The 63,855-nt window shown below is 44.5% G+C and overlaps 4 protein-coding genes and 1 pseudogene across 5 annotated transcripts; 1 reads left to right on the top strand and 4 right to left on the bottom strand.

Moving 5' to 3' along the window:
* Positions 1-14,493: 14,493 nt before the first annotated feature.
* On the top strand, positions 14,494-21,222 carry LOC136490781 (amine oxidase [copper-containing] zeta, peroxisomal-like). The gene is made up of 12 exons (XM_066486970.1): positions 14,494-15,086; positions 17,215-17,324; positions 17,409-17,714; positions 17,952-18,064; positions 18,183-18,513; positions 18,592-18,807; positions 18,886-19,122; positions 19,355-19,540; positions 19,902-20,042; positions 20,424-20,692; positions 20,807-20,888; positions 21,012-21,222. The coding sequence occupies exons 1-12, from the start codon at positions 14,852-14,854 to the stop codon at positions 21,129-21,131; spliced, it is 2,346 nt and encodes a 781-aa protein (XP_066343067.1). The 5' UTR covers positions 14,494-14,851; the 3' UTR covers positions 21,132-21,222.
* A 2,264-nt stretch (positions 21,223-23,486) lies between these two features.
* Positions 23,487-24,533, bottom strand: LOC136493590 (uncharacterized). Its single transcript, XM_066489689.1, has one exon. It carries the CDS (start codon positions 24,337-24,339, stop codon positions 23,884-23,886), a length of 456 nt encoding a protein of 151 aa, XP_066345786.1. The 5' UTR covers positions 24,340-24,533; the 3' UTR covers positions 23,487-23,883.
* Positions 24,534-24,676: 143 nt separating this feature from the next.
* LOC136493591 (glucan endo-1,3-beta-D-glucosidase-like) lies at positions 24,677-25,856 on the bottom strand. Its single transcript, XM_066489690.1, has 4 exons — positions 25,573-25,856; positions 25,428-25,456; positions 25,071-25,305; positions 24,677-24,979 (listed from the first exon to the last, which is right to left on the bottom strand). The coding sequence occupies exons 1-4, from the start codon at positions 25,646-25,648 to the stop codon at positions 24,954-24,956; spliced, it is 366 nt and encodes a 121-aa protein (XP_066345787.1). The 5' UTR covers positions 25,649-25,856; the 3' UTR covers positions 24,677-24,953.
* A 22,844-nt stretch (positions 25,857-48,700) lies between these two features.
* On the bottom strand, positions 48,701-53,921 carry LOC136491977 (GDSL esterase/lipase At4g26790-like; annotated as a pseudogene).
* Positions 53,922-56,018: 2,097 nt separating this feature from the next.
* Positions 56,019-62,588, bottom strand: LOC136490780 (telomere-binding protein 1-like). Of its 2 annotated transcripts, none has more exons than XM_066486969.1 (10): positions 62,096-62,588; positions 61,764-61,920; positions 60,885-61,683; positions 60,593-60,718; positions 60,348-60,410; positions 60,192-60,271; positions 57,157-57,401; positions 56,754-57,071; positions 56,604-56,667; positions 56,019-56,391 (listed from the first exon to the last, which is right to left on the bottom strand). In XM_066486969.1, exons 2-10 carry the CDS (start codon positions 61,842-61,844, stop codon positions 56,215-56,217), a joined length of 1,953 nt encoding a protein of 650 aa, XP_066343066.1. In that variant the 5' UTR covers positions 61,845-61,920; positions 62,096-62,588; the 3' UTR covers positions 56,019-56,214. The 2 variants fall into 2 exon arrangements, with proteins under 2 accessions (XP_066343066.1, XP_066343064.1); XM_066486967.1 differs by having other exon boundaries at positions 62,183-62,587.
* Between the last annotated feature and the right edge of the window lie 1,267 nt (positions 62,589-63,855).

Raw genomic sequence — 63,855 nt, 5'->3', positions numbered from 1 at the left:
CAGATAGATTTCATATTGAAGGAGACAGGCCCGAAAGAGCACAAATGGCTAGATTGTTGAGGTTGATACCTGGCCAGTTAGGGAGATTTTCCGTGGCAAATTATACAAACAGATGGGTACGTCATAATAATGGATGTCATATAAGTTGAATTTATGTGTCTTTGCTTTTGATCTAATGTGAGCCTGAACCTCTATTAATATTGTATGTAGTTTTTCATGCGGTTTATTCTTAATAAACTTTATAGAGTATTGGACTGTGAATGATTTGTTAGGCGAGTTCAATCAGGTAAACTATGCGTCTTACCACAAGTTATGAGTGTAAACTAGCTGTGGTTTTTAATTAATAATTAATTAGGTTCATAGGATGATATGAAAGAATTTAGATTGAAGCTTGCGACGATCTTGCTATCGTCAGAGTTAAACAAACAAAATGGTGCTCCATATCTTGATAGGGATGAAAATATTGAAAGCCCAAACGACTGTGCCATAATAGAGAATCCAAAGATGACCGATCAAGTATCCATGAATAAGAGAAAACATTATGAGGATACCGAATGCTTAGTGGTTCAAAGGGGCACCCCTCAACACATACAAACTAAGAATAAATCCCCATAAGTCCATGCCAACCAAGACCCTGATGAGTTTTAGGCATTTGAGGCCATGGAAGACATGCCAATGAACAAGGAAGAGATGACTGAGTTACTATGTGATTACGTCATGGTAATTCAGGATGAAGCGACGTTGAAGTAAGCTACATGCTTTTTTAATTACTTTATTTACTAATAATAGTGTGCTATCTTATATGACGAAAATCATCATCTGTGTCTAATGCTTTGCAGGAAGCCTTGGGTTAAAGGTTTTCATCCCTCTATGATTGCCATAAGTGTTAAGGACCTGCAAGAGTTGTTAATGAACAATCGAGACATCTCTGAGAACTGTTTCAACTTAGGTGTTCGTTTTCAGGCAGCTCAAGAGTACAATACAATAAAAAAATACAATAGTATTACAAAGCATTACATGGACCTGAGATTCTGTGTAAGCACATTTTTAAAATTCTTATCGTGCTATATTATATTGTCTTATTTGTTTATCTCCTAATTGTATAAAGTAGGCCAAGTTATACTAATCCTGACTCTCGATATCCTTCTCTTTCAGAAAATATGTGCTTTAACAAAAATGCTAGAATACCGTAAAAAATACACTAAGAAAGAAATGGTTGCTGCGATTGGTGTATGTGAGGATATAGAATACAACTTAGTACAATGCAGATATGTAAGTCGCTTGCTCCTGCTTTTATTACTTGTTTCCTATATACTATTCTAAACACTACCATGTTTACATTTTCTTTTGCCATGGCTACACGTTCGAAAGTATATGCTTTATATTTTTTATCAGAAGAAGAAGATGTTTATCATGATTGATCCTAGACCTATTGAAGACTGGTGTAAAGACACACCAGCGCTGATGTATGTCAGTTACACTCTTAGATTTACCTTACAGTACACGGACACAGTGAATGTACATATTCCTGGATGGAATGAGGATGTCTTCAAATGGAAATTCACATGGGAATGAAACATATGTGAGGATATGGAATACAATTTAGCACAATGCAGATTTGTAAGTCGCTTGCTCCTGCTTTTATTACTTGTTTCCTATATACTATTCTAAACGCTACCATGTTTGCAGTTTCTTTTGTCATGGCTGCATGTTCGAAAGTATATGCTTTATGTTTTCGATCAGAAGGATAAGATGTTTATCATGATTGATCCTAGACCTATTAAAGACCGGTATAAAGACACATCAACGCTGATGTATGTCAGGTACACTCTTGGATATACCTTGCAGTACACGGACATAATGAATATACATATTCATAGATGGAATGAGGATGTCTTCAAATGGAAATTCAGACGGAAAGGAAACATTGCAGAGGACAAACGCAGAGTTTCTATAGCTTGCAATAATAATACCTCCGATTTAACTATTTATACATATCGCTAATCGTGAATCTTGCCACAGACACTTAAGTGGATATCTTATTCTACAGTATATGTCTACGTGAAATAGACCAAAAGCCACACATATTTATACGGTGAGTATAACACTTCGTTTTAAGTTTTTGTGGAAGATTTTTCAAAAGGCGCAATATTACCCATGCGACAGGCACTAATATTGATATATATACTCGAGCCTATGTACATGATGGTATGGAGATGTGGCGAAACTTATTCGTGGATTTATTGGCGCACGAAAGAAATGGATATCGGAGATTTCTTCATGTCGATATAAAATATTATCTTAGGCGTATCACGGAAAGGTCTATAAAGTAGAGTTTGTAAGTTTGTGACGCCGCGCTTTCCGTGACTGTTAATTTCACAAACTTTATTTTTTGGATTAATTATAACTTTAACATTGATATTTAATTTTTACAGTATTATTATCTTATCGTACGATACGTGTATTTTTTAATATAAATTGTTAATTATTCCGTAGCAACCTACGGACACGCTACCTAGTATATCATCAAAGACTAAGTTTTCAACCCTCCGTTCAAATCAATCGGACCCGCTACAGGCCACGTAGGCATAGCGCTGGGCTCTCAAAACTCTCAACGTGGGATGCAAGTATCGTGGTTCCTAGCCTGACCAGAAACATGCGTCGCTTTTGACACGCGAGATAGCGTAGGAACCAGAAGTGGTCCGGAGGATGGAGGCGCCCTTTGTCACAAAGCGTGCTTCGATTGCTGCTTGCTCTTTTTGTCAGATGAAACCGTCGCTACCTCTGCAGGTGGCTCTAACAATCTGCAAGACTACCATCGTTTGTGACATGGACTCTCGGTCATGACGTGGAGCGTTGGTGAAGCCCTCAGAGCAAAGTTATTAGGATCGGACTAGAGATTGAACTGACGAGGTCATCGGTTCACTGGTTCACTGGTCCAACCATTTAGAACCAGTGAACTGCCGGTTCAATTATTTTGGACCGGACAAATTGAACCGGCCACAGTTACTTTGAACCAATATATATATATATATATATATATATATATATATATATATATATATATATATATATATGCTATAATTAATAATTGACAGATGATAAATAAACAACATAAATTTAATTGCACAAGTTTTTAGATTCAAAACAAAAGTGCATGATAATTGATAAGAAATGCAGCTCATCTGTTACTACTTTAGCCATGTCGTGGAAAACTTAGAAATCAATCCTAAATTAATCAAATCTGGAGAAAAGAGATGCCTAATAACTAATATACACTAACACGAACACGAGCTTCATATATTTATGAATCTTCACATTGACAGATCATAGAAGCCTAATTTAATCTTAACCCAGGCTCACCATTAGCCATGTCGTGAAGTTCTGGCATGGTCGTCTGGAACTGGAGAACAGCACAGAAGCCCATAGAGGCCTGGAGCGGTGGAGCCTAGAGCAGAGTAGCAGATAGCAAGGCTGCAGCCGCACGCCGCTGCCGGTTGCGGACGACGCGAGCTCGACCCACCGCGGCCGCCCGTTGCCTGCCATGGCCACTGTGACTGCCCGTTGCCTGCCGCCAGCCGCACGCCGCCCTGCCCGTAGCTACTTGCTGATGCTCTTGCCGCCGTCTGCTAGACACTGCACGGAGCAGAAGCGCTGCGCCGCCGCCCAGAACACAAAAAGGCAATTTTTCCCTCCCACTCGGCCACTCCCAGCGGCAAAACAACCCTAAAGAGACATTTGGAGCCAATTTTCAATAATACCCCTAACTAGATAAGGTCGTACCGAGTGCACAGAGGGGTAATTTTAGAAAAACTCAAAAACTCAACGGTTCGTATAGAACCGGCAGGTTCACCGGTTCCGTAAAAAACCATCTGGTTCAACCGGTTTTAGCGGTTCGATTGTATATACGGTCTTTTAAGTGAACCAGATTGGTCTAGGCTCTCTGGTTCGGTCTTTTAGGGGTCGAACCGTCGGTCCGGACCGGTCCTGATAATTAGACCTCGGAGGAGATAAGGGACGGCCAAGGTGCATCCACCGTGCCACGGCATAACGTCGCCATGCTTTCGTCTGCAGCTTATATATGGGCAAGCTATAGGCCTATAGCCCCAAAGCATAAACGCTGATGGGTGGTGATACATTGACTTTATGGTCTGGGATATATAATGATCAGTTGACGCGTCCAGCTGTGCAGCACGAGCGCGGCGCGGCCGCCACTTAGGATCGTCAGGATTGGCGCACGCCGTGACTGCGTGACCACGACTTGACACCCCTAACCCTAATGGTCGGTTTAGCCGCAGCGCACCACCCCGATGGCGAATTGGCGACAGTTTACACTACTACAGCAGATTGTTGGTGGACGGAGCGCAGCACATAGGAAGGAGAAGGATGCATATATACGGTTTCTCGCTTAATGATCGGTACGGTAGCTATCCTAGTGTGATTTTAGAAACAAAATAAAATATTTAAAGCTACTAGCAGGGCAGTATATTCTGTCCTGCCCTCCATGATGAGGCGCACTACGTACGAGCTGAGCTTGAGACTGGAAAAGGGCCTCACCGCCTCTACTTGCTCTTTTTTTTTTATGCCGCAACTCTTCAAGTACAAGTTATAGTATTTGAACGTACATATCAACTCACACCATTATACGCACACAAACTCACACACACCCACACACTAGTGTGTACACTAGACCTGCACCTACACGAAGAGGTTGCACGTGGTTGAGAGATATCCGAAGTCCACTAGGCTTTATACGTGACGGACACGTCACACTGACCATTGTGGCACATCCACGCATGAGGCTACAGATATACAGTACCTGCAAATTTATTTAACGGAGGAAAACCCCGTGGGTGTGAGACTGGAAATTCAGCTCCCCGGAGGGATCGAACTCCAGCCGGCAAGCACCAGCACCTGGGCACTTGCCACTCGAGCTGGGCTCGGTCCGCCTCTCCTTGCTCCATGCCCTTGTGGGTAAGCGGTGGATTGAGCCCCTGTTTAGATCCAGCCTATAAAGTTTTGGGATGTCACGTTGGATGTTATATTTGGATATTGTTTAGGGTATTCGGATACTAATAAAAAAACAAATTACAGAATCCGTCAGTAAATCACGAGACAAATTTATTAAGCCTAATTAATTCGGCATTAGCACATGTGTTACTGTAGCACTTTATTGTCAAATTATGGACTAATTAGGCTTAAAAGATTCGTCTCGTAAATTAGTCATGAACTATGCAATTAGTTATTTTTTTAGTTTATATTTAATACTTCATATATGTGTCCAAATATTCGATATGACAGGGTATAAAGTTTTGACGTGGGAACTAAACCAGCGCTAAGTGGCAGGGACATTGGATTCCTACGTGACAGCATGCGTGCGTGCGTGCTGTGGGATCAATCATGCATTCAAGTGGACCGTGCGTGTCGTCCTCATCCAGAGCATAATAAGCTAGGACGCTAATCACGCTCATTCGTCGACACATATTTTATTGTATATCTTCTCTCAAAAGGTTATATAAGCCAGCTGCAATGCAAGCATGCCTAGAGTTTTTTGGAGGACGTCACTTTGGTCTTTCCGGGAATGGAATTCGATTTGACGTCGGTCGCATCAGCTTGTACGATCGACCAACCACTAGAGGAGATCCAGAACATTCCGAGCTATGTTTCTTTTTTTTAATTATATAGAAGTATACTTATTCATTTTTTACACCATTTTCTTTTTCGAAAACCTCTTAACCATCCAACTCTTGCATGCACCTAGATAATAAATTATTAAATTGTATCAAATCTCACATCCTTTCAAAAAAGAGAAAAAAAAATCTCGGTAGCTTAGGATTGGTGCTAGATTCTATCTTACCCATTACATGTATTATGCTCCCTAGTCACTAGTCATTTCTTCTTTAGCAAAGGTCCTTAAATATTTGAGCAAGGCCAAAGTAATAGAGCACCGAGATCGACAGGGACGGACGTGCAGTCGTGCTCGTGCACGGTGCACTTGACCTGGGTATCTGCAGTGCGGCTGCTGGTGGACGTCAACGTTACCAAAATGGAAACTGCAGACGTGGCCATACACTTTACCCTCTGTTAATGGTCTCCTGCCAGAGATGGACGTGTTTTCTCGATACACTTAAACCTCCTACTTAGCAATAACAAATTAACAAATCTCAATCAACATTTTTATCAACATTTCGTAATCTTATATTGAATATTTTTACACTAAATATTTTAACTATAAAGTTTTCAATTTTGTCAAGCACTACAACTTTAATATAGAATATGTCTTCATCTGAGATTATTTTAAAATTTTAAAATTTTAAATCTCAAAATATATGAATTTAAAATAAATATTCGAGATATTGAAAAAAATCAATAAAAACTTATCAACAGCAGGTCGTCCACTAAAACTTTAGTATTATCTATATAAATATACAAGGTCATTCAAAAATTATAAATTTAAATTTTAAAATCTATACACTTGAAGCACATATTTGGGACTCTAAACAACTTTAAATAAAAAAAATTCAACTACAAGGTTGTAGATTGTATTGAAAACTACTTTGCTATAAATCAAGTCGCAACCAAGTTTGTTTGAAAATTTTAAATTTCAAAATTTATGAACTTAGAACAATATTTTGAGACTCTAAACAGTTTCAAATCAAAACTTTATCTACTACAAAGTTGTAGATCGTGTGTCGTGACTCGTGAGATATAATTTTGATATAAAGTTGAGCTAAATTTCATCTTTGACTCTTATTTGTTTGTAGTTTATTCATCGGGCTTTGCTATGGTAGGCAGTGATGAAGCCAGAAAAAAATTTAGAAGGGGCTGAACAAAAGAATAGAGGCTTTTTTATATTCTCTTAACCTTAGCCCCTCCTACCTAATACATGTATGCATAAAATTTTAAAGGAGGACTTAGGGAAACTCCACGTGCTCAGGATGGGTAGGGGGGCTGAAGCCCCCTAGCCCCACCGCTGGCTTCGTCCCTCATGGTAGGTAAGCATGACCGGTACGGTATGTAATAGACTGTCCGTTTAGATAAATCTGAATAGATATTATAAATATCTTGCAATTAGATCTATCAAACATGTACTACCTCGGGTCCATTTTATTTAGCGCACACGTATATCAAGATTCAAACTTTAAAAACTTTGACCAATAATTAGGCTAATGATTTTTAACTATTATAATACAAACTTTATATAATTAGATTTGTAAGGAATTATACTCTCCACGGATTATAAAATTTATAAACATAAACAATATAATATAAAACAAATAAATAGTCAAAGTATAATCTAGGAGACCATGTCATTCTAGCTTGCGTCTAATAAAATAGACCGGAACGAGTATTACGTATGGATCCATACATAGTCATACTCGGTACGTGTAACCTTTTTTTATAGGGATGTGACATAAGTGACGGATCTCAATGTGCATAATTGATATAATATTTGTTTTAGATGTGACATACTTGAAGGATCCGAACGTGCATATGTGTTGAAACATTTTTCTTTTGAAATGCGACACATTTACATGTGTAACATGTATACGTGATTAAGATGTGACTCTTTCTTACCCCGTGTGATTATGTTTATACAGAACTAATAGTTACATGTGAGTCGTTGCATTATACATATGTAACTTTTTTTAATGACATGTGATAGGTCCAATTTATCTATATGTTTAATAATATTGTCGGGGTTATAATTCCGAGGTGTCTCAAGACACCAATTAGATAGCAGGATGCGTGACCCGTAATACACCAGCTAGCAAAAGCCCAAACGACCGAGGCCCAGTCAAGCCATGCAAGCCAGGCCAGACGATAAGGCCGAGGACAGCCACGACCCCTCCTTCCTGCCTTAGCCGCACGGCGCTGGAAGGACGCACGACCTCTCCCCCGTCACGACCCCTAGAAGGAACGGGAAGAGGTCGAGCACAGCCAAGCATGCCTATTCTGACAAGAACAGACACGCCACACTGACCCCGCAAGGACCGAGGGGACAACAGTCACCTCGGTCCAGTCAGACGCCATTCCTGTGCCACGCCGCACAGACAAGACAATACCACCCAAAGCAGTGACGACGACAGATACGATGACCACCGGCCAGATACGGTCCGACGAGACAATAGTATGATCCTACCTACTACGGGATGGGATCCACGATGAGGGCCTCGACTAAGAGACCATCCAAGCTGACGGGAACCATGATCCCAACGATGGGGATCGTGGTCCCCCGCTCCTCAAGACAACAAGGCAACCAACGATCCGAGGGCAGCCACCAACTCATGTACGACGCCCCAGGAAACTAGGAGACAATGACGAAGACCACGTCGCACAGGACGGCTGGCAAACTACCATCGTGTCTACAGTGCCACCACGGCCGGCACAGTAGCACCACGCCACACCATGCCGCGACGTGGCCACAAGATCATGACGACAGCCACGCCCGAATGCACCTCGCAAGACGGTGTAGCTTGTAAGTCAAGTTAGCTAGGACCTCCCTTAGGCTCACGACCCTTCGGTCGAGAGAACCTATTGCTTTGTATGCGCCCTGGCCCCGAACTCTATATAAGGGCAGCCAGGGCACCCTTGCCAGACATTTTGAGTCCCCTACTCATTCACTCATTCTCCATCGTAGCAGGGCTCCTGAAGCTTCTCTTCAGGCTGCTCGTCACCTAGCCTAGCCTCTTCTACCTCTTCCATCATTCTTGCACCCCCATTGTAAGAACTTCAGAGCATTCAAGCGAGGAACACACACTCGATCATTTCTGAGACTAGACGTAGGGCTCTAGCCTAAACCAGTATAAATTCTTGTGTCTTTTGGATACTACCATCGTCTTCCTAGAGCATCGCGACAATCATATAAGTTTACTAGTTTTGTTTACGAAACACCGACAAATATATACTAAACTTGTATGAGTAGGGATGTATGTACTAGTTTATACTCTAAAGATGTGCACACCTGCATGTTATTGTGCATCAGCAAAAGATGGCAACGTCTAAGAGATGAAACACTAGGAGCTGCGGCTATTTTGTTTCTTTTGTTGTGAAGTTATTAGCGGAGGCGGTTGAGTAACCCATCTCTAGAAAAAGAGTTTTTAAAAGGGTGTTTAATCATTAACGAAAATAGCATGTTTTCATAAACCTTTGAACGCAGGAGGATGACTCATTGCCTCTGGAAAATATTTTATAGCCGCCAATAAAATTCATTTTTGTGCTAGTGATGTATACAACAACTTTTCACCAAAAATGTTTGTGATTTTTTATGACATAGGAGCAAGACAAAACTACTTAAATATTTATATTGGATCTCAAGTATAAACAAATTGATTCATTTAGATTCAATACAATATTTCTTGAAGCTACAAATGTATGGCTTCACTTCGCCCTTTTAAATAGATACTCGATAGCTATAGCTTAGGTGTCAAAAATAGATACACAATATTTGTAAGAGGTTACTTGTTTTTGTCACGATTGGAGCACATTAGCTCCAACGTTCATAAGATTTTTTTAGATGAAGTAAGCATTATTTAAAACACAATTACGTTCTTTGTAACAAGAAGATACACATAGTTACTATTATTATGAAAAGAAATAAGAAAATAAAGAGATCTAGTATGCTCTAAGCAACATATATAGAATCTCAATCTCCGACTTAATATGCAACAACTCAAAAAATACCAACCAACCTCCTCTCCAACTGCACAGAAAATCTTGGCACGGTTGCTTCTAATTCTCTTGCACTGGGAAGCGAGGGTGTCCGTTGTCCCGCACCCACTGCCTTCTGCTGTTCTCTCGATGTCTCTGCGGGTGCCCGCCCGGCCCTTGTTGATGGCAATCCACTGACTCCGTGGCCCCAAGCAGAATGACACACGGACGGCTCAGCAGACAGCAGCCCGATACGTGCAGGCATGGAGGCATGGAGCCCGGTGATGTGGCCCTGTGAGCGGAAAGTGTAGCTGGGCCGACAGGTGGGCCCGTGACGACGTGGTGCCGTCCAGCCGGGAATCTCATGGGGCCGCGGGCTGTGCACCACGACAATAGTTTAAACAGCGGTTTTGGATTTTTTAATTGAAAATTTAGTGTAGTGCTCTCGTCACTCGTGGCACCGCACGGCACCACGGCGTGTCGTGTGTCGACGGTGGGTCACAGTCAGCTCTCAGCTGTACTGAGCTATGGACTGGGTGGGTAGGTGGGTGGGTGACTAGCGGGTGCTCCTATCAGGCCAACTCCGATCACGCAGCCCCCTTATCGTCGTTATCCGAATCGTGAATTCGTCTCACCCCTGGTGATGACCCTAATCCTACGGCGCCAGAGCATCAGCTGCCATTTGCCGTCTTGTTTTTCAATCTCCCATTTCGATCTCCTTCTTTGGCCCAGTCCGCTGGTCTGAAACTTGGCTGAAACTAGCTGAAAACACTGTTCTGGCTGAATTGTTGTGAGAGAAAAATATTATTCCGGCTGAAAAAACAAGCTAAATATGGGATAAGCCGAACGGAGCCTTTCTTCTAATAAAAAATGAATTAGTACTGCAATATATGGGTCGTTGTCCGTGTGTTTACTCCCACTCAAACAAAAAGCACGTATCTCATTTGGCTTCTAACTTTCCACTAAATCGACACTGGGAGGCGTATAACTCTTCCATTGGTCATAATTAAGGTTGTATTGTAGCCACCTGTAGATATGAGTCATGTTTATGGCTAAGTAAGGGAGGTGTATATCATCGGTTGCCGGTCTGAGATCGTGCTCAAGGTTCATATACTACGTATGAGTGTAACACAAAAATAATAAGAGTTTTCATCTAGCTCTTAGTTTGGCGTATATCTCCTCATATTTCATTTGATTTCGGAGAGGGTTAAGCCATGATCCGGTCACACATTCGAAAATCGCAAAATCCCTTCTTCCTCAAGACCGGTGGCATCGCTGTTGTCGTTAGCCCTTCTCTATCCGTGCTCCCGTCGCATGCCATCAACTCCGACGCCTCCCTAGCCCCTCATTTGTCCTACGTAGCAGGCCCTTTCCATTTGTATGGGCGGCTGGCAGTTCCGATCATCTCGATTCCACGTCTCCTCAAACCACTCACAACACGACCACTAGCCCTGCCCACCGCATGCGTCTTCGACGACGACCGCGCCACCTCGCTGGGCCACTACTATTGGTGACCTTCCCTTCTTCCGCACAAAAACCTAAAAAACCCAACCCCAACCTCTAATCTAGTGGTGTACTCCCTCCATCCCAAAAATCAGTGCTCATCACGTATTTCAAGGAGACAAATAATCTTAAGTTTGACTAAATATATACACAAAAGTAATGATGCTTATGATACAAAATACATATCATTAGATTACACATCATGTATTTTTGTAGTAAACCTATTTAGAGATATAAATGTTATTGCTATTTTTTATAAATTTAGTCAAACTTTATATTGATTGATCCATCGAAGTGCAAAATGAGCACTTATTTTGGGACTGAGAGAGTACTCTTCTTCTTTGATGGAAGCAATCAGGAGCTTGGGTGGCGCGGGAGTGTGCGATAGAGTCTGCGTTTGTAATTTTCACCGAGAAATAAGGGTGGGAAGAAATCCTCCTTTTTCTTTTTTTAGCTGAGCGTGGAACTCAATCTTATATTATCCGAAAGCTCGTTTAACTTTACATGTCAAAAGAAATTTCTAGATGCTTGCACAAAGTCAAAATTCACGTCTCTCTTGACATGGACAAAAAGTCACAGCTTGTACAGGACATGGCACATTGGCACATACACTTGACCTAACTATTAAGGACAACCGGTTAAGATCAGGTGCATAAAATCTTTTCAGGGTTTGTTTGGTTAATTATTTTCGTGTAGAAGTTAGAGGAGATTAACTAAAAAGATCTTATAATAACAAATATTTTTGGACGTGGAGTGGGTCGATTACGTTTCAGATGCTTGAATATTTCCATGAACCATAGAAAATTAAGAAATCATAGAAAATTATAACAAATATTGGAAAGCCATTAAAGATTGTTTTCATAAAAACAAATGAGCAACTCTCGAAATGGAAATACTTCCCTATGGTGGTTGGTTAATTTTGATTAACTTTATTTAAAACAGGATTGCCATGTATATGATATTTTTCTTTGAAGTACCAAAGAGTATCATCGAGAAATTAGACTTTAGGAGTTTAGGGGTCAAGTTTTTTTTTTTTCTAAAGGGGACAACCATAAAACATAGGAAATACTTTCCTATGTTTAGGAGGCATTTTTATAGGATCGCATAGTCCAGGATACGATGCCTGCGTTGCCATGCTGAAATATTCTCCTCGTATATGTGACAAGCAGGACAGACAAAAGCGCCTTCTGGTGCATGAACATGACCAGTACTACTAGCTTTTCAACTTCTGAAGAAAAAGAGAAATCAAATTAAAATAGCCAAAGTGTTTGTCAGTCCACCGTGTTAACAGCAGTTTTGTCAATAATACAAATGGCATATCTCGACTCGATACAATGGGCAACAGAAATAAAAATGTGCATGACATGTGTTAGAGTAGAAAAAAATACACTACCACATGTTAGCTGCTTCGGAGTTCTACATGATGTTTACAATGGGACAATTTCTATTATATCACTATTAGGTCCATAATATAAGGGAAGTTAATTAAGGTACAATTTTGTGATAAGTGTATAGTGACTGCAATGCCAGGTAGATTTATGGCTTATCATGGTTGTGTGCATGAGTTGGCATTCCATTCCATCAACATCATCATTGTACAACGATATATATAGGAAGAACGAAAACCCATTGCTTACCGGCCCATACCTAATCTTGACAAATCAAATGAACATAGTAACTTTGTCCAAAAAGAATCAGTTCTAGAGTTGTGTTCAGTCAAACACTTTTAAGTTCTAGAGTATTAATATTAGATTTACCATGAAATATATTTTCAGTATACATATTTAAAGTTGTAAATGTCAATACTATTTTCTATAAACTTTAGTCAAAATTAAGATAGTCTAACTTGAAACGGACATAAAATTGTACCCTTTCTAGGATAGAGAAAATATTACGCAACCTAATATAAGATGTATAGTAATAAATTACTATATGTACCTTTAAAACATTAGAACCAAGATATGAAGGGTGCTTTTGTCATCATTCCGCATTGTAGATCCGTAACAGTCACTGGAACCGTTGCTGAACATAAAACATTATAGAGAGACAATAAGATCACTAGAACCATTGCCAACAACTCGGAAAGTTACATGGGAACAATTTGAATCATTCTAGTTTTTCTATTGGGTAAGAGAAACATTACACGTAGTAGAGATTTCTTTGTCCTTTCTTTAGGTGGTTATCTTTGTTGCGTTTTTTTGGCCACTCATGTTGAGAGCGGGTTGTCATTGGTAGATTTGTCTTAGTTATTACCGTTGTTGTAGCTATTGTTGTTTTTTTTTTGTGTATCCTCTCGAGGGCCATTGTTTGTCTCATCGGTGCCTTCTTCTTTGTCAATATAATAAACCAAAAAAGGTCATTATTAAACAAAAAAAAAATTAGAAGGTAACAATTTAAACCGATCCTTGTTTTCTATTTAGCGAGAGAAATAACTTGATTACGAGAGAAAGAATCTAGACCTAAGATATTATTTTAAAGAATCTAAAATTCTACTAAATGCCTCCTAAACATAGTGTATATTTTTACGAGTTACAGCTTGCTCCGCATGGAAATGAAAAAGTGAAATGATTTTTATCCAAGTGTACACAAATTTGAAGTACTCCCTCTGTACTAAAATAAGGGGGTGTTTGGTTCCTTAGTCCAGGTTTTAGTCCCTGTCCCATCGAATGTTTGGACGCATGCATGGAGTATTAAATATAGATTAAAAATAACTAATTACACAGATTGCGACTAATTTGCGAGACGAATTTGTTAAGCCTATTTAGTCCATGATTTGATAATGTTGTGCTACAGTAAATATGTGCTAATGATGGCTTAATTAGACTTAATAGATTCATCTCGTAAATTAGTCTACTCCTGTGTAATTAGTTTTTTAATTAGCTCATATTTAATCCTCCTAATTAGCATCCGAACGTTCGATGTGACACGGACTAAACTTTAGTCCCTGGAACCAAACACCCCCTAAGTACGCTTCTAAGATACAAGGGGAAAACCAATGCTGCTACAAAATTATATATACTTATATCAAAAGATATAGCAACATGCAACACTAAGAATGGAGAAAGTAGCAAAAGGTAGTATTAGGTGGTGGTTCATGGTTTAAATGGGCATTTATTGTAGAATATTTATTTGGGAACGGAGGGAGTCCAGAATTTTCAGTATAAAGAGTCCCCGTCGCCTTAATCCAAAAGCGATAATCCAATCGTAACAAGAAAAGGAGAAAGAAAACGCAAAACCCGGAAGAATCCAGACCATCCACAGCGCACGCCCTGGTGACCTTTTCCCCTGCCTACTTTCTATAAAATCCACGTGAACCCCCCCAGTCCCCGACGCATCGCTCTCCAAATCACCCGACGCAGCACATAACCCAACACCACTCTCCCTCTCCCAGTTCTCACCGCCAACGCCACCACCCCCACCATTGCAAACCCCCGTCTCCCACCGGTTGCCGTTTCCCTCCCCCCTCCCTCGGCGGCTCCTCGCGGACGGAGAGAACCCCGCTCCCTTGCCTAGGGTTCCCGGAACCCTAGCCCCGACCCGTACGCGCGAGTGCCCCGGCGACGAGGAGGCGGCGGAGAGGGGAGGGGGCAGAAGGCGCGGGAGGCGGAGGCCTGTGCTGTATGTCAGATCGTGGGAGCCGGCGAGGCGGAGGCGGAGGAGGAGACTACGGACACGGTCAGCTCGCGAACCCGCTCCAATGGCCGCAGCTAAGGAAAAGGCGTCGGCATGCTGCAGCCGCGATGCGCCCGCGCGTGTCGCTGGCGCCCCTGTCGTCCCCATGCGCGCGATCGCCGCGTCCCCGGTCGGCAAGGTCGTCGCCCTCGCCGCGGGAGGCGGTGAGCGTGTCGCCGCATCGGCTGCAGGCGCAAGCGGCGCCGTGATCGAGGAGATCGCCGCGGTCCAGCCCACCACAGCGAAGGCCTCCTCCAAAGGTATCCGAAATCGCCGCCACCTCCCACCATCTCCGTCTCTGTGTCCCGATGAAGTCGGATCCTATTTTGATTGGGTCACGACTAATGTTACGGGAGTTTCCTGCCCTGCATGGATCTTAAATTAGGCGAGGCATGCCATGGTGGGTGTTTCTGCCGATCACGATTTTTCGTGAGGTTAGATGATCGAGGAAACTCAATCTTAGTGGTGGTAGCTGTATACAGACTACAGAGTGCATCGTTTCGTGCGCATGCAAAGCAGAGGATGCAGATTAGTTTGTAGGATCTGCCAGGTTCAGATACTTGGATGATATTTGCACCAACAACATAGGAGTAGTTCTCGTGTGCATGCGACCCGATTGTACAGATTACTAAGTAGGTCTTGGAATCTGGGCGTGTGCAAATTAGATCTTGTAGAGACAAATCGTGGTTTACTCTGCCCATCTGGCTAAAGTGATGATTGGAGCACGGGGTTTGATGTGATGGCTAAGGCCACACAGCCATACTAGTGGGTCTTAGCTGTCACAAAAATCTAAAAGTATAGTCAGTCTTTGTAGCTTACCGTTCAGAACTGTGCTCGACAACAGTTGGTGCACCAACTTTCTTTTTCTTTGATCACTAGTTGTAGTGATCAACTTGTTTTTTACTTCTTTATATGACGAGGTTTCCGCCTTTCCGGTAGGGAAGTGAGGAAAATGTCCCAATTTGGATAAATGATGTCAGCTTCCCAACTGAAGTATATGCTGCTTATTTTTTCAGTTTTTTGGATCATATATAGGTCCCAGAGTTTTTGACATTCACGTTTTTCATGTATGCGCCACTAGCATTAGCTGCTGGTGCATGTTGTTTCATCCAGTCCACATGGTGCGCTGTGAGCGCATCTCGTTGTGTAGTAGTTAGCGTTTCTGGGGATTCTTCTGAATTGATGAGGTGCACGCTACCTTTGCACTTTATTGTGTTGTCTGGCCTGTCTGCATGCTGCTACCCTTTAAGTTTCACCGGATGCTCGAGATGATGTTGACTTCGATGTTGTTTTTTATCTGTAACGTATGGGAAAATGACATTATATCAACCTTAACTTTTGTATTAAGTTTCAACCAAAAATATCATTAAGGATTTGAGAGATCCTTCTTGATATTCTCTCATGGCTACCAAATTTCTGAGCAGGATGTCCTTTTGGTGGAAAGTATAACACTTTTTTCGCAAACATGGAAAATATAAATAGTTTTTCTTTTTTCACAAAAAATCTGTGTAGTACCTTTTTAATGATGTCACATGGATTTTCTGTGAAAATAACTATTTTGCATTTATAAATCACCAGATTTATTCCTGTTGACAATCAGCTTCTTTATTATGAAGAAGTGAAGTATGAGCAATGGTTGATATATATATATTTTTTAAAAAAGGGCAGCAAGAGATTTGCTGCAAATATATTAGAAGGGAGGAAACTATGCAGGCCCGTGACAACTGAGGAAACTATGCACTTCCTATAAGAAAAAAAACAGCTAGCAATGGTTGATACTCTTATGTTCCTAATCTGGTGAGGTCATAGCATTGGTGATTGTCTTTGCTGTGACCTGTGAATTGAAAAAAGGACATCAATATATCTTGGAACAGAATTCTTAACTGACAACTAAATGTCTAGATCCAGGACATGGGCACTGGTTGGTTTGGTTACACAATATTTTAAGACTTGCACTTATACTGTATGGTCAACGCCTGTACAGTTCTTATCTTGTGCCTTAGAGAGAGGTGAACAACCATATATCTATTAGGTGGCACCTCTTCTGACCCCTGATAAGCACAAGGGAGCATTGCGGACCTGCCAAATTATCTATTCTGAAAGCTTGACCTATGCTAAAATTTCTCCTTATTTTATTCATGGTTTTTTGTGATTGGTTATTGGTCCATTTGTATTTTAGAACTCGTTGAAAGATGTTTTTGTAAGAAGTTCATTATGCATCACCTGCCCCGTATTCTTCCTTATTGACCATCACGACAATTTGACAACCCTGCTTGACATGATTCTCTGTATTTACCATTTATTTAACAGCCTATAACCTAGAATAGACACATAAAATGTGTACAATGTGTTAACTCAACTACTGTTTTTCTTGACAAAAAAATGCAGGGATACCAATAATGACAAGAGCACAGAGGTGCCACCCTTTAGACCCATTATCTGCTGCTGAAATTGCAGTTGCTGTAGCAACTGTAAGAGCTGCTGGAAGATCTCCTGAGGTATGCCAACAGAAGTTATACATATGCTTTTCCATGCAATCTTGAAAATAATAATTTGACAAGAAAAAAGTTCTATGATTGTAGGAAAGAGACAGCATGCGCTTTGTTGAAGTTGTGCTGTTGGAGCCAGAAAAGAATGTTGTGGCATTAGCTGATGCCTACTTCTTTCCACCTTTCCAGCCATCACTGCTCCCTAGAAGCAAAGGTCTTGCTGTTATTCCAAGCAGGTTACCTCCTAGGAGGGCCAGACTTGTTGTCTACAATAAGCAATCAAATGAGACTAGCATTTGGATAGTGGAACTATCTGAAGTGCATGCAGCTACTAGGGGTGGACATCACAGAGGGAAGGTGATATCATCTGAAGTTGTTCCAGATGTTCAACCTGCAATGGTATGTCGACTAATTTTGTTCAGAATTCTTCATGCCTTATGAATATTTGTCTTAGTCTGCCGATGACTTGGCCTATGTAATTGTATGTAATAGCCTGTTATTATTTCACTATGGTATCTGTTTGTACTTTTCAAACATTCATGCTACGCAAATTGACTTCATGGAATCTATGAAGAGAAGAGGTGCGGATGACATGGATCATGTTACTCCACCATTTTAAAATTTTATCTTTGACAGGATGCTATGGAGTATGCTGAATGTGAGGCTACAGTCAAAAGTTACCCTCCATTTATTGAAGCTATGAAGAGAAGAGGTGTGGATGACATGGATCTTGTTATGGTGGATGCTTGGTAATCTATCTATAAGGAATTTCTGAATAAAAATTTTCATATTGTGCTATGTTTCAGCTTGCATTATCATATTTGTAAATTGAAAGGAAAGTTAAAACTTTGTCTATTAAATTGTCAGGTGTGCTGGCTACTACAGCGAAGCTGATGCTCCCAGTCGCAGACTTGGCAAGCCTCTGATATTTTGCAGAACTGAGAGTGATAGCCCCATGGAGAATGGCTATGCTCGTCCTGTGGAAGGAGTTCATGTTGTTGTTGATATGCAGAATAATGCTGTGATAGAGTTCGAAGATAGGAAGTTGGTTCCTCTCTCCCCTCCTGATCATTTGAGAAACTATACTTCTGGGGAAACAAGAGGTGGTGTTGATCGAAGTGATGTAAAACCACTTATCATCAATCAGCCTGAGGGTCCAAGTTTCCGCATTAATGGCTATTTTGTGGAATGGCAGAAGGTAATTGTTTGCTGAACTGCAATGCTATTATTAATTATAATGTTTTTTGAAATAAATAACACTTAATGGTTATGGCAGTGGAACTTCCGTATTGGCTTCACCCCTAAAGAGGGTTTGGTTATCTATTCTGTTGCTTATGTTGATGGTAGCCGTGGACGTAGACCTATAGCACATAGGCTGAGCTTTGTTGAGATGGTTGTTCCTTATGGAGATCCAAATGAACCACATTATCGCAAGAATGCATTTGATGCTGGAGAAGACGGACTTGGAAAAAATGCCCATTCTCTTAAGAAGGTTTGTTCAGTTCTTGATGAGTATACTCATATTAATGTTGCTTTGATTTGACTACTATTCTTTAACCTTTTTGTACAGGGATGTGATTGCTTGGGCTACATAAAATATTTTGATGCACATTTCACAAACTTCACTGGTGGTGTGGAGACAATTGAAAACTGTGTTTGTTTGCATGAGGAGGATCATGGGATCCTTTGGAAACACCAAGACTGGAGAACTGGTTTAGCAGAAGTAAGGCGGTCAAGGAGGCTCACCGTTTCATTTATCTGTACAGTTGCAAACTACGAGTATGGTTTTTACTGGCACTTCTATCAGGTAAGTATTTCATTGGTTTTCCTCTTATAATGTCAGAAAGTAAGTAGCATTTACCTACAATGGCCAATATATATTATATTATCTATATAAGTTTGCTTAGTTATGCATGAAAGAGTTCAATTTCGATACTTGAAAGATCACAGTTCACTGATGGTTTTAGTGATTGAATGTTACTTAAATTTTTCTGAAGCTTCAATTTTTTGTATTTATTTGTTGATCCTCTTGGTTGCAGGATGGAAAAATAGAAGCAGAAGTAAAGCTTACTGGAATTCTCAGTTTAGGGGCCCTGATGCCTGGGGAATCAAGGAAATATGGCACGACTATTGCCCCTGGTCTGTATGCACCAGTTCATCAGCATTTCTTTGTTGCCCGTATGGACATGGCAGTTGATTGCAAACCTAATGAGGCTCATAACCAGGTGGGGGTTGCCATCTATTTGCACCCTTTTTTTATCCATCAAAATGCCCACAAAAAATAGTTTGCAATCTGAATGGGACCACACAAACTTCAATTATATCTCTACATCAGATCAGATAAAATAAATCGAAATGACCTTGTACCTGCTAATGTTACATAAGGTACTTAGATGAAAGTTACTTCAGGCTACCAAAAAAAGTGTTTGTTCAACCATGTAATTGCCATAGAACTATATGCTTCTTAGGCCTTAAGTGTTTAAAACCACTGTGCATTGCATGATATCAATCTGTGCCTTCATCCAATGGAGTATCTCTGTATATCCATTATATCAAAGCCGTTGTGATTGATCATTTCTCGTGCAGGTGGTTGAGGTTAATGTTAAAGTGGAAAGTGCAGGCACACATAATGTGCATAATAATGCTTTCTATGCTGAAGAGAAGTTGCTGAAGTCTGAGTTGCAAGCAATGCGTGATTGTGACCCTTCATCTGCACGACACTGGATTGTAAGAGCTTTGTTTTCTTTTTTTAACCTTTTGTTATTCCTACCCAGTATTGTTGTACCATTAAATTGTGCATCCAATACCTGGTCATTATCTTTATGCTTATGCAATTCAATAACGGTGAAAATTACGGACTGGCTGCTTTCTTCTGAGTTGTGACAACGGATGCATTTTGCTTTTCCTTTTCATATTCCTTGGTGGTTGTACCATTAATGATCTTGCATCAAGCAAATGTGAGCATAGATGTCCTTAATATTTGCACTATTGTTAATTTTCCATCAAATAAATGCCAGTATGAAACAATGCTTAAAGATGACAAATCACAAATAGAGTCCAAATACATTAATGTGTCTGCTTATTTTAACTTGTTTGCATTCTGTTCAGGTACGCAACACACGAACTGTAAATCGGACCGGGCAGCCTACTGGCTACAGGCTCGTGCCTGGTTCAAACTGCCTGCCCTTGGCTCTGCCTGAAGCGAAATTTCTGAGGAGGGCTGGGTTCTTGAAGCACAATCTCTGGGTGACTCAATACAAGAGCGACGAGATGTTCCCTGGAGGAGAGTTTCCCAACCAGAATCCTCGCATACACGAGGGTCTGCCAACATGGGTCAAGAAGGATAGGCCTCTGGAGGAAACCGATATTGTTCTCTGGTACGTCATAACAGACCATTTTCTTGAAAACCATTTGCCGTTATGCAGAAATTGGAACTGTTTGTTCAGCTTACATCTTGCAGAACCTGATAAAACCGTGTTCTGCATCTGCAGGTACGTGTTCGGGCTCACCCATATCCCCAGGCTGGAAGATTGGCCAGTCATGCCGGTGGAGCGGATAGGCTTCATGCTCATGGTATCAGCTTTAGGTTTTTCAGTATTTCTGTTGTACGCAGTGAACCATCAGATCCCTTTGTTGCTTCTTCACAAAGGGATATTAGCCTAACTTTCGTCTACTAATGATGTTTCTGCCCTTCAGCCACATGGATTCTTCAACTGCTCGCCTGCGGTTGACGTGCCTCCCTGCTCGTCCGATGCGGATGCCAAGGAAGCCGAGTCGCCCAAGGCCATCCAGAATGGCCTCATTTCGAAGCTGTGAGCTTTTTGCTATTCTTCCAAGGAAAAAATCAGCGCGTGGCTGCTCTGCCTACTATTTTATCGTATTCCTCGAATAAAAGGAAACTGCTCGATGTCCGTTTGTTTGCTGCTTGGTCTGTGTTAGCTACACTTGTTTTTCTTTTTCTAAAAATGGTTTTCTATGCTTGTGCGGGCTGTGAAGCATTACATTGCTCGCGTACTAATAAAGTACGTTTTGGACTTAATAGTACCAAATTGAGTATATTTGCCTCCGTGTTTGAATCTCTCCACCTTCGTACACAAACTGCGCGCATTCAATACGTTTCGCCTCCCTATTATTTGAATTTCTCCACCGTGCACAAGCTGCGCACGTTCAAGGAACAAGTTTAGGGATGTCATGTCGAGTGTTCGGATAGTAATAATAAAATAAATTATAGAAGTCCTTAGTAATCCACGAGACGAATTTATTAAGCCTAATTAATTTGTCATTAGCACATTTTTATTGTAGCACCACGTTATCAAATCATGGACTAATTATATTTAAAAAATTCGTCTCGTAAATTAGTTTCAATCTATATATTTAATTTCGTAATTAGTTTATATTTAGCGCTCCATGCATATGTGTAAATATCTGATGTGACAAGGACTAAAGTTTAAAATGGGAAAACAAGATTCTCAGTCCATTTTGCTCTCATGATGTTTTCAAGAAGAATATCAAATCGGGAATCTCTCTAAAGTTGGTGATCACATTTATTAATCAGAAATCAGGCATCTCTCTAAAGTTGATCACATTTATTAATCAGTCTGAACTCTGAAGTCACTTTCATTTTGTTGGCCACGCTATCCCTGTCCGAACATTTCTGCACTTCTTACAAAACATTTATCCTGAAGTTAAATGCACGAGCGGTCCCAGAACTTGTCAAGGGATGTCACTTAGATCCACGAACTTGAAAAATATATTTCTGGGTCACTAAACTTGTTAACTGGTGCACCGCAGGTCCACGCCGGCCACGTTGGCATTTTATCTGATGTGTCACGTCATTGTAACACTGACTGTGTCTGCAATTTTGCATTTAACCCCTCGTTTATCTTAGAGGTCGTTTGGTTCTTTAGTTGCTCCTAAAATCTATGTCACATTAAATATTTATATACTAATAAAGAATATTAAATATAGATTAATTATAAAATCAATTATATAGATGGAGGCTAACTTGAGAGACGATTTTTAAGCCTAATTAATCTATTTATTAGCATACGTTTACTGTAGCATCGCGTTATCAAATCATGAACTAATTAGACTTAAAAGATTCGTCTCGTAAATTAGTCGCAAGTTGTGTAATTAGTTTTATAATTTGTCTATATTTAATACTCCATGCATATATCTAAATATTTGATGTGACAAAAATTTTAGAAGCGTCTGTTTAAACCAAACAGAGCCTTAGCCTCACCCGTTATTTGCGTAAAAAGAAGATACAGCACTCGAAGCTGCCGCTCCTCGCGCCGGCCCTGTGAGCGCGCGACAGTGAACTCGCAGCCAACGCCGACGGCCGACCATGCTGCCCGTGCTAACAACTAGCGTCGCCCGAGTGCCCGCAGCCCTCCGCTAGCAGCCTGGGGCGGGATGGGTTCTTCAGGTGTGACGAGGCTCAGGGAGTCGTGAAGGCTCACCCATAGACGAACGCACACCAAACACCACAGTATATACCGTGTCCGTGGAATCTCGGGCTGAATCTGGATTGGCTGATAATAGGCACCGGCCGGATGCACGTCTCCGGGCCGCTCATGTGCTGTGGAGCCAGGGCCGGAAATCTCAGTGGCCTAGCGTGCATGATCAGAACAACAGCTGGGAGCACGAGACACACGAAGCCAACTGTGCCAGGATCGATCGACGTACGCACGCGGCGTGGCCCAGCCCCCAGGGGAACCACGCCATCCATGGACCGTGTGTGTGGTGCCTGCATCATCACATTAAGCTTGGAGTCTCTGTGCATGTGGAGTCGCGGCCGGAAATCAATGTCAGCAATGCCCAAGAACAGGACCAAGAAGGCGGTGAACAGGTACAACAACAGGAACCACATCAAGCAAATGGAGCTACTCTAATGAATGTAGGAACACAAAATACAAGACCATCACGTCGACAGGAGCAGCACTCGCGCCTTGCTGCTGCCTGGCAATCTACACATGCATGTGGCATGCAGCCAGCTCAGGCAAACATGCAGCAGTAGCAAGGGAGTTTACGACCGTATGGTCATGATAACAATTTTTGTTTGGCAGGCCGGAACTGCGATGTCATTGCAGCTAGCTAGCTTGGTCACGACTCACGACAAAAGCTGACCACGACTCGTGATGAAGGACTGATGGGTCATTCTCCCTTCTCCTGCCAGCGCGCGGCCGGACGCGAACAGAGAAGACGCTAGCTCTCGCCGAGACGCTGTAGGGAGCAAGGGCCATGTTACAGGCTCACAGCTACAACGAAGGTGCTCGTCCATCGGTCCTCGGTGGCTTTTCTCGTGAAGGCTAGGCTGCGGGCGGTTCTAGCTGCTAGCGCTGCCAACACGGTCGGCGCTGGCTGCGAGGCCACGGTCGTCAGCTCGAGGGGCCGGAGTGAGCAGCTGTGTCTTTGAGTGCGGACCCTCTCTCTCTTTGAGCAGCCTATGTTCGAGAAGATAAGGCAAGGATTCATCATCTCCATAATGAGCGCATCCGGTTACTGCCTGCCTTTTCAATCAGTTTCACAAAACCGTGTCTCCGTTTGCATCATTTTGACTCGTCCGTCAACTGCCGTGGCGGATCGTGGTCCAAGAAGTCCTTGACGCGGGCTCCCTGCACCCGCCGCCTTCCCCGCGGTGGTAATGGCGGATCCAGGCGTCCAGCCTCCCCTTCTCCCTGTCGCACTTGGGGCCGACCACGCCCACGACCTTGGCCAGGAACCCGTCGGCGCGGCTGCAGTCGCACCCGCCGTCGTCGCCGCGGCTGCTGCTGTCGCCGCCCCCCGGCGGCTGCGGTTGCGGCGGTGACAGGCCGAGCAGCACCATGAGCCGCGCGATGTCCTCCCCGCCGCCGTCATCTTCGTCGTCGTCGTCGTCGTCCTGTTGGATGCGCTGGTCCTCTTCGGTGACGGCGGTGAGGAAGTCCAGCGCCGGACCGCTGCTGTCGCGGCTCGCGGCCGTGCCGCTGGGCGTTGGTGCGGGTGCTGCTGGGTCGAGGAAGAGGAGTGGGGACGCGGTCATGGTGTCCGAGAACGGCGACGCCTCGGATTGGCGCGCCGTTGCCGTTGTCGGCGGCGGCGGGCTCTTCTTCTGCTCCTGATGTTGTTGCTCCGACTCCGAGGCCAGCCGGTCTTCCACCTGGAGAAGGAGAACAGACCAAGAGCGCTCGCGGCGTCAGAGGGACGGCGGCTTGTGCGCGATGGGAGAAGAGAAGAGGAGGGAAGAATGGGAGACGAGAACGAGATTGGATCGGACGGCCGCTGATCGTTTGTGTTGTTCGTACGGCCGCTGGAATGAACAAATCACACGCAGATCCATCTATTGCCATGTTTGAATGAAGTGTAAAAAGAGAGAGATCTATGCAGCACCACTGCAATGAATTTGAATTTGAAAAGCACATGAACGGAATATCAATGGGTCTGCTGGAAATCTCCAGATGTCAACTGCATCACGGCTACCAAGGCACAACACATCACAACAATCTGCATTTGGTAAATTGGCACTCTAGACTAGAAAAACCAACAATGGCACACAAATGCAGCCGGGCACGATGCATCTCTCTCGTCTGCAATCTGCATCGATCATCATCAGTAGTTTTAGTCTGCGCCGCCTCTCTCCCTGACTCCCTCGGCTCCTCAGTAGTACGTGCACGAACCATAAGCTGCAAAACGAACGAGCGACATTCGATCAGACGACACATGGACGAAGGACTTGAGAGCACAGGGAAGACTGGGTGGGGTTTGGTGTGGTACTTGGATCGGACTGCACGACGAGCGCGGAGTTGTTGAAGTAGCAGTTCCAGGGGTGCCTGCCGCTGTAGGCGTAGTAGAGGTTCATGGCGACGGCGGCGCGGGACACGAGGCTGTCCGGGTAGTAGCACGGCCCGCCTTTCTGGATCACCGCGCAGCTCACCTGGGAGCACGCGTAGTCCAGGTTCTGCGCCAGGATCTCGTTCGACGCCGACGGCTTGGCGATGCACCAGGTTTTCTGCAGGTCGTTGCCACGCAGACGGCAGATCCAACCACAACCAGGTTATTGTTCATCTGAGAATTGAAGATTTCAAAGGCGTATAGCGTCAAGAGCAAAGACGTATTGAAGGTTTCAGGTACCTGTCCCTCCACGAGACCAACGGTGCTGCCTGCAAAACACCATGCCCATTTTAGACGAACGCTGTTTCTAGTTGAGCGCAGTAATCTCATAGTGAAGAACAGCCAGTGTCTACTAGTTGGCAGGGACAAATGGACTTGAGCTCACCTGAGGTGAAGTAGAGGAGCACAAGCCCCAGCGAGAAGAGCAGGAGCGATGCAGATGGCCGATCTCCTCCCCGCATCTTGCTCTGCTGCTGCTCAGCACAGATGGGTTCCTTCCTTGCTGGGGACTAGTGGCTCTGCACTCAGAACTGTCTGCACTGAAGAGTGAAGAGTAGTAGGGATAAAGGCAACTTGGGGAGAGGATTTCCCCCTGCTTGATTGCCTTGTTGATTAGAGTAGACAGTAGCGTAGGTGACACTGACTCAGCTTGCTTGCTGGGATGCTCATGCATGTGACGGCGTCAATCTGTGACCCGCACAGGTCTCTCTGGCTTCGACCCAAGGCAACCAGCCATGTGCTTCAGCAGCATAACAAATACTCAAATAGTACTGGCGATCTTGTTCCGGTCCGCGATCGATCTCTCTCTCTCTCTCTCCCCTCGTCAGTTTTTTTGACTGTGCAGTGCATCTTATCTTGGGCCCCTCATCTGATCACAAAGCCTTGTGGATCCACACAGGACATTTTGGCCCACGTTGACCAACTCCTGGTTATTATCCACAGGTTTCTGTCCCCAGTCTAGCCTTTCTGATCATCTGATGTATGCTAGTCAAAGCAGGATCAATATGGAGGAATTCTCAAAAAAAAAAAAAAAAAAGGATCAATATGGAGGGAAAAAAAAGGCACTGCTCAGGATCGAATTTATTTCAAATTTGAGCTTACAGTTGTACTGCTTCCCAACAGAGCTGAAGAATTGCCCCTTTTCTCTACTAACCAGAGTTTCTATCCACGGATGGCTCTACAATAAACAGAGAGAGCCACCCATGATTACCAAATGACGCATTACTTTATCTGCTCCTGGTCCATGTGGGTTCCATTACTGCGAGAGCGAGAGACAGATAGATCCAGAAATCAAATACTAGCCCCTGGCCGTAAAAGATGTCATCACTCGGAACGTACCTTGCTTTGTTCCTTGTTCTTGTCGTTACGCCTTTTCCATTTGGCTTTGCTCCTGCTCTCCCACGCCAGGCGGAGGAACTTGAAGCGATCCATTCACAAAAACAGAGCCACATCTTGAGTCTAGTACTTTTCCCCCCTACTTTGCGTGGAAAGAGAGAGATTGAATTGATTTCAGAAATGTTCTCAAAGTTCGGGAACCTTTGTTCTCGAAGAAAAAAAAAATCTCGACCGTGCCATGAGTGAGGCACGTTTTTTATTAAAAGGAAAAAGAGTTGTTAACAACAACGGTAATAAGAGATTACCACAAGCAAACGCACAAAGAATAAACTAGATTACATGGTCAACAATGTGCAACTCAAAGCAAAATGTTCACAAACCTTCTGCAAACACCAACACAATCGAAGCAGAACAGAGAAAGTATTATGGCACAAGATAGATCTAAACTGCTCTATGTATTACTGGAGCCAAAAGGCGGCAGGGCAACTAGCACAAGAAGCACATGCTGCACCAAACTCATAGTGTCCTGCACAATCCAACTCAAGGAAAATGGACTAGAAAGCGATGGGTGCGAAACCAATCTCGATCAAACATCTCTTGAGCTGATGAAAGACAATCGTCAAGCTTCCAGGCTTCGGATATAAACTGATGAAACCAGCAACATGCACATGTACAGTTCGTTGTGCGACTGGCATCTCCTTCATAACTAGTATTTGCTACAGAACTTTCTGTACTACAACGACAAGTTCTGCTATTACATCGGCCAATGGATGGCTTTATACAGAGAGCACAGTATGGCTACACCCTTCCATGGCGTCTGGAGTGCTTCAATTTTGGCTACATAAGATGTAGGTATGGACATCTTGATGATATGGTTGTTTACACTTTGGCGCGGTCCATTTCCTCACCTTCTAGGATGGAGCGTCCTAGGCTTCCATTTATCAGCATCCGACATGGCACGCTGTGCATTCACAACAGAGAGCGATTCAAATATTACATCTCTCATGTGGGCAGCAGCGATTTCTCCACGCCGTGTTGCCAACTCTAGATACATGAGAGACTTGACCTTGTCTCCTGCCTGTATAAAAGAGAGACATCATCACAAGAGAAGAGAGCCACCTGAGTTACAGGTAAACACATGGATATCTTAAAATCGAGAAAGCAATCACAGTAGGGGAACCTGGCATGGGTTTGTGCTATAAGTAACTTATAATACTTCAATGCAAGGGATTAAGGGTTGATCTATTTAATAGCATGCTGTGAAAATTATTATCACCTTGCGATGTCAATTTGACATGTAGATACTACCATCTTTACAACAACAACAACAACAAAGCCTTTAAGTCCCAAACAAGTTGGGGTAGGCTAGAGTTGAAACCCATCAGAAGCAATCAAGGTTCAGGCACGTGAATAGCTGTCTTCCAAGCACTCCTATCTAAGGCTAAGTCTTTGAGTATATTCCATCCTTTCAAGTCTCCTTTTATTGCCTTTACCCAAGTCAACTTCGGTCTTCCTCTACCTCTCTTCACATTACTATCCTGGCTTAGGATTCCACTACGCACCGGTGCCTCAGGAGGTCTCCGTTGCACATGTCCAAACCATCTCAACCGGTGTTGGACAAGCTTTTCTTCAATTGGCGCTACCCCTAATCTATCACGTATATCATCGTTCCGAACTCGATCCCTTCTTGTATGACCGCAAATCCAACGCAACATACGCATTTCCGCGACACTTAGCTGTTGAACATGTCGTCTTTTCGTAGGCCAACATTCTGCACCATACAACATAACAAGTCTAATCGCCGTCCTATAAAACTTGCCTTTTAGCTTCTGTACTACCATCTTTGTGTATGAAAATTTACCTTGCCTATGTTACCCGCACATCCACTGTAATCCTAACCACCTTTACAAAGGAATTAGATCAGCTGCAATGCTACTTTAAGTTTTACCTATGTACAGTACTCGTTTGCAATGAAGACATGAAAAGTCAATGCCAACATGGTGCAGCTTAGTAGGAAATCTGATTATGCAGGAACTCCTAGGAAGATTTCCATTTTCTCTAGGAAATCAAGCATTATGTCCTAACCTTATGTGGGCACTATTTACAAACTGAAGTGCATAATGGCAAGCAACGCAGGACAACCTCCCGAAGAACAGTTCCGAAACAAAAGTGCACTGCTATGCCAAACATTTTGAAACAAACAAATCCAGATAAGCAAGTCTGGCACTCCCATAAGAAGAGATAAGTAAAGACATACCGCACAAAGTTTAATACCACACTAATAAGAGCTTTCTTGTGACCACAATCAGCAGCTAGTTGAAGCCACCTCTTAGCACGCACTGGATCCTGTGAAAGCCCTTCACCATAGCTGTAACACAAGGAAATGTTATACATGGCTCGTACATTCCCTCCCTCTGGAGCTCGCAAATACCATTTCACCTGCATTAATAAGTGTCTTTCAGATTACACAGTACAACTCAAGTACTACAAAGAATATGGGAACTTGCTGGTAGTCCAGTATCTGCTGGTTAGTGTATTTTGATTGGTCCGGGTGACATGATCCTAATTACATTGGTACAGGAAATCCAACCAATATTCTTTTTAAAAAAACTAGTTTCTTTTAGTTGAGTTAAAGAACTTCAACAGAGTCTGGTAATCCCAGCATCATCAGATCAGAGGGTAACCACTAGTTCAGCAACTGAACATCAGTTGTCTATCCCTAATCTATCTAGTAAGAGGTGTGATAAATGCATAGAATGCATAAACAGGATAGTGTATCAATTTTCCTAGTTTTTTCAACAACTGAATGCATCTAGAAAACAGGAGTACTTCTACTGTAAGGAAAATTTTGCAAAATGGTGTGCGACATAGCAAAGGTATCACATCTTACAGCTTCCTTCTGATTCCGCTTGACACCCTTCCCGTTCTGCAAGCAAAGGCCTAGGTTGTATTGAGCACGAGCATTGCCTGCAGATGCTGATGGATAAAACCATCTAATGGCTTCCTCGGCATTCAGTGGATCAGCTGCGGAAATATTTAGCAGCAATATCAGGCGCAATGCCTTGAGACGAACAAGGTGATTTATCGCTAACTAACTAATAAATAACATGCTTGACTACACTGATCAATTATTAGTGGATTCTTTCTTTATTACTATGCAGAGTTTAGAGTTGGACATAAACAACCCAAAGTTTACTAAATGAATCGCAACATCAAGAGACACGACAGAGCACAGTGGACAGCTTCCCCAAAAAATATTACTTAGAATGGTTCAAAAGTCGTGCAGATAAAACTAACAGTGCAAATATATAGAATATATAGAATATATAAGATGAATAGAAGAGTAACCCTTCCTGAATTCCAAATGTTTCTACAACCACCTAGAACAAGTCTCCTGAAAGCTAACCCTGTGAAGTGTGAACCAAATCCACCAATACCTAGACTCCAAGGTTGCACATCCCAACTGGATGCCCCAGGTCCGCCGCGCTCCGGTAGTAACCGACAGCCTCCTCCCGCCGCCCATCCTCCCAGCACATGAGCCCGGCGTCCACCATCGCCGCCGCGGAGCCTAACCTCGCGGTCCGCCGGAACAGCCCCAGCGCGCGCTGCCTCTCCGTCTCGAGACGTTCCCCTCCGGCCCCGCGTGAGGCAGCGGATCCCGCCACGAGGCCGTGCTTGACGCGTCGGCCGTACGCGTGCAGCGCCGCGGCCTCGCGGAGCAGCCGCAGCGCGTCCCTCCACGCGCGGCACGTTCGGCTGGGCGCCGGCGGGGGCTTGTGCTTCTTGGAGTGCCGGCGGCGCCGGCCGTGCGGGGACGGCGACGCGTGGGGCCGGGAGGAGAAGGGCGGCGGCCAGGTTTGGCTCGCGGCCAGGTCCATCAGAGGAGGGAGGGGGAGGGCCCGCGCCGAGCCGCGTCGGGCCAGGGGAGGAGGCGGGGTTTGTTGGGCTGGACTGGGAGCCTGCCTAGGTGGGACTGGCCAGACTACGCTGAGTATCGAGTCACCATTTGGTGTTCATTGTTGGCGGGTGGGGTTACATATTGTTTGGGCTCTGTGACAGTGACTAATCAATTGTCAATTTGTCATTTGCAGCCAGGTGGGTTTGCGTCATTTTTCTAGTTGTTCTAATTCTAATGCCGGTCTACGTTAGCATCTTAGACGTCCCAATAATGCATCGAAAATTAGAGGTGTGGTTTAGAGAGATAACTAGAAAGACCGGCACGGCTTTGCCGCGCCCTACGTGTAGCAGGCTATTTGCTCGGTCCATTGCATTTGTACATTGTGCGGGGTCTAACATGTTCTAAGAAGTCTTCCATTTGTTTGGCTAACTTGGAGGCACCAATTTGTTGTGCGGGATTATCCAATTGTGCTGGCAAACGTTAGCATATTTGCTATGTGCAATAACGTATAATACATAAGTATTTGCTTAATACACTGCACAGTGTAAGAGTCGTGGGAAAGAATCATCAAGATTCAAGATTAGTTGTTACAGGTAAACCATCACGAACATAAATCCTAGCAGACAAACCATTTAGTATGTTACGTGCAACCTCCAGTGAGACAACACATATGGCTAGGTGGACTAAGAACCTGTTTGTTTAGGTTCGTAGAGCCTAGAGAGCGTTTGGATCTTTTGGTTTACGAGAGTTGTTTGTTTTTTCTTGGAAAGTCAAATGGCATTATCGAGAGATATCGGATTTGAGATAAAGGTCCGTTCGCTGGTCTGAAACTGGCTGAAAAACATTGTTCCGGCTGAATTATTGTGAGAGAAAAATACTGTACCGGCTAAAAAAAGAAGTCGAACAAGCCGAATATGTGATAAGCCGAACAGGGCAAGGCATCAAACTATATGAGATATGGAGGAAGTGAAGGAGTGGATTCAAATTACATTATCTCTGTTTGTATGATATGTTAGTGGACTGATTGTACTCGTATGTTTTATCTAAAAAACTGTACCTACTGGCCTCATTAATTTTGGTGTATGGAAAAAAAAGGAATGAGAGCATCTTGTAATAATGATCACCCTATTCGCTTGATCGTATCAGTCATGCTTATCAGTTATGATACAATATTTTTTTTCTCACAATAAAACAACATCAGCCGGTTAATAAGCCATAGAAACGATCAAACGAACAGAGTGGACATAGTTTTGATACTATGTGCAACATAATAAAGAACAATAAGAGTAATATGGTTTTACAAAAAAAAAATCTTTTTTTGAGGGTCCAATTTTTTTATCTTGTTATAGTTTCTTTTGGTCTTATCACCACAAGAGTACAGTTGAAGTTGTTCTTTTCTCCAGCCCTACATAAATCAATGCGAAGTTATCAGACTGGACTATACATTAGCAAAATCTATGCATGTGATTTAGAGAAAGGAAACCTAACTTTTCCAACTGACAAATAAAAATGTATCTTTAATCAGTGATGTTAGCTTGAATATGAAGCCTGCAATCAATAACTGAAAAAAGGGTACAAAGTTACTCCTACCTTGTAAATCTAGCAGCCTTTCCTGTAAGAGGGAGTGTTGCCCTGTTGCTTGAGGACGTGGACAGCCGCGACCAGCGCAGGCAGGCCAGGGCCCTCGCACGAGCGGGCGGACGCCTCGCGCGGCTGAGCGACCGGCCGGCGGCCTCGCGCGGCCGGGGGCGTCGCGCGGTCGGCGGACAAGGGCCTCGCGCGGCCGCGACAGGAACAGACTTCAGCAGCGGATTTTACAGAAGAAGCAAACAAGTTGCAGAGAACGTAGAGATGGGCAGGTAGCTTAAGGGAAATCCATTTGATGTCTTGTTTCATTTTTGCTAGAACGCAATAAACATATTTGCTTCTTTGATTCTCTCGTTTGAAGCTAGAAACAATTTAATTGAGGCCAATAATTATTTATAGGGAACGGCCCGATTTGATTCTCTTGTTTCAGATGCAAAAGGAATAACAATGTGCACAGTCGCCGACAGCAGCGAAGATAGAGCCGGGCCGTCCTAGCGCTTCCACTCCATCTCATCTTCCACCTCGCGCCGCGTTGCTGAATGCCGCAGTGCTAGTCGGCCATCGATTCCGCGAGACCATGGCCACCTGCTGCGCTGTTGGTCGAACTGCCAATGCTTTTTGCCGATGCCGGTGGCAAGAAGCCGGCTGTTAGGTACCCGCCCGCGAACGGTCTTACCCTCGTGGCTCGTGCCTCCTGCTCTGCGACTCCACCACCTTTGGCACCATGCGCCAGGCGGCGTCATCGCGTCGCAGGTCACACCGTCGTTGTGAGGGGCGGTGTCCTCTGTCCTGTGCGGCAGGTGGACAGTGGGCGGGGCCGGGCTTCGAGAAGAAGAGGCTGTTCGGCTGGCTTATTGCCAGCTGGCTGGCTGGATTTCTCTCTCACAAAATCACTATTTACGTCCTGCCAGAACAGTATTTTTCTCTTACAACAATTAGCCGGAACAGTATTTTTCAGTCCTACCGAATAGGCCCAGGCTCTAGAAAAATACTACTCATTGCAGTTGAACGGCCCGATCATGATCCGACGACTGAGAAATGGAGGCGACGTGGCCCAATAATATTCCAGAGGTTAGATCTAATTTAGAAGAATAGAGATAGTTTAATCTCCTCCCACTGTCTTAATTGGAGGCTAACCAAACAAACCCTACCAAAACCCAAACAAGGTCCTAGATCTTTCACCTATGTTGGTCGACGTCCTCTTGATCGGGTGATCTTGAGGCAAGGTATGTCCATATTGGCCCCGTTCGCTTGGAGGAAATTTGGAGGAATCTGGATGAATTTGAAGGAATTTGTGAGAGAAAAACATTGTTCCGGATAAAAAAAAAACGGATCAAACCGGGTTTAAGAGCACGCGAACGGGGCCATTGAAAAGTTACGCTTATCATTGTACTATGTAAGTTCTAAATAAAGACATTATTTGCTATCAAGTACTGCATTGTTGCTTGCCAGGTTCATGTGATTAAGCACGTGTTACATCGGTCAATCCTTAGCGGAAGGATCGGTAAATGGGCATATACATTAATTGAATATGATTTGTGAAAGGGTTAAGATGCCCAAGAGAGGGATGAATTGGGCTAATTACAAATTTCTTTACAATAATCAAATCCTATGGTTAGCCCAATTAACCCTTTGTGCTTAGAAAGTGTTTCTATTGATCTAACGCACAATAGTTTAGCACCCTAAGTTTCAATCCTACTCTAGCATGGCAATTCTAGGAATGTAAATGACAAGTCTTGAATTGTTCAAACTAAATGCTTAAAGTAAAGAGAGTAAAAGGAACGCGGCGATGTTTTGCCGAGGTATCGGAGAGTCGCCACTCCCCACTAGTCCTCGTTGGAGCACCCGCGCAAGGGTGTAGCTCCCCCTTGATCCACGCAAGGATAAAATCCTCTCTATGGGTTGATTCTTTGACACTCCTTCACGGTGAATCACCCACAACCGCTCACAACTTGAGTTGGGTCATCCACAAGCTCCATCGGATGATCACCATGCTCTCCAATCACTACCAAGCCATCTAGGTGATGGCGATCACCAAGAGTAACAAGTACGAACTCTCACTTGACCACGACAAGCCTAATGAGAAGGGTGGATGCACACTTTGCTACTCTTGATCTCACTAATGAGGGCTCTCTTTGGTATTCTCAAATCTCAATCACCTCAGTAGGACCTTGCTCTTCTTGACACTCTCAAACGTGTTTCTCAGTTGTTGGAATAAGCAAAAGTACCCCCACACACGAATGGAGGTGGTATTTATAATATGGGCTGAAAAACAAACCGTTATGTGCCTCTACGGGGTGACCGGACGCTCCGATCATGTTAACCAGACGCGCTGGTCAGTTCACCCCGAACTCCAGTGTTTACAGTGTGACCGGACGCGTCCAGTCGCAATTTACCCTCACTGGACCCTTACTGATGTCGACCGGACGCTGAACCTCCAGCGTCCGATCACTTGCTGAGCAGCGTCCGGTCAATAGCCGGCACCTGACCAGCGTCCGGTCAGCACTGACCGGACACATCCGATCAGGATTCTCCCTCTCTGGGACCTTACTGGAGTCGACCGGACGCTGGCCCTCAGCGTCCGGTCACTTGACCTCTCAGCATCCGATCACTTCCAGACGACTTCACCTTGATCAAATGAACTGATCGGACTCTGAGCCAGTGTCCGGTCAATATTTGACCCTCCATTCACTTCTAACTTTCGATCATATGTAAATGAAGTTTACTCCATTGGATCTAAGGACTATTTTGGAGCTACCTAGCGCTAGTTTTAGCAAGTGTGCAACATACCTAACCTACTAGACTCACCTAGGTCAAGCTACCCGTCCGTACCCCCCTTAATAGTACGGCCAAAGGAAAAAATAAAGTTCTAAACTACTCTAAGTGTCACTCCAACTCCAGTCAACACTTAGAACTAATCCATCCTTAACCTTGTTGTCCATCCTTTGAAAACTAAAATGATTTCCATCATAGGGGCATGACCATCATGATAGCCCAATCGATCTCCATTACCGTGACCTAACTTAATTGCCTCTGCAAAACACACGTTAGTCACAGTAATCACGTATTGTCATTAATCACCAAAACCCAACTAAGGGCCTAGATGCTTTCAATCTCCCTCTTTTTAGTGATTGATGACAATACCACCTCGAGTATGTGAAAGAGATGAGGTTTTTTAACATGCTTGGTTCATATAAGCTTTTGGCAATAAGAACAGAAGTGTTAGGCAAGCTTATATGACCCAAGCCAACATGATATACTCAAAAGATATGAAATAAGCATGAGTACAAATAATAAAGCTCATTTGCATCGGAGTAAAAACACGGAAGCAAAGCAAAAGAGCATAGCACAAGTGATATGACATATAAATGATTCAAAGTAGAGAGCACACATGTCACATACCACGATCACGTAGATATCAATATCACATAGATATAGTTTAATGTATAGAAGTAAACACACGACGAATGCATAAAAGTGTATCACACATAAAACTCTAAATGTACTAGATAATAAGCTACTAAGTAAGCTAAGCTCCCCCTAAATAGTGTCGCTCCCCCTAAGACTATCATACTCGAACCCTCTCCTCCTTTGACGTCAAACACAAAAACCTAAGGGTCGGTCGATGGGGCGGCAGCAGACGAGCCGCGCGCTGAGGTACGAGGAGCGAGCTAAAACTGAGTGCCATCATCATCTGACCCTGAGCTTTGAGCAGTCTGACCTTCTGTAGCTAGAAGCGATGCTGAAACAGTCTAGGTCAGATCAGGAACTAGAGCTACTGAAGGTTGTGCTGATATGACTGAAGCAGCTGGCTCTGATGATGCCACTGATGAAGGGAGCATCTCTGTAGTCTCGGTAATAGGTGCAACGATAGAAGGACCTAGGACATGCAAGTATGGAGGAGTAGGCTGCCCTATCAACTCACTGAAGGATGCATCAAGGCTCCTGGATACTGTAGTCTCTGGCACTAGCAGCGAGAGCGTCTCAGCCGGTGTGAAGCCCATCTAAAGAGGTGTGAACTGTGGGGCTATCACTAGTGAAGCAAAATACTAGGACACCTGCTCTGTAGGTGAAGCAAACTCTGATGGTGGTTGTCCCTGACTCTGAAGCCCACTAGGCTGTAATGCTGGAGTCATTGAAGTGGTGGCAGACTGACCAAGCTGGGGCGAAGGCTGTGGCGGTGGGGCCCCAATCGCTGTCACTACATGCTGCATGAATCCAAGAAGTTGCTGCTGCTGCTGGATGGCCTACTGCTAGCGCTGGAACTCGTCTTGCCGAGTCTAGAACTATGCAAAAGTGACAGCAGTCTCCTGAGCTTGGCGTGCCTGATCCTGCCTCATTCGCTCAAGTATAGTAAGTAGAGCTGGGTCTGTCTATGGTGTAGGTGGAGCTAAACTGGAGCTACTGGCCTTATGATCATGTCGATGTGCAGTCATCTGAGGAATGTCCTGGTAGTCCTCATTTGAGCTGTCACTGGGGTCGCTCTCGACCATCCCCTCCTACTGAGCAAGCTCCTCCTCCTCAGTAGCTACAATACCCCTGATAATAGCATCCTGCTGGGCTGCAGTCTCTGGTACATCTGGACGATGGCACGACTGACTAGGTGCCTGTGGTGTACTATGGCGGATCATCTGAGTCAGGTTATATGTAGGGAACTCTGTAGTAGCACCACTATACTCAGCTAGTATCTTAGGTGGCCTCATTGTAACTGCCATGTGAATAAGAAATGTGATCCAATGGGCATAGGGCAACTATCGATGACCTCTAAACCCCTCAGTAATAGTATCCTCCATCTCTGATAGAAGGAGATCCCAAATATCAAATATGGTTTGCTGCATCAGGGAGTTGAGAAGCCATAGCTGCAAGCGAGTCAAGCCCTCATGATACCCCATCCTCAGAATCAAGGTCCTCCTCATAATGGCATCCAGCACTCTAGCTATAGGAGTGAGATCACTGGGAGTCCCGCTCGACCCCTCATCAAAAGGCTCCTTGAAGCAGTGGCGAACCAAATCTATGGGAGGCACCATACCACCATGAGGGCGTCTGGTAGGCGCTGTCTGTCCATAGCAAACATCATGTAACTTGACAGGCTGCTCCTAAAGCCTGAGTATCTCCCTAACCCTAGTGCTCGTTAGCCTATAATCCCTGTCTCTGAATGCAAAGTGAATGTATCTGTGCTGTGGGTCAATCCATAGTGTAGCATAGAACTGACAGACCTAAGATGGAACATATAATCATGTCCGTCCAATCAAGTCTGTCAGCCCTAGCACATATGTAAGGTATGGGCGAATGTGCTCTCTAGCTGCTGCAACTATAGACTCAATGTTGCACACCCTCTAAGGTCTAAATACAGCTCCATTGTTAAGATATGTATTGTAGAAATCCTTCTATAGTGGTGTGTAGAAGTCCTCTGATGCTCTATCATCCCTCCTCGGTGGGAACCACTGCTCAAACTCCACAAACCTGAGCTGCTACACCTGCTTGGCCGTGGTGGCCCTCAAGTCCAAGTGTGTCACAGGAGACGGACCATGTGGTCTGGGCGGTGGACGAGAACCCCTCCACTGTGTATATGCCCTCGGCGTGACTGGAGCACGGGTACAACCAGAGCGACAAAGCTATGGCCGAGGTGCCTGCTCTGTCTCCTTGGCCTGCTGTGCCTCCTAAGCCTGCTCTACTGACGGTGCCTGCTGTTGTGACTCCCCCTAAGGCTAATCCTCATCAATGATAACACGCCGACCTCTAATCATGAGAGTCCCAGCTGGACCACCATGAAGGCGCTCAACCCGCTCAAGTGTAGCCCTCGCTTCTGGTGAAAGCTGATCTGTGATCTAGACTCCATTACGAGCACCTCCTCTCTTGACACGCTCTGCAGCCTCTACAACTATGGCTGCTCTAGCTATCTCTACATCTGGGTACTTGCGCTTCTTTGTTGCAGTCTTCTTCATCGCCTTGCCTTTTGGATCTATAGGCAAGCGAGGTGGACACCTCGGATCCTCATCACCTAGACCGTCCCCAACATTCTTGATGCGAACCATTGGTTGGATCTAAAGAGAACAACTATCGCTGACAAGAGACAACTACTGACTGTCACTTTCGAGGCTTGGCCTCGATCCGTACTCGTGAGCTTGGCCCTAAGTTGATTGACAACTGCCACTGAGACCTCAATGGCACCGACTCGTTGCACGATGGAATAGATCGGGTTTATAAATAATAACACTAAATCAAGAGATGCGAAAGCCTAATAGAGCAAGCAATTGGGTACAAAATTGAATCGAAGGCTTGCTACCTGACGAACCATCGATCCGAGGAGGAGAAATGACGTGCGAGGAACCACCGAAACGCTAGGCTAGGGCATGAGGCGTCGGTGGCACTAGAGTACTAGTGATAGCAGTGGGCGGCGCTAGGGTAGTGGAGCGACGGGAAGGCTGGCACAGCGACACAGGTAGTGCTGGCGGCTAGGGCACGACGCGGCGTGGATGGCGTAGGCAGAGGCTCGACGGCAGGGCTGTGCGGCGGTGTGGTAGCGTGAGCACTGGAGCATGGCGCACGGGCGCAGGAGCAGCAGGCGGTGCGTGGAGCAACGGGCGATGCGTGGAGCAGCAGGCGGCACGCGAAGCAGCGGCGTGCGGTGGAGCGCGGAGGTGGGGCAAGCAGCACGGCGGTGTGGGCTCGACTGGTGTAGCGGTTCGGCGAGGTTGCGGAGGCGGCGATGCGGGCGGACTAGGTCAAAGATGCGTTGTGGCTCACGGTTATAAGGGTTCCTGATGAAGTTGGATAAGGAAAGAAGAAAGGAGTTCGTATGCCGCACGAAACCTATTGACCGGACGCTCCGGTGGCAGCGACTGGACACTGCCACCCAGTGCTCGGTCGATTCCAGAGAGGTCCAAATCTACTGGAATCGTGATCAGACGTGTCCGGTGGACACCGATCGGACGCAGCCAGAGTCTAGTCACCTTGCCTTGAACGCCTTCATGCTCGACCGGATGCTGAACCTCCAACTAACTGGACGCTGAAACGTAGAGTCCGGTCACTCCTTCGTAGTGAGTTCACCTTCTATGAACTGATTGGATGCTGGACTCTAGAGTCCGGTGCAGCGTCCGGCCACTCTTTTTCTAGCAAATCTTCAAAGTTCTTTGAGCTGCCTGTTCTCAATCAAGTCCCAACTTAAATAAGATCTAAATAAACATCAATTGGGACTGATGTGAGTGACCTCTCTCAAACCCTCAAGTTTTTCAAAATATTTTGCCTTAGGCTATAATTATTTTTAAGAAAATAGGTAATAAGAGGGCAATTGAAGACAAACGACAAACAACAATCATGCATATGCAATGCAATACTTGAAAATAAAATTAGTTGCTTGTCAAGTTTGATCCAAGGTTATGCTTCTTCACACGCTTTTCGGCGGTTATCTTAACCATGTTAGACAAGCCCTATATGCATTTCAAAACATTAAACATGTTGTATATTACAATGCAATGTAAGGGACAACTCAAGCTTATTTTTTAGTGAAGTTACTAAAATCAAGCACATTGAGCTTATTCCGTAATCTACAAAATGTTGCCTCATCTAGCGGTTTAGTAAAGATATCCACCAATTGATCCTCGGTCCTTACACCTTCTAATGATATATCATTCTTTGCAACATGATCTTTAAGAAAGTGATGACGGATATCTATGTGCTTGGTGCGAGAGTGTTGAACCGGATTATTTGCAAGTTTTATCGCACTTTTATTATCGCACAAAAGAGGTACTTTTTCTAGAACTACATCATAGTCTAGCAAAGTTTGTTTTATGTAAAATATTTGTGCACAACAAGCACCTGCGGCAATGTATTTCGCTTCGGCGGTGGACAAAGCCACACTATTTTGCTTCTTGGAGGACCAAGACATAAGTGATCTACCAAGCAAATGATACCCTTCGGATGTGCTTTTTCTATCAACTTAGCAACCGGCATAATCCAAATCAGAATAGCCAACTAACTCAAATATAGCTCCTTTGGGATACCAAAGGCCAATGCTTGGTGTGTGCTTAAGATACCTAAGGATTTTTACGGCAATTAAATGAGTTTCCTTAGGATTAGCTTGAAATCTAGCACACATACATACACTAAACATAATGTCGGGCCTAGATACGGTCAAATATAACAAGCTACCAATCATAGAGCGGTAGAGAGTTTGATCAATCATGTTACCTCCCTCATCTAGGTCGAGATGTCCATTAGTTGGCATTAGTGTCTTGATTGGCTTACATTCATCCATCTTGAATCTCTTGAGAAGATCATTTGTATATTTCTCTTGAGAGATGAAAATCCCTTCTTTCATTTGCTTGACTTGAAAACCAAGAAAGAATGTAAGCTCTCCAATCATTGACATCTTGAACTCCTTCGACATTAATTCACCAAACTCTTTGCAAGATTCTTCATTTGATGATCCCAAGATGATATCATCAACATACACTTGACAAATGAAGATATGCCCATCAAGCTTCTTGATGAATAGTATGGTGTTAACCTTCCTAATGGTGAAACCCTTCTCAATGAGGAAGTTCCAAAGGCGCTCATACCAAGCTCTTGGGGCTTGCTTAAACCCATGTAATGCCTTAGACAACCAATACACATAATTAGGATATCTAGGGTCTTCAAACCCGGGAGGTTGATCAACATAGACTAGTTCATTAATAAAGCCATTTAAAAATGCATTTTTCACATCCATTTGATAAAGTTTTATTTCATGATGTGATGCATATGCAAGGAGGATACGGATGGCTTCTAATCTTGCAACCGGTGCAAAGGTCTCTCCAAAATCTAAACCTTCAACTTAAGAGAACCCCTTTACCACTAGTCTTGCCTTGTTCCTTACAACAACGCCTTGATCATCTTGCTTGTTTCGGAACACCCACTTTGTTCCAATTACTCTTGTACCTTTTGACCGCTCTTCAAGAGTCCAAACTTTATTTCAGGTGAAGTTGTTCAACTCTTCATGCATTGCATTTATCTAATCCAAATTTTGAAGAGCTTCTTCTACCTTAGTAGGCTCAAAGCAAGAAACAAAAGAGTGACGAGCAATAAATAAAGCAAATTTTTATGAGCGAGTCATTACACCCTTTGATGGACTCCCTATGATGAGATCTTATGGATGATCTTGTAGTAGAGGTATATTTCTTCTATTGACCACTTGAGGAGGAGGTTGTGGAGCATCAACATCTTGTGCTTGTACCACCATTTGATCATAGGAGATATGAGTGTCTTTATTTTCTACTCTCCCATCTTTATCACCATCTTGTGGCACACTTGATGAAGAAGGTGTATCAATCACTTGAACATCATCTTCATCATCTTTAGGCTTGATGTCTCCAACCGAAATGTTCTTCATAACCCCCCTCAATGGTTCATCACCTATATTATCAAGATTCTCATGTGCTCCTTGGGAGCCATTAGATTCATCAAATTCCACATCATATATTTCTTCAACCAAGCCGGTGGCATAATTAAATACTCTATATGCTTTGGACTTTGATGAGTAATCAACAAGAAAACAAATATCACAACGTCTTTGAAACTTCCCTAGGTGTTGCCGCTTCTTGTAGATATAGCATTTGCAACCAAACACCCTAAAGAAGGAGACGTCCGGCTTCTTCCCATTAAGCAACTTATAAGGTGTCTTACCAATGAACTTTTGAAGGAATAGGTGGTTTGATGCATAGCATGCGATGTTGATTGCTTCCACCCATAGAGCTTCGGAGGTGTTGTACTCATCAAGCATTGTTCTTGCAAGAGTGATCAATGTCCGGTTCTTCCTCTCAACTACACCATTTTGTTGAGTATATATCGCGGAGACTTCATGTTTGATTCCAACTTCATCACAATAAGCCTTTATGTTTGTGTTGTCAAACTCCTTCCCATTGTCACTTCTTATATTCTTGAGCTTTACTTCAAATTTATTTTGTGCTTTCTTGACAAACTTCTTGAAGTAAGATGCAACTTTAGATTTGTCATGAAGGAAGAATACCCATGTATACCTTGAATAATCATCAACAATCACAAGACAATAAAGATTTCCTCCCAAACTCTTGTATGTTGTTGGTCAAAATAAATCCATGTGAAGGAGTTCTAGCACTCTTACGTTACATGAAAGCTTTTGTTGGATGGGTATTTGCAACTTGCTTGCCGGCTTGGCATGCACTGCAAAGCTTGTCCTTCTCAAACTTTATATCCTTCAACCCTCTCACCAAATCATTCTTCATAAGCTTCTTGAGTGAGCTCATCCCAACATGAGCAAGTCTTCTATGCCATAGCCACCCAAGTACTGTTTTGGTGAATATGCATGTCTTTAAGTTTGCATCTTCGGAGATGAAGTCCACTAGATATAGGTTGTTGTATCTAAATTCTTTGAATATCATATGATCATCATCCTTCTTGGATACAATAACCTCCTTCTCGGTAAACAAGCATTGGAAGCCAAGATCACACAATTGTCCAACGGATAGCAAGTTGAAACTCAATGAAGCAACATATAGCACATTGGAGATGGAATGATCATTTGATATTACCACTTTGCCTAAACCTTTGACCTTGCCCTTTGAGTTATCTCCAAATGTGATTCTTTCTTGCCCAACTACTTCTTCATCTAGTGAGGTGAACATACGAGGATCACCGGTCATATGTTGTGTGCAACCACTATCAATAATCCAATGACTTCCACCGGTCTTGTAGTTCACCTACACACAAAAGATCAAGCTTTAGTAACCCAAACTTGTTGAGAGCCCTTCACCTTCTCAACAAGTGACTTAGCAACCCAAATTTTCTTAGGCCTATTCTTGTTGGAAGGTCCTAAGAACATCACTTTCATCTTTCCACTAGAGTCCTTTCTAAGCATGTAGTGAGCATTGAAGGCAAAAGGTCTAGCATGCTTGGGCAATGGTTGTGGTGGTGGAGCTTGGCACTCATGAGCAAAGTGGCCTTCTTATCCACACTCAAAATATCTCTTTGGCTTTGGCTTGGACTTATGTTGTTGTTGAGCTTGAGCCTTCTTTTTTTGGTTTGCCAAGTACCCAATGCCATTTCTATCCATCTTTATGATGGTGTTCATTAGTAGCTTACTTTGAAGATGCTTGTCTCTAGTGAACTTGCTCAATCCAATCTTAAGATGTTCTTTCTCTAACTTGAGCTTCTTATTTTCTTCCTTGAGAGCATCATTGTTTTTCTCTTCCTTGAGCTTCTTGTTCTCATCTTTGAGCTTCTCATTCTCAAGGATCAAACCATCATCATGAACAATAGTTTCTAGCACAATAGACTTGGTGGTTTTGAGTTCTTTAAGATCTTTCTTGAGCTTTTTATTGTCATTCTTGAGCTTGATAAACTCATCATAATCATTGGCTTCAACCACTTGCTTGCTCTTGCTACTAGAACTTTACTCAATGCTCTCAATAATCAAGTCATCACATGATGTAGCTATATCAATCTTAACAACATCGTTAGTAGCATCATGTGGCTCATTGGATAAGAATTCTTGAGCAATAACAAGATTATCATGATTAACCTTAAGAGTAGTATATTCTTCTCTTAGCTTGTTGTGGCTAGTGATGAGCTCATTATATGTCCTCTCAAGTTTATCATATTTTTCTTTAAGCTCTTTCTTAGAAGATTTGAGCTCCTTGAGTTTGGATGATATAGCATCATTTGCTTCTTTAAGCTCAACACTAGACTTTTCCGCTATATCACATTTGGCTAAAAGAGAATTATTTTTAGCTTCTAGCTTTTCATTTTTAGCTCTAGTTTTTATAATGATCTTAGTGTATTGTTTTAGCAATCTAGCAAGATCATCATAAGAAGGTGATTCATATTCATCATCATCACTATCGCTATCATCATCACTAGTATGCTCATCATCACTACTATCATCATTATTAGATACCTTGTGGTCACCCTTGGCCATAAGGCATATGTGTGTAGAGGATGATGGCGGTGGTGGCGGTGAAGATGATGAAGAGTCGATAACAATTGCGGCCACCTTCTCGTTGTCACTATCATCATCAGATGAGGCACTAGATGAATCAATGTTCGTGAGCCAATCACCGACAATGTATGCCTTTCCACTCTTCTTCTTCTTGTGGAAATCCTTCTTTTTGCCATCTCTCTTCTTGTATGGCTTGTTATTCTTCTTCTCTTCTTCTTCTTTATTACTTGAGTCATCTTTCTTGCCCTTATATTTGTTTTTAAACTTGTCTTTCTTGGGCTTAGTGCATTGGTGTGCTAGATAACCAAGTTCTCCACAATTGAAGCAATCCATCTCGGAGATTGGCTTCCTTCTAGAGCTAGTGAAGAACTTTTTCTTCTTGCCATCAAACTTAATGCCACTCTTGTTGAGCTTCTTTAGCATATTGGCGGTCTTCTTCACCATAAGAGCAAGACTTTCATCATCAACTTCATCATCACTTGAGCTCTCATACTCAAGTCTTGCTTTACCCTTCTCTTGGCTAGCTTTGAATGCTAAGTCCTTATCTTTCTTCTTGGTAGAGGATGAGCCATCTTATGGCGTGATGTGCATGTACATCTCATGAGCATTGATCTTTTCTAAGATTTCTCATGAGCATTTATCAATGGGGAGGACACTCAAGATCTTTCTTACAACATCGGATGGTTGTATTTGAGTGAGTCCAAGCCCATTGACTTCCTCTACAAAAACATTCAAACGTGAATACATCTCATTAGCATATTCTTTAGGAAGCATTTCAAAAGAGTTGAGCTTTTTCATGACAAGATGATAGCATTCCTCACGCTCACTCTTAGTTCTCTCATGGAGCGCACAAACGTCCGACCATAGTGTATGGGCGTCTTTGTGGTTCCTCACCCGATTGAACACATCTTTGCAAAGGCCTCTAAAGATGGTGTTTCGAGCCTTTGCATTCTACTTCTCGTAATTCACCTCATTGCCTTATAGGTGAGTAGCATCCCGAGGTTTTGGGAAGCCTTGTGAGGCAGCTCTAAGAATACCAACATCTAGAGCTTCTAGATACGCCTCCATGCGAATTTTCCAATAAGGAAAATCATCTTCCTCAAAGATAAGAGGAGGTCTATCCCCGTGAGACATCCTGCTCTAGGCGGTTAAGCCTAAATACGTGAGCACGAGGCTTTGATACCAATTGAAAGGATCAAGATGCCTAAGAGAGGGGGGGTGAATTGGGCTAATTACAAATTTCTCTGCAATAATCAAATCCTATGGTTAGCCTAATTAACCCCTTGTGCCTAAAAAGTGTTTCTATTGACAAGTATTGAATTGCTTAAAGTAAAGAGAGTAGAAGGAACGCGGTGATGTTTTGTCGAGGTATCGGAGAGTTGCCACTCCTCACTAGTCCTCATTGGAGCACCCACGCAAGGGTGTAGCTCCTCCTTGATCCACGTAAGGATCAAGTGCTCTCTACGGGTTGATTCTTTGACACTCCGTCACGGTGAATCACCCACAACCGCTCACAACTTGAGTTGGGTCATCCACAAGCTCCGCTGGATGATCACCAAGCTCTCCAATCACCACCAAGCCGTCTAGGTGATGACGATCACCAAGAGTAACAAGTACTAACTCTCACTTGACCACGACAAGCCTAATGAGAAGGGTGGATGCACACTTTGCTACTCTTGATCTCACTAATAAGTGATCTCTTTGGGATTCTCAAATTCCAATCACCTCACTAGGACCTTGTTCTTCTTGGCACTCTCAAACATGTTTCTCAGCTGTTGGAATGAGCAAAAGTATCCCCACACACGAATGGAGGTGGTATTTATAACATGGGCTGAAAAACGAACCATTATGTGCCTCTGCGGGGTGACCGGACACGTCGGTCAGTTCACCCTAAACTCCAGTGTTTACAGTGTGACTGGACGCTGGCCAGCGTCCGGTCAGCACTGACCGGACGCGTCCAATCAGGATTCTCCCTCTCTAGGACCTTACTGGAGTCGACCGGACGCTGGTCCTCAGCGTCCGGTCACTTGACCTCCTAGCGTCCAGTCACTTTTAGACGACTTTGTCTTGATCAAATGAACTGACCGGACTCTGAGCCAGTGTCCGGTCAGTATTTGACCCTCCATTCACTTTCAACTTTCGATCATATGTGAATGAAGTTTGTTCCATTGGATCTAAAGACTATTTTAGAGCTACCTAGCGCTAGTTTTAGCAAGTGTGCACCACACCTAACCCACTAGACTCACCTAGGTCAAGCTACCCGTCCGTACCCCCCTTAATAGTACGGCCAAAGGAAAAAACAAAGTCCTAAACTACTCTAAGTGTCACTCCAACTCCAATCGACACTTAGAACTAGTCCATCCTTAACCTTGTCGTCCATCCTTTGAAAACCGAAACGATTTCCATTGTAGGGGCATGACTATCATGATAGCCCAATCGATCTCCATTACCGTGACCTAACTTAATTGCCTCTGCAAAACACACGTTAGTCACAGTAATCACGTATTGTCATTAATCACCGAAACCCAACTAGGAGCCTAGATGCTTTCAATTTGAACTATTTAACCATTAAAGTGTGGTGAAGGGGGAAGAGCGAAGCTCTCTCAATTAGGTGTCCCGTGGCGGCACTATTTATAGGCATCAGTGGACATTACACGGGACTAGACTGCTCTCGCGCCTACCCTAGATCCAACGCATATTTTTCAGGTGTGATGGCAATTTGGTCAAACAGTTATACCGCCCCCAAAAGGTGCCCAACTACCCGGCGCGCGGGGTCCACTTGGCTCAGCTCTCTCTTCGGCGTCATTGCTTTATCTCCTCGCCCGAAGCTCGGCCTCTTCGCCCACTTCCCTTTCGCCGTTGGCCATTTAGGTGTTGCCTTGACTTCACTGCCCTACATCTCGCCCCTTCCATCGGAGGACCATCCGACATTCGCCTCCCACCTACCGAATGGGATGAGCCCGGTGAACACCTACAGTCAACATAAGATGAACGCAAAGACACGGTGAAACAGCATGCGAGTACATGTCGTGGCAAAAACGTGTGCGCCCGCGGCGGTAATGGAACGCGAGGATGGGTTCTCTTGTCATCATATTGCCACCCTCCCGACGTTCTTCATAGTTCTTACTACGTTCGCGGACCCTGAGACCCGCAAGTATGTTAGCGAAATCTTGCGAGCACCTGCGGCCGTCAGTTGGCGGAAGCGCGGTCACCGAGCGAAGGGTGGCACTTTTTGCCTACCGCGACTCTAGATGGTTTGGATCGAAGAGAGGGTCCTCAACACCGGGGGGCTTCCCCCCAACAAGATGAGCGTTTGTATGTTTTACACCAAGTTGTGGAGGCTGTTGATTAAAGAACAGAGAGCTATCACTAAAACTTAGAACTTCATCTATAAATAACTCGGTTGAATCTTTTGACCAGAGGCTAATTTTACTTCTCTAGGCATGTGTTTGAGTACCAGCTGTAAGCAAATAGGACGGCGGTTGCACATGGCAAGAGCTTGGCTCGACCTGAACTACATGTGAACTGAACCTCACAACCTGCATAGCATATGACAGACGCTCCACTGTGCTAATAGTGTGTTGCATCCAGTAAATAAATTATGCCACACTTAACCACCTATATCTAACTGCCACCAGCAATTATGCTACTCCCGTTCCGTTCCAGATCAGATCCCAAGTCTCATCGACTCGACTCAACTCCTCCCAGTCCGAGTGAAGGAAAACACACCTTCCTCTTCCTCCCCTTCAAGACTTTAACCACTTCCAGGTCGAGCTCCCGGCCAGCTGCTCACTCACGCTGCCCGCACCTCACCAGCTCAGTGAATTGATCGACTGCGCGATTACAGCACGAGAGCCAACAGCAATGGAGAGAATACCCAACTTGTTACACCGTCCTACTCTCGTACTGCTCCTGCTGGCGCTCCTCCTGAGTTCCTTGCCAACGGTAGTGGCGCGTGCCACTGTGAAGACGACGTCGGCACGGAGGACGACAACAGAGAGCTCAGGAAGTGGCTCCGGCGGCTACTTCCGGAACCGGAAGCTGCTGGTAACCGCACCGCGGGTGTCCTCGGGATCGCAGCAGCAGATGGACGCCAGCCGCTGGCGGTGGACGCCGCCGCTCAGGGGAGCGAGGGCCAGCCTCGGCCGCCCTGTGCCGGGGTCCCACGGAAACCCGTCTCATAACTAGCAGGTACTACGTGCGAACATAAATCATAACGAGTTCATCCCGGTGCGCACTGTCTCGTTTGCGGGGGTCATGGGATCCATGGTCATCGCCATGTGGATCCCCGTGTTCGGCCAGCTTGCCTTCGTCTTCTTCGGTGGCTGCCCTCACACGTGGACCGGGTTCTCCTCGGCCGCGTTTGCTGACCTCGGTGCCATCGTCAAGCTCTCGCTATCTTCTGGTGTCATGCTCTGGTAAGCAGCATGTACATTTTTCAGGGATACTAACAGTATCATAATAGTTTTTTTATCGATCTTATCAAGGTTTTGATACACCTGTAACACATATTCGTTGCCCTACTTTTGCCTTTACAGTTTGGAATTGTGGTACAACACCATGGCCCGTTCGGCTTACCTTATATCTGGCTCGTTCGGTTTTTTTTTTTCAGTCGGAACCGTATTTTTCTCTCACAACATTTCAGCTAGAACAATGTTTTTCAGCCACTTTCAATCAAGTTTCAACGAGCCAATATTGGTGCTGCTCACAGGGTACATGAAGGATGCAGAGGTTGTACTATTAGTTCATCTGACACAATTTTGTCTTGAAAAGATCACCAAATGACACAATTTGGAATGGAGTGAGTAATAATTAACCAATACACAGTACAGATCAGGAAACCAATAGACGGAATGAAGGTCACGGGATCAGACGAAGCGGCCGAAGGTGGTGTTGATGAGATGGTCGGCGACGAGGCGGCTGGCGCGCTCCGTGGGGTGCACGGCGTCCCAGAACACGTAGCGGTCGGCGTCCGGGCACGTCCCTGTCCCCGCCGGCGCCGCTGCCCACGCGCCGCACGCGTACCCCGTCTCGTAGGTGCCCGTCCCACAGCACCCGACGTCGGCGCGCGCGAAGCCGTGCCTCCCCGGGTCGCGCACCATGTCCTCGAAGAAGTCGTAGACCTCCGCCACCCGGATCTCGGCGCCCGGCAGCTCGCCGCCCAGCTCGCGCACCATGTCCACGAGCGCCGCGTTGAAGGCGCGCGCCGCGGCGTTGTACTCCTCGGCGCAGCGGCGGCCGAAGGCGCGGGCGCGCTCCAGCGGCACGCAGCCCATGGGGGCGAGCCCCGTGAAGCCCACCTTGCGGGCGCCCAGGCCGTAGAGCTCCGTCAGGAAGCCCCGGGCCAGGCCCACGAGGTAGTCCGTGTACTCGGCCAGCGTGAACTCGAGGAACCGCGTCGTCGTCAGCGCGAAGTAGTTCTCGATGAAGTCGTTGGTGCCGATGCTGACGGCGTACACGGCGCCGGCCACCACGGCGTGTGCCTCGGCGGCGCCCAAGTGATCAGCCAGCCGGGACTTGTACTCCCGGAACATGTCCAGTTGCTTCCACATGGGGATCACTCTCTGGATCACCAACCATCACAGTGAGATTATTAGTATCACTTACGGATCCTAGTATTCAATAGCTAGCGGGGAAATCATTATATCTTATATTATTTGATCAATAAAAAAGCGTTTTTGTATGTTAATTTTCAAAGACTAGAAACTACTAGGAGAATTAAATAATTTATTAAAGTACTCTAACACCCACCACTCATTATGCAAAAAATTATCCTAGAAGTACCCTTATACTATTCTTTTATTACCATCACATGTTATTATTGGGAAATAGGTTCTTTATGTTTGGGTAAGTCATTCAATCTTTGTCATGGAAATAAAAGAGACTTAAAGTTACAATTCCCATTATCTTTGGATATCAAATATATTAGAAATATAATGCGTTCCAATATGAGAATTATGAAAAGTAATAAACATAGAAAAAGTTCACAAGCTAAGACCCAATAATATGGCAACTAAGGATTGCGTAATCTGTAAAGGTCATGGTAAAATGTTTATACCCAGCTACCAAAAAGGTATCAACAATGTCGGAGTGATATTCCATCCGTTCTAAATCACAAGTGTTTTGACTTTTCTAGATACATATTTAATTTTTATATAATTACTATTTAAATATTTGTTATTAAATGTGTTGTTTTTTTATGAGTTGTATTTATCCACCTTATATATTCATATTTTAAATCTCTGTATGAATAATTATTTGTTCTACTAAAACTATTGATGTAGCAAATATACACTTGTTATTTAAAAAACAAGTAGGTATCCGAACGCAAATTCAAAATATCTATCTTGTATTTGCATCAGATAATATTTTTTTATATATTTAAATTTAACTCAAAATATGATAAATAATGCTATCAAGTTCGATTTCATCCACGTTGGATACGAATGCGCCCCTACTTGGGACGGACTCAAAAGTAGTTGGTCTTTAATCGAGTAAAGAGGGTGGCCATCGACAATGTGTGTGCGAGTGTTGCCGTACTTGTGTTGCGTTAACGCCGCTCACTGGTACTGGATCGACGAAGGGTTTCCGAGTAGGACACGAGGATTCGCTTGCATGCCGGCGAATGTGCAGCGGGAACCTTGCAGAAAAGTGCTGCCGGCTTTAATTTGGCTGAGCAACATCTGTATCGCAGTAAATTCAAATTCGGTGGGCCAATGGTAGTTGAAAAGTACTCCATTTATATATACTAGGCAGAAAGGAATACTATTACCTCTGTCCAAAAAAATATATAATTATGGGTTGCGTGATAGTTAAAGTACTTATCGTTTGATCAAATTTTTTAGCAAATAGTATTCACATTTATGGTTTCAAATCAATTTATTATGAAAATATATTTTATAATTAATCTAATAATATTTAATTTATATTATAAATATTTATACTTTTTTATCTATAATTGGTCAACTTGATGTACTAAAACACGATACTGTTTCAGAATTGCATTCTTTTGAGGACGGAGGAAGTACTAGTACAATTCTACCACAGTAGCAAGTTAAAGTATCTTAAATTTAATTAACCATATATATAAAATTATAAATAATTATGATATCAAATAAGTATTATTAAACTTTTCATGAGATATATTTTTATAATAATATGTTTATCTAGCACCAAAAACATAAATACTTTTAACTATATAGTTGGTCAGACTTTGAACACTTGAACTAATAAAGTAACTAAAATTGTATTCTTTTGGAACCGAGGTAGTAGCACGTAGGAAAGTGATATTTGTGTGGAAAATTTTCTTATGTGCTATGTACTCTCTTTAACTTTATTATGGACCCATCCTATAGTCAATGCAAGCGTATAAACTTCACATCCTCTTGGTTTTGGAGAGGAGCAGCAAAAAAGCACCATGCGTGGATTAATTTTATCACGCGCCAAGCATTCTTAACACTTTATGTGCCGGATTTAATATTGCATAATAGACGTGTCCTGTGGGGAATACTGTGTGCCCGGTACTGTTCTCATGTACATTACTTTTTCTTACTTGTCAGGTAAGAGCAATTCCAAGAGACTCTAATAAAGATTTTGATAAAAAAAAAAACACTCCAATGGCTTCTTTATTTGGTTATTATCCAAATATAACTATATTCCAGATTTCTCGCTAGCCAAAGAGAGAAAACGAGAATGACTTTCGAGAGTGCACACAAGATATAGAAAAATTATTGGAGAGTGAAAATATAGATAGCGATTTTTACACAAATTTCTCTCTAATGATGATTTAGAGAGTGAAATTTAGAAAGACTCTCGTAGATACTCTAAAAGGCCCCCTTTTTTTTTGCGCAAAGCGCGGGTTACCTGCTAGTTTCTAATATTATTGTTCATTCATGAGAAATAACTTGTATTAGAACAGACGAGATGCAACTTCCTAGTTTCCTGAACCCACAATCTACTATTATATCCTTTATAAGAATCTATAGCTAAACCTACGATGAGACGAAGGAAAACTAAAGATTGGCAATTGCATACAAGGCATTTACCTCTGTTAGTTGTTAATACAACGAGTCAACGAACATCTTCGCTACTATTTTCACCATTCCAAATATAGTTATGCTATAGCCAAACTTCTTCTATATTTGATTAAGGTTGTAGAAACATACATTAATATTTATAAATTTAAATAGAAATGGGAAGAAAACGAATAAAAATGAATGATATTGTAGAAGATGTTGAGATGCACTTACAAAGGCACGTGAGGTGGCAACATCAAGCCCACAGCCGGCGGAGGCGAAGCAAACACCGATCGCCATGTCCCGGATGCCGTAGGCCGGATCAAGGTAGGCCGGCACGAAGGCGCGGCCGAGCCCGAGGGCCTCCGAGTAGAAGTCGGTGGCCACGCGGCCGTTGCTGAACCGCCCCGTGGCGCGCCCCTCCGGCGGGAACGGGAAGTCCCGCCCGTACGGCGGGAAGTTGCTCCGCACCGCCGTCGGGATGGCGTTGTTGTTGCCGGCGTCGACCGTGGAGTCGCCGAACACGATCAGGGCCGTCACACGCGCCTGCACTGCTGGTGGCAGTGGCACCAGCAGCAGGTGCAGGTGCAGGTGTAGGAGCGCAGCGGGGAGGAGGAGGAGACGACGGCCATGCATGGCTGCCGCTGCCGCAACCGCAACCGCAACCATGCTGGTTGCTGGCCCGATCCGGTTCTTCTTGTCGTAGGCAGGGGCAGGCCAGAACCTGAAGGAGGATGCCTTTTTGAACAGGAGGACGTGAAAAAGCGTCTGCATGTTGTATGGGGCCACGCAGTAAAGCCATAGGCGTGATTGCATGGGGTTCTGTGCGGCGGGTAGGTGTGGCGCTGCACTTCCAGGCTTCGAGTACGGACGCAGATTCCGTAGCTTCTTCAATTCAAGTCCTTGTCACCCGGAAACCATATGAAAAAAGATTCCTCGTCACATCAAACTTGTGGTACATGTATAGAGTATTAAATGTTGATGAAATCAAAAACTAATTATACAGTTTGGTTGTACTTTGCGAAACGAACGTTTTAAGCCTAATTAGTCAACGATTGAACAATTATTACCAAATACAAACAAAATGCTACAATGCGCTACAATGACGCCAAAATTCAGCCGGCGCCAATTTGGCCGGCAACTAAACGGGGCCCAAGTCAAGACGTAGCCTAGGGCATGTATGGTTAGGTAGGCCATCCTAGTCTGGCTAAAATTTAAAACCAGCCCAGCTGGAGCCTCACTTGAGCAATGTAACCTAACTATCTAAGTTTAGGCCTTGTTTAGATGCCATCCAAATTTCAAGTTTTTTCACTCTCTCTCCATCACATCAAGAATGTTAGTACTATTCATCGACAAGATGAATCTTTTGAGCCTAGTTGGTCCACGGTTGGACAATATTTACCAAATAAGACGAAAGTGGTACTATTCATCGGGTTCACTTTTTTTCGCAATCTAAACGAGGCCTTATACTCCCTCGTTCCACAAAAGAATGCAATTATATGAAACGTGCCGGTCAAACTAGTACAAGTTTGACCAAATTTATAGTAAATAGTATTAATATTTATGTCCATAAATAAATTTATTATAAAAAAATATTATATAACTAATCTAATGGTACTTATTTTATATCATGAATGTTAGTACTTTTTTATATAAGTTCAGACAAAGTTCAAATGACTTAACTTCTCGAAAAGCAAGAATTGCATTCTTTTATGTACGAAAGGAGTATTAGAATTGCTTTTGTTTAGTTGCCTGGTTTAACCGGTGTGTGGCAGAGGAGCCAGATCTTAGCGATGGGGGAGCCAGATCTCGTGCGGAGTGTGGTGGCCGAAGCTGAGGGAGATGGATTACAAGCACCTGCGCCGGGGCGAGGAGGTAAGCTCCGTCGCTCGCTGCCTTCTCTCCCCTTCCAGTTTCTTGCGGCGGCGATGAAGACGCTGTGGCATGTGTGAGGAGCACCGACAGGTGAGCCACATTGTGGGGTGTACGACCCCGGATACCCACGGCAGATCACATGGGCTGCGCCCCTAAGGGTGGCCCAGCCCACAAGAAGAAGCCTTGCGGGGCACGATTGCTCGGCGCCTTCCGCAAGACATCGGGAAGATATCCTGAAGATACTACGAGATCTGTTAGGATATGTGTGATCCCAAGATTTCTGTAATCAGTTATTACTTTCCGGTTATCTCTCAGATCTAACCGACTTGTAACCCTGCCTCCCGGACTATATAAGGCGGGCAGGGACCCCCTCTAAAATCACGGCATATCATACGATAGCTAATACAAACAAACAGACCATATGAGTAGGGTATTACGTCATACTGACGGCTTGAACCTGTCTAACTCGTGTGTCTCTATTGCCTTCTTGTTCTTGATCTCATGCTCCTCTGTCGATCAATCTACCTTCGTGGGATACCCCTCGGAGGACTACCGATGATATTTGTCGACAGTTGGCGCGTCAGGTAGGGGTGTGCGTGTTGTTTCCTTGTCGAACAAGATGGCTTTTTCCGCAGGCTCTTCGTCCCTTCCGCAGCCTGGCCAGATCTTCACGGTCGGATCCATCTCGTAGGTCATCAACGCTGACGGAGTCGGAGAGCTCCTCGAGCCGGGGCAGATCGGTTCTGCGCCGGCCATCCCCGCACCTGCAACTGCAGATCCGATCTCGGAGCCGATTCCGAGGTCTCCTTCGGCGACGACTCGCCGTCCGCTTCCTCGCTACCAGAGGAGGCCGATCAACAACGACGATCTGATCGAATCCATCGATCGGGTCGGACCGAAGCTCGGCAATTGTCTCTCCGTCGCCGAATCGGCACTGGACACTCTGGTTCAGCGCAAATCACCCTCCGATCCAGATCTATCGGAGGCTGCTCGGGAAACCGCAGGGGTTACGGCCCTACCCTTCGGGTTCTCCAACGCCGCCGCCGCCGTTCACCAACATGCCCCAAGGGGCAAACTCGCCGACCAGGTCGCCGTCCAGCTTTCGCCAGCCGTCAACACGCTACACTTAGGCCGGAGCCCCGGGGTGCACCTCCAGACCACCCCGGAAGAAACTCCGGGCTCCGAGTCTCAGGACTCTACGGAGACCCTCGCCGAAACCTTCTCCGATCAATTCCTCCTTCCACCCTTCCGGGGTGGAGCGATCTTCAACGTCCACATGCTTGTACAAGCCTAGCTCCACAAAAACGCAGGTCCGAGTGTTTACAACAATGCAGCCTCCACCCTTTTTTTTTTTTTGGCTTTCCACGAGCCTGACTTAGGGGCTACCCAGGCATCCAAACACACTGAAACTGCAGTATGGTTATGGAAGCCTGGACAAGAGGTAAGCCAGGCAACCTGATTAATATCGGAGTACCATCCAACGTGGATAGGTCGACAAAAGTTGTAAATAATCCTTGCCTATGCCTAGGGCTCTATTTTTTCTCAACGCGGGAGCGTTCCAGGGAAGCGAAGATAGCGTGGACGTGTTTTCCCATTGCACGGCATGCCGCCATAGCCCTTTCGCGTCACGCCTTAAGTTTTTTTTATTAATATTTTTACATCTTATTTTCAAATAACCTCATCTATTTTTTTTTTATTTTTAACCCTTTTAGCCATGTCAACATGCTTGGCGCGACAAAATTATGCTGCCACACCATATGCGTTTGTACCGTAAGATGTGCCACGCCAGGTAAAACGGAGGGGAGGCGGGGTGGCGTCGCCGGCAAAGCGGTGGGGCCTGGTGGTTGTGCAGGACAAGGGCGGAGGAGTCATGGTGATGCCCCGGCGAAGGGGGGATTAGCGTGGCGGTGGGAGGTGGAGGCGGATCCAGAGGCGAGGAGCAGCCGGAGGTAGGCGGGCGGGGTGGAGGCTTCATGGGAGACGCCATGGATGGCAGCAGTGGCAGAGGGAGGGAGGAGCTGAGGAGGGCCTGGCACCTCCAACATCTGGTGCCCCCACAGTACCCCTTCCATTAGATAGAAAATCTCTAATAATTTACTAGTTAATTATGCTAATTTGTGTCTAATTTGTTTATTATTTCTTCGTATTAATCTATAGTAGTATCTATATGATCTAGAATTGGTCTTTTTATTATCCACAAATGAGAGAACCCCTGGCTTCAACAGAGACCAAAGAGCAGAGCATGAAAAGAACAATAAATGTTGTAAGTATGCAATAACACACAAATTAGTCTGGTTTCTTTGGACATCCCTTCTACCTTGTTTCTATTAGGCACAGCATTTACACAAGGACACGCTACCCTTTCTAGGGAAAGCAAATCTCAGGAAGAAGACGAGCCTTGCCCCGGGGCTTGTCCTGGAGGTGCTGGGACCAGTAGGCCTGCGCTGCGAGGACACGGTCCAGAAGTTCTTGTGGAACTGGCTGACCTCTTCGCTGTTGCGGGGATATACTTGCAGTGTGAACCAGGGTCTTCCACTTGTCCTGGTTCATCAATCAAGTATTTCAAAGTATGTTCGAACACCACAGATACTAAACAGAGAAATGTAAGGTGGCCGTGGCAGAGCACTAGATCACCAACACAGCATTGAAAATCAAACAGAATCACACTACTGACGACTGGTTTTGTAGGTCTTTTAATTGCAACTCAAAATTAATAATGCAAAAATGCGAGCTTATGTTTAAGAAAAAGTCACCTTAAGGTCGACATAGGTCCTGTGCTCTATATTGTCAAAGGCAAGCGTTTTAACAGCTCTCCACCTGAACAAAACAACATCAGGAGGAACACGTGAGCCAACATGTGATCTGAAATAAACACAATTGAAACAAATTCATTGGACACAGACCTTCCAGTCCCAAGCTGTTCAACCGCTCCCACCAGCGCCTCAACCTCACCAACAGTGAAGGGCCTCCTTATGCGCCTTTGCCCAATTTCGGATTGCTTGGACTTACAAAGGGGCACAATGGCTAGAGCACCTATGTCTGAAGGTGCGGGTGAAACAGGGATGATGGCTTGGGAGCTTGCTGATGTGTCTTGTGAAGCCATCTCAACAGGACCATGAACAGAGTACAGATCAGAGAGAGAGCGGCTTCGATAAGGGGCTTTAGACTGCTGGTTGTCATCTCCGACATCAGCTTCAGGAAAAGGTTCTTCACACTTCATCCTGGAAATCATGGAACATTCAAGTTGCATCCTGTCAACATCTTCCAATCATTATACCTAAGAGAACTGTACTGCAAGTCACCTACCTAGCTAATGGCTCCACCATATCTGCAGTGAGGAAATCCATCTGTTCTGGTATAATGACTCCAGAGGGAGACTCTCGCTCACGTTCGCATTGCAACGTGAAGTCTATGTTATTTAGTTTTTTATCATGGCATATCCCAGCTTGACGAAGTGTCTTGTTGTCGTCTTGGATATCCTTTCCTTGAAGAAGAACACCAACGCGTAGACCACCTTCCATTATACTATTGACAACATCCATGACAGTTCTCTATAGACATAGACGGACTACAAACTGTTACTGGGAAACACTCACAAGAAGAAAATATTTATATGCTCTGTATAAGGTACCAGTAAAACTATTGTGAAGACTCATTATTCCACATTGCAATAAACTGTTTGCTAATTCAAATGCAGAAATCTAACATGACAGTCAACTCAATCCAGCAATTGGAGCAAGTTCTGTATTACTAAATTTTGTACCCACTGCAGAACTGTTAGAAAGCCGTATATGGCTGGTCTGGGCCTGGGCCTTGAGGCCAGCCCTTGTAGCTGCCCTGCGTTGGATTTCTTGTCCAACAAGGGCGTAGATTGAGTTGTATATGGTAGAGATACCGAGGTCAGTTCTGTTTCCATAAGCCGCCCCTATCGCTACCTGTATATGTACATGTATCATGTAACCCCAAATCAATCTATAATCTTACGCTGCATACCTTCTCTCATGGTATCAGATTAGTTTCGATCCACACTTCCGCTGCATCAGCCGTGTCGATCCCGGCGTTGCCTTTCTCACGCACTCTCTCGCACTGCGCCCGCACCGCCCATCCCGCGGCCCTCGCCTCCCTGCCGCCTTGCTCAGATGTACAGTTGCCGACCCCAGCCACCTCCAGCTGTCTCCTGGACCTCTGGGATCACCTTTTCAGCCACCTGGACAGATTCCTGCAGCATCACCTCCTATGCCTGCAGCACGCCTTCCTGCTGGTGCCATTACTATTTTGCCAGTTCAGAATCAGCACTCTATGACTACAGGTGCCAAGCACGGTTTCCGGGTCCCGGCTCTATACCATGCAGCACCATTATCTCCAGTACCCAGGACGCACCGCGCTGCCCTTGCTGATCCTAATTGGAGAGCTGCCATGGAAGAGGAATTTTCTGCGTTAGTGCATAACAACATTTGGGATCTTATTCCTCGTCCATCCCAAGCCAATGTCGTCTCAGGCAAGTGGATATTCAAACATAAATTCAAGGCAGATGGCTCCCTTGAACGGTACAAGGCATGCTGGGTGCTTCGAGGCTTCACACAACGGCCCGGTGTTGATTTATCTGAAACTTTCAGTCCTGTAGTGAAGCCAGTCACAGTTCGCACTGTCCTCTCCCTAGCTCTGTCTCGGAACTGGCCTATACTCCAACTGGGTGTCAAGAACACTTTCCTCCATGGCAACCTGTCTGAGACTGTTTATTCAGTGAAGCCTACTGGGTTTGAAGATTCAGTGCATCCCAGTTTTGTTTGTCGCCTGAACAGATCATTATACGGCGACGGCCTCAAGCAAGCTCCTCGTGCATGGTACAGTCGCTTCGCGGCCTTCCTTCTGTCATTGGGATTTGTGGAGACCAAGTTTGATACTTCATTGTTTGTGCATCGTCGAGGGACTGATGTTGTGTATCTGCTGCTATACGTGGATGATATTGTGCTCACTGCTTCCTCCTTGGTTCTACTCCGGCGCACCATTCAGGCTTTGCAGCAGGAGTTTTCTATGAAGGATTTGGGCGAACTTCACCACTTCCTTGGCATGCATGTTCAGCGGTGTCCTACTGGTCTTTTCCTTTCTCAGCGCCAGTACATCTTGGAGATTCTAGCTCGTGCCGGCATGGAAGATTGCAAACCATGCAGTACACCCGTTGATACAAATCCTAAGGTTTCGGCTGCTGCTGGGTCCCCTGTTGAAAACGCTACAGATTTTCGAAGTCTTGCTGGTGCTCTTCAGTACCTCACCTTTACTCAGCCAGATATTTCTTATGCAGTTCAGCAGGTTTGCCTCCATATGCATGACCCACGAAGTCCACACCTTGCTGCCCTCAAGCGCATCCACACCTTGCTGCCCTCAAGCGCATCCTGCGTTATCTTCAAGGCACACTTGACTTGGGTCTTCTTCTTTGCCTAACATCCCAGACGGATCTTGTGGCTTACTCAAATGCTGATTGGGCCGGTTGTCCGGATACTCGCAAGTCTACCTCCAGCTATGCGGTCTTCCTTGGCGGCAACCTAATCTCCTGGTCATCCAAGCGCCAGACCACTGTATCTCGATCCAGTGAGGAAGCTGAGTACCACACCGTGGCAAATGCTGTTGCCGAAGCCACCTGGCTGCACCAACTCCTTCAGGAGCTTCACAATCCTTTGTATCGTGCCACTTTGGTCTACTATGATAACATTAGCGCAGTTTATATGTCCAGCAATCCAGTCCAACATCAGCGCATCAAGCACATTGAGATTGCTCTCCACTTCGTCCGTGATCGTGTTGCTGTTGGTGATGTTCGAGTTCTGCATCTGCCAACATCCTCGCAGTACGCTGATATATTCACCAAAGGCTTGCCTTCTTCGGTTTTTCAGGAATTCAGATCCAGTCTCAACGTCCGCAGCACCGGTGTTTCGAATGCGGGGGCGTGTTAGACAGCCGTATCTGTATATGACTGGTCTTGGCCTGGGCCTTGTGGCCAGCCCTTGTAGCTGCCCTGCGTTGGATTTCTTGTCCAACAAGGGTGTAGATTGAGATGTATATGGTAGAGATACCGAGGTCGGTTCTGTTTCCATAAGCCGCCCCTATCTCTACCTATATATGCACATGTATCATGTAACCCCAAATCAATCTATAATCTTACGCTGCATACCTTCTCTCAAGAATGAAAAGATAAATCCATCAAGTTAAGTGCGCTCTTGCAGCCTTGCAGATTTCATCAATGATACTGTATAGTAAATAAACAGCAGCAACACCAAAAAGATTGGGATGCCAAATGAATGCATGATTGCTTATCAATAACTTGTGTATGCCCATGTAGTGTTTACCTTCAGTGATCCAATGGTTGCATTTTCTGGGACCTTGATGAACAATTCTGGGATGTTGAATGACTTGATTCTTAGCTTAACTGAAAAGAGGAAAACAAAAATGATAAGCAATGGATTCAACAGCAACGAACATAACACTACAGTATCCAAGAATACCATGGTAGTTCTCAGATTCACACGATTTATTTTGACCTCCAGTAGCAAACGATGTCCCGCTACCTGAAACGGCAAGCGACATTTTCTTTTAGTAAGAGAATTAAAACAAGGACTAAGGCCATCAATGCCATGTGGAAGATTGGGTTTGACTGACTCAGTGCGATATAAGAACTTTGTGTCTGCATAATCCTAAAAATCTAAGGACTTCAAATAACCAGGTAATGTGATTTGACAGTACAAAATACCTTCAGTTAGCATCTCTTTAGCAAAAGATGTTGTATGATGTGCTAGCTTTTTCTTCTTGAAAATCGTCCTTTGCACCTTTTGACGTGTGGTGGATATCTTTTTCCCACATAAGTTTAGCTTGCTACCTAGTTGATTAAGATAATCGGTAGCCCTTGATTAGTCCAATTCCTGGATTGGCTAGTAACCATGAAAGTAGAGAGAAGCAAATGGAAACATGGTTGTCTTTATGGCAGCTATGGATCATTTAGTAGTGTAGAAAAAGCAAACATTAACACTGTGGGATTGGCATACCTTTGTTTGACAACCCTCCACAGATCTTTTTTGACGGAATCCCTCCACAAATCTTATTACGTGCTGCCTTCCTTACCTTCGAGGCAAGCAATTTCCTTATCCTATGGTTACCTAGATATTGTGGTTTGCAACCCTTATTTTCTATGGTGCTTGGATGCGGGCACCCAGAAGAATTTTCATCATCATCTCTATCTGCAGTATACCGCACTTCACCCCGATACAAGGAAGAGGTTTGATGTTCCTTGTCATGGCTGCTCAGAGGGACACATGAGCTACTGTCAGAACTAACCAAAGCCGGAGGTTTGCCATCCACATCCATGGAGTCAAATATACCGTAAGCCACAGCATGCCCATCTGCTTGTCTTCTGATCACTTTAGGTTCAGCTTGCTGCACTTGTTCAGGCTCTACTGAACTTGAGGGTCCTGGATGGTGTATTCCATGAGATCCACACTCAGGAATTTTTGCTAACATATTTGATTTCATTGTTAGTGACTCTAATATTGATTCAGCTTCATTTCTTGTCGACGAGTTTTCTGCCAAGCAGTTGTTAGCTTGCCTAGGAAAGGCACTGACACTCCCAGAACCCACATCTTTCTCCATAGCCACATCTTTTAGAGGCAGAATTTCATCGGAGTGTTCTTCCTTAACTGATTTCCTTTTTTTAGCTTTTGCTGCATTGGTATTAGGAACATTAGATGAATTGTCCTGATCTGCTAATAAGTTTCCTGCCACAGTTGCGAGCAAATCAAATGCACACATATCATTCTCATCTTTCTTTCTTCTGGTAGAGCGTTTTCCCTGCATTACAATTGATTGTTAATATGGATTCAATGGGCAAATTGTGGTTAAAGAAAAACACCTAATCAAAGAACATGTACCCGAGCTGAGTTTGGAACACGTGGCATAGTTGGAATTCGACGGCCACGGGATCTATAAACCAATCTCTTGCGCACCATCATATGTTGATGTCACCACCTACACAGCGGGCTTTCACAGACAGCAAAGTGGTACAAAAACCACATCGATCATCTTTCTCTGCACAAAATTAACTCGAATTTAGTAAACATTCACTCATCACAGATCGCTTAAGAACTAGGGACCAGTCTATCACCACTAGAAAATTCCCCTCAAAGAACTTAATCCAAATCATTTTCCACGCGAATTTTTCTGGCGATTGCGAAAATACCCACCAAATTCCTTCCTGTCCTACCTCCATGTAGCACTCTGTGTGCCTCTTCTTCTACGGCGGGCGTAGAAACCAGAGAGAGGCGAGGAGGAAGAGCAGAGGAGTACATGCCTGCAGGAGCGTGCGCGGTGTCTCGGCAACCAGTGTCGGAGGTGGGTATGTAGCTTGGCAACCCCGTCACCTGTTCTCTTTCACGTTGTCGATGGGATGGAGATGTGAGGATCCCTGCGGAAGCTCAGCGGTGAGGTCGGATGAGCGAGCTTGAGCGCGCTGGATGTGCCGCCTGCTTCTCCCCCGACGAGCACCGGTGACTCAATTTCGATAGCTTCCAGATCCTGCGGGGCTAGATGGAGGAGCCAGGGGTGGCAGGGACGAGGAAGAGTCGGGGGCCGGGACGAGAACCGCCGGACACCCTCGCTGCTTCCAGATCTTGGCCGGAGGTGGACGAGCTCCACCGGATACGAAGAGGAGAGAGGGGACTAGGGAGGATAGAGAGAGAAAGAGAGAGCGGGGAAGAGGGGCTGTGATCAGGTCCGTAGGTTTGCAATCTAATGGTACAGTAACCGTATCAAAAAATTCCTCGCTTCCCATTTCCACGCGTCCTATTGGTTACAGAAGACTGAAATCTCAGTTACCTTCAAAGTTCACTCGATCTTGTGAGCATGGTAGGCTATCTTCAACAACGTCACCTAAAATCACCTAAAATACAAGACCTATTCATATTTTGGGTAGCGCTACAGATAAAATATTCAATACATATTCAGTATCTTCTCCAATAACAAGACCCAAAAGAGAATCATTTCTATAAATGGGTTTCAGGAGAGAGGATACCCATATTTGGGTTGTGTCTCTCAGACAACCTAAAATAGGTCTTCCGTATAGGTACTCTGTTGGAGACTGATTTTGGATCTCTCACTACCCATTTTGGGTTTGGGTCTCCTTGTTGGAGACAGTCTTAGAGTTTTAGCTTTTAGGTTCCAGAGGAACTAACTTCCCCGGTAATGCTCTCTACCGTCGGTAGACCGGACGCGCGCCTTAACTAGCCTACGAACCAGGTCTGACCGACCCATTATATTAAAAAAATCTGGACGCTTTCATCGGGACGTAACCGCCTCGTGCCGCCTGCCCCTGCGCCTCGCGCCTCATGTCGGACCCGCTTTGAGTCGTGCGCACCTACGCCTCACGCCGGACCCGCCTCGTGCCGTGCACCCCGCCCATGCCTCGTGCCTAGCGCCGTGCGCCGCCCTCACCTCACGCTGCGCTCCCCCCGCCGGCGTCAACCTTCATTGGACGGCACCAAGTAGATGAATACATGTTGCAACCGTATGTTTCATGTGTTTCAAATGTATGTTACATATGTTTTATCTGGATGTTACAAAGTAGATCTAGTGTTGCATATGTTGCAATGGCTATACACGTGTGTTGCAAGTGTATATTTCAAATGTTTCAGCTGTTTCAAATGTATGTTGCAACTGTTTCATCTGGATGTTGCATATGTTGCAGTGGCTATACACGTATGTTGCATGTGTGTTTTTCAAATGGTTCACCTGTTTCATCTGGATGTTGCATGTTTTCATCTGGATGTTGCATATGTTGCAGTGGCTATACACGTATATTGCATGTGTGTTTTTCAAATGGTTCACCTGTTTTATCTGGATGTTGCATGTTTTCATCTGGATGTTGCATATGTTGTAGTGGCTATACACGTATGTTGCAAGTGTATGTTCCAAATATTTCACCTATTTTAGACGTATGTTGCAAGTGTTTAATATGGATGTTATATG

This window comes from Miscanthus floridulus, chromosome 11 (assembly GCF_019320115.1).
Source record: "Miscanthus floridulus cultivar M001 chromosome 11, ASM1932011v1, whole genome shotgun sequence".
Taxonomy (NCBI): domain Eukaryota; kingdom Viridiplantae; phylum Streptophyta; class Magnoliopsida; order Poales; family Poaceae; genus Miscanthus; species Miscanthus floridulus.
The sequence above is the reverse complement of the archived record's forward strand: the minus strand, read 5'-3'. Positions and strand labels throughout refer to the sequence as shown.

Excerpts from the sequence above, each read along its gene's own strand:
- LOC136493591 (XM_066489690.1), bottom strand. The coding sequence starts at position 25,648 with ATGCGGGGAGGAGATCGGCCATCTGCATCGCTCCTGCTCTTCTCGCTG. Across the intron at positions 25,306-25,427 it reads TTGGTCTCGTGGAGGGACAG|AAAACCTGGTGCATCGCCAA; the intron begins GTACCTGAAACC and ends AACGACCTGCAG. Across the intron at positions 24,980-25,070 it reads CGTCGTGCAGTCCGATCCAA|CTTATGGTTCGTGCACGTAC; the intron begins GTACCACACCAA and ends TTCGTTTTGCAG.
- LOC136493590 (XM_066489689.1), bottom strand. The coding sequence starts at position 24,339 with ATGACCGCGTCCCCACTCCTCTTCCTCGACCCAGCAGCACCCGCACCA.
- LOC136490780 (XM_066486969.1), bottom strand. The coding sequence starts at position 61,844 with ATGATGGTGCGCAAGAGATTGGTTTATAGATCCCGTGGCCGTCGAATT. Across the intron at positions 60,411-60,592 it reads TAAAGAGATGCTAACTGAAG|GTAGCGGGACATCGTTTGCT; the intron begins GTATTTTGTACT and ends TTGCCGTTTCAG. Across the intron at positions 57,402-60,191 it reads CAACCATTGGATCACTGAAG|AGAACTGTCATGGATGTTGT; the intron begins GTAAACACTACA and ends CTATGTCTATAG.
- LOC136490781 (XM_066486970.1), top strand. The coding sequence starts at position 14,852 with ATGGCCGCAGCTAAGGAAAAGGCGTCGGCATGCTGCAGCCGCGATGCG. Across the intron at positions 18,514-18,591 it reads ATTTTGTGGAATGGCAGAAG|TGGAACTTCCGTATTGGCTT; the intron begins GTAATTGTTTGC and ends TGGTTATGGCAG. Across the intron at positions 18,808-18,885 it reads ATGCCCATTCTCTTAAGAAG|GGATGTGATTGCTTGGGCTA; the intron begins GTTTGTTCAGTT and ends CTTTTTGTACAG.